We start from the raw sequence: 72089 nt of genomic DNA on the forward strand, positions 1-72089 counted from the left end.
TTAATTTTATTCAACTTTAAACCATTGTAAGATTTAATTCAAGCAAAGAAACATTAATCACAATAACAAACCATTTATGAGGTTTATACGAGCTTACAAAATCTCCAATAACAAATCCGAGGTTGAATAGGGATCAAACATCCATCATACGATATCCAATTCAACAGGAGCATTCAATTAAGAACAAACCAAACGAGACTCAACTAGGTACATGTCAACTTAAAATAAAAACGGAATATAAAAACATTGATGAGTTCGGGATTATTGACTGGATGATGAAATCGTAGTTCAAATATCTTAAATTATACCTAACCTGTGAACGAAAAACAAATCGTATGTTGAGCAGTGGAACTCAATTTTCTATGATTAAAATAACAAATTTTCAAGTTAAGAAAATTGAAGTATCCATCTAGTATGTCATTCATATCAAGTGGAAAACCAATTCATTTAGCATTGCAATAAAAATGATTGATTCTAGTTATATGCCAATAATTATCATAAAGCCTTTTTAAAATTCAATGCTAATCATGAATCAAACATTTATATTGTAACACCACCTAACCCTTATCCGTCACCGGAACAGGGTTACGAGGCGTTATCGAAAAGTTCAGAACAATATGAGCAATCACATAATTATTCTACATACATATCGTAATTTATTTATAACATCCCTTTAATGAGCCGTCGAGGTCCAAAACATATATTAGCCTAAAAAGCGCTTGCCCGCTCTACGTACGACGTAGACTCCATCAGATACATATCGATTTCTTTCTGATGGATCAAGAATAGATAGTTGTCTCATCAATAGATAGAAATAGGGGATTTCCCCCTTATTATTGATAGATTCCTTCTATTTCTATTCCTACTCAAACAAATCGGGACTTAATTGGAAGCTCAGAAAATTTTCGTGAAATTTTAAAATTTTTCTTAAGTACAGGGCTCACATGCTCGTGTGCCAGCCCATATGGACTCAAAATGAGCCTTTTACATCAAGTAACCCAACCCTGCAATTCTTAAACCATAAGTTGTAACACTCCTAACCCGTATCCGTTGCCGGAATAAGGTTATGAGGTATTACTTGACTGAACAAAACTTCTATAAGGTCAAAGATATTTGCCAGACATAAATTATCAACAATGCAACCTGTCTCATTGATTTTTCATAAGAGCTCTTATAAATTTCCAAAATGACTAATTATCAAAACATAACCGAATATCTAATAACAAATTAACTACTATCAAGTTTTAACTAAAACATTTCAACACATTAGTTCAATTATAATGTAAACAAAATAAGCGAGCCATCTTCGCATGGCTATAATGTATACAAAGTCAAAATATCATTCTACCTATAGTCTATCCTATACATGCCTTAAATCATGATGATATACCATCTTCTCAACTCACATAATGACTCGATAGTGTGATGATATCTCCGGCTCTTCCAACTCGAACTAAAGGATAAACCTATAAGGAATGGAAAAGAGAACACGGAGTAAGCTTCAATGCTTAGTAAGTTTTAAGCAATGCAAACAATTAATTTACTTATAGATCGATTATTTCAAATTTTCAAGAAATCATTCCTAGGTAATTGCCATTTCGGCCATGTAATATCCTAATTTTGGGCCTAGTCGGAATAGTGGTTTCGTGACCACAAAATCCGAGATAGAAATAATTATTTTATTATTATTTTAAGGTCTATGATATGATTGCATGATTGTGTGAAAATTTTGTGAAGAAATTTTATGCATAAGGTGCTTAAATTGAAATTAGGGACTAAATCGAATAATTTACAAAACTTGCATTCTAGAAGTTTCTAGCATGAAATTGTTTTGAAATATTAATTAGGAGGTCTTAAATAGAAATTTTACCAATTTCTAAGTCTATGGACAAAAATTGGACATGGATGGAATTTTTGGAAAGTTTAGTAGTAAGGGCATTTTGGTCATTTAGGGGTAAAATGAATTAAAATACAAAATTAAAAGCTAATTTTGCTCATCTTCAACCCCATGGCCGAATATAGCAAGGAGAAACCATGGATAGGGTTTTTCAAGCTTCCAAGCTCGATTGTAAGTCCGTTCTAGCCTCGTTTTTAATGATTTTTACGTTTTTTGAGTCTCGGTAGCTCGATTTAGCTTATGCTAGCAATAATTTAACCTAAGGTTTATATTTGGAAAAATACCCATAGGTGAAATTTGTGTATTTTGGTGTTTTATGATAGAATATGAAGTTTTAAATTATGTTAGACAACTTGTGCTACTCGGTTTTAATTGAAAACGAGCAAAAGGGCTTAATTGGTAAAAATACCTAATAGTCATAAGTACATGTTAGAGTGAGAATTTGATGTTGCCATAGAAGGGAAAAATGATCAGCATGTCATAAAACATAAGAAAATAGGCTGAAGTTTAATTTACGAGCTTTGGGGCAAAAGTGTAAATATGCAAAAGTTTAGGGGCAAAATTATAATTTTTCCAAAATATGATTTTGGGTCAATTTGAATAATGTGAGTCCTAATTAGACTATATTTTAAATGATAGAGCAAGGAAAACTGAAATTCGGGCTAAAATGGGGAAAATACCAAGTTGTGGACGAAATGGTAAAAGGAGCCATTTTCGCATACGAGGTAAGTTCATGTGTAAATAATGTAGCATAAATGTTATTTTTAAGTTATTAATGTTAATTATATGATATGCTGATTTTTAATCGTGAAATATTATGCCTTGTGGTTAATGTTGAGTAATATGCAAATTATGTTTACTACTTGATAAATATGAATTGCTACCGAGTATCGGTTCCGATATTCCATGGAAGACGGCAAATGTGAGATCGAGGGAAAAAGCCCGTTTGAACCTTAGGAATAGATTAGGATACAAGTGACATGTCACTAGGATGGTTGAGCATCCGAACTCGTTGAGTTGAGTCCGAGTTCACTTATGGATGCGAATGTCCGAACTCGTTGAGTTGAGTCCGAGTTCGTGAAATGTAACTAGGCATCCGAACTCGTTGAGTTGAGTCCGAGTTCACCTATGGATGCGAACGCCCGAGCTCGTTGAGTTGAGTCCGAGTTCGCTTATGGGCGGGTTACATGGTAGCTTGGCTATATATGTGGCACTTATGTACAAACTTTCCATGTATCCGAATTATATTCTGATGTGTTCAACGGGTAAAGTTCTACTGAAATGGAGGAATACTCAAGATGAAAGGGACGTATTGGTAAGTGTTATGAAATGGGTACTTTGAACAGGTATATACTTAACCCTCGGGTTGAAAAATCGATATAACAACAATATGGTAAGATGATAAATGAAAATGTGATATGAATGTCTCGGTGATGATTATGCAAATGATGTTTTATGTTTGCTTATATAGTTATGTTACTTGCTATTTGCATGTGAACTTACTAAGCATTTATGCTTACTCCCTCCTTTTATTCCTTGTAGTTTTGAAAAGCCAGCTCGGAAATCGGGAACGGTCGGAGGCTCGCTCACACTATCCGTATACCATCTTGGCATAATGGCTTGTATATTTTGAGTATGGCATGTATAGCATTATAATCATTTTGTATATATGGTCTTATGATATGGTTATTGAGTGGTATGGAAATTCTTGGTAATGATTAGCCATTGGAATGGCTAATCATGATCATATTTGTGTTATGTATGTCAAATTGCTAGCTAATCCATGGAAACCATGAAATAGGTAAATTTTACCATAAAATAGATTCAGACAGCAGTAGTGACGTGAATTTGAAAAATCCCTAAAAATAGTAGAAATGAAATTAAATAATGAATAAGTTATGGAATCGAAGCTTGATGAGTCTATTTTCATATGGAAGAAGCGAAACAGGTATATGAGCTATATTTTATGAGATGTTTAAATTTTTGTGAAACAGGGCCAGAGCGATTTCTGGATCCCCTGTTCTGAATTTGGAAATTCACCATAAATTTTACAAAGATAATTAGAAGTCATGCTTTATATGTACAGATTCCTTATTGAGTCTAGTTTTATTAGAGACAAACGGCATAGTTATTGAAGCTCTGTACAGGGAGATATCTGATTCGAATACACAGATGTCAGAGTAGTTGAACCCTGAAACAGGGGAGACTTTAACTAATAAACTGTACTAATTGGCCTAACCAAAAATTATAGAAAAAAATTAGTATATAGATATATGAGTCTAGTTTCAGGAAAAATTTACGGAATTGGATTTCGAGTTTTGGAACTCGAGATATGATTTTTAAAGCAACTGTGATGCAGTTAGCCAGCTTGTCTGGAAATTTTAAAATGAATTGTATGAGCTGTTTAAGTAATGAATTAAGTCCGTTAACACCTCGTGTTCGACTCCGGGAACGTCCTCGGGTACGGGGCGTTACATTTAGTGGTATCAGAGCAGGTTTAGTCGATTCTCGGACTAGCGTAGCATGTGTAAAAGTTTAGCTATACATGCCACTGATCTGTGATAGTGTGATGTCTTCCGACGCGTATGAGTACCGTCTTATTTAGACAGGGTACTCTCCAACCGAGCTGTGCCGACCATGTTCAATGTTATGTGAAGGTATTTGAGTAAAATTTTGATTATGATAAGTCTCGGTTCAGAAAAGTATGAATAAAGGTTTATGATACATATGTGATAAATATTCATATTTGCTTAATGCTCATATGATGTAGTGTATGTGGCTTACTTGATAAGATGAACGGAATAAATAGAAAGTAGTAGAGGTATGAATAAAGGTCATAATATTATGATACGAGTGAAAATGTCCTTGTCTTGATTTGGACGTCGAATGTTGATAAATGTTAATGATATATAATTTTTATGAGATAAAGGATTATAATGAAATGAACTTATCTATGTTAAATTGTTGGACTGAATTATATGATTGAAATGATATGTACATGATGATGCACGAAATGAAAGTTGTGATTGTGATGCAAATATCTATGTTTGTTTGGCCTTATATAATGTCATGAGCATGAATTAATCTAATTAAATGAATGGATAAGTAAAGCTGTCTAGAAAACATAGAATGTATGCATAAGTATATTGTCTAAATGGGACAATAGGAAAATTGGTGTAAGCCAACACGAATGAATGACATGATTTTGATGATGTTGCTATGATGATGGGAGTTGTGTCATATGTGTGTGTATAAGAAAGTCGAGTCAGAGGTCCTACAACCCCTCCCCCTTACCGAAGTGGTACTTATAATAGAATTTCATGAGATTTGTATTGAATAAGTTTCTGGTTGAGAACCCAAAGAGTACAGTGATAGAATAATTATAAGTATGATTAGAGATTGAAAATGAGCTGATAAGTAAAGTCAGAGCCAGTAAAGTATCGGATTGACGTAAAAATTATTGAGTTATGCACTGTCCCAGTTAGAAAAGGAATTTTCCTTGGTAAACCGAATTACTCAGGTGCAAGGTCGAGAAAAGTGTAAATCGAAATTTATTCAGAACTGGCCTTTTTTAGTGAATGGTTTAATATGAAATTTGTGACGGCAGAACTAGTTGGGGAAATGATAATTGAAATCTGAACTATCTGAGTGTGACAGTTATGACTGGACAGATTTAGCAGTTTCTTTTGAGATGTTCTATGTGTTTACCCGTTCTCAGAAATATTTCTATGGCTATTGATCTTCTGAAGAAATTCTTGTTATATGGGAATGTCTTCTAATTCTGGTGTTGGATGAAAGCATTGGTAGTCTGACTGGTTTATAATTTATATTGCTCTATTTCATCGGGTATTCTATTTCATTTCGTCTGATAAGAATTGATGAGAGAATACATATGATATTATGATTCTGTTTCTTCTACTTGATGTTTCATCTGATATATATGTATGGGAAGATATATTGATCTTGTTATATTTGATTTTAGTGGGATTAAATGATGTTTTCTTCTGGACTTTCTTTCTTTGAAGAATTATCGGGGTATTTCGTATTTTCTCTATGAGTTTGGTTTTCGATTCTCCGGCATAGTATCGTATCTTGGGTTTCTTTATCCTGGATCTCTTTATTCTGGATTTCTTTATTCTGGGTTTCTCTATCTTGGATTTCTTTATTCGGTTTTCTTGTTATCTTTGTTCCATAATTTGTCAATTACGACTCATGTTCGAAGTGGGTTCTTCAGCTCGTGATAATCATGTCAAATATGACTATACTTCTAATTTGATCTTGGTAATGTGGTGATTTTAGTATTGGGATTTTTTCTAATTTCTATATAAGGATTTGACATCAGTAAAGGCATAGGTGATAAAAGCGCGAGTTTCAGTCGGTATGGTGAATTATTTATTTGAAAGATTTCATGTGACAATTATGTCAGGATTATTTTTTTTCAAGTCTGATAATAGAATTTCATTTTGTACGGATAAAAGAGTAAATAGTTTGAACGAGAAGTGTATATTTATTAGAAAGAGTTGGATATTAGTTTAAGTCACTACGAATGATAAGGTTTCCATCTTGTGAAAGCTGAAAAGTTTATTACATGTTGACAGAGTTCGGATAGATGAGAATATTGGTAACCGAAGCGTCTGAACTAGACTAGTCTACATTGAGCAAAGACTTCCTGACTTTCAGTAATGTATTGTTTTATGAATTGTGATGTGTTTCAAGACAGTGAGGTAATGTGATAGTTTAGAGCATCCGATGTTACATAAAATCAGAGTTGTTAAAGGGGTTAAAGCCGAGCATTGGGATCTATCAAAATTATCCTTGTCAGTGTTGATATTAGGATGGAAATGAGAAGGATTATTCTTGAGGCCATATCAGAATTATTTCTATGGCGGAAAGAGGAAAATGTGATGTATCCTATTGTTAAATGTTTGGCGAGATCTATAAATCATATCTGTATTGAATGAATTCCTACTCATCAGATTCATGGAATTTCAGATCTCTTTGATTGTTGGATTTCTTGGAATTCCGGTCTCCATTAAATCAAGTTGAGATTCGGGTTTTATGTCATGATATCATGGAAACTGAAAAGGGTTGAAAATTTAAGAACAGTTGAGAGTTGAGACTGTAAGCTTTTAGATCATATGAGAAATTGAAGAGATGTATTGGAGGTACAGTCTAAGTGCAAGTTCTTCGGCACTGAATATGAGATTAAAAGTGAAGACCACTTTTCTGGTAAGATTTTCGGGGACGAAAATCCCTGAGGGGGGAGAGTTGTAATATCCTAATTTTGGGCCTAGTCGGAATAGTGGTTTCGTGACCACAAAATCCGAGATAGAAATAATTATTTTATGATTATTTTAAGGTCTATGATATGATTGCATGATTGTGTGAAAATTCGTGAAGAAATTTTATGCATAAGGTGCTTAAATTGAAATTAGGGACTAAATCGAATAATTTACAAAACTTGCATTCTAGAAGTTTCTAGCATGAAATTGTTTTGAAATATTAATTAGGAGGTCTTAAATAGAAATTTTACCAATTTCTAAGTCTATGGACAAAAATTGGACATGGATGGAATTTTTGGAAAGTTTAGTAGTAAGGGCATTTTGGTCATTTAGGGGTAAAATGAATTAAAATACAAAATTAAAAGCTAATTTTGCTCATCTTCAACCCCATGGCCGAATATAGCAAGGAGAAACCATGGATAGGGTTTTTCAAGCTTCCAAGCTCGATTGTAAGTCCGTTCTAGCCTCGTTTTTAATGATTTTTACGTTTTTGAGTCTCGGTAGCTCGATTTAGCTTATGCTAGCAATAATTTAACCTAGGGTTTATATTTGGAAAAATACCCATAGGTGAAATTTGTGTATTTTGGTGTTTTATGATAGAATATGAAGTTTTAAATTATGTTAGACAACTTGTGCTACTCGGTTTTAATTGAAAACGAGCAAAAGGGCTTAATTGGTAAAAATACCTAATAGTCATAAGTACATGTTAGAGTGAGAATTTGATGTTGCCATAGAAGGGAAAAATGATCAGCATGTCATAAAACATAAGAAAATAGGCTGAAGTTTAATTTACGAGCTTTGGGGCAAAAGTGTAAATATGCAAAAGTTTAGGGGCAAAATTATAATTTTCCAAAATATGATTTTGGGTCAATTTGAATAATGTGAGTCCTAATTAGACTATATTTTAAATGATAGAGCAAGGAAAACTGAAATTCGGGCTAAAATGGGGAAAATACCAAGTTGTGGACGAAATGGTAAAAGGAGCCATTTTCGCATACGAGGTAAGTTCATGTGTAAATAATGTAGCATAAATGTTATTTTTAAGTTATTAATGTTAATTATATGATATGCTGATTTTTAATCGTGAAATATTATGCCTTGTGGTTAATGTTGAGTAATATGCAAATTATGTTTACTACTTGATAAATATGAATTGCTACCGAGTATCGGTTCCGATATTCCATGGAAGACGGCAAATGTGAGATCGAGGGAAAAAGCCCGTTTGAACCTTAGGAATAGATTAGGATACAAGTGACATGTCACTAGGATGGTTGAGCATCTGAACTCGTTGAGTTGAGTCCGAGTTCACTTATGGATGCAAATGTCTGAACTCGTTGAGTTGAGTCCGAGTTCGTGAAATGTAACTAGGCATCCGAACTCGTTGAGTTGAGTCCGAGTTCACCTATGGATGCGAACGCCCGAGCTCGTTGAGTTGAGTCCGAGTTCGCTTATGGGCGGGTTACATGGTAGCTTGGCTACATATGTGGCACTTATGTGCAAACTTTCCATGTATCCGAATTATATTCCGATGTGTTCAACGGGTAAAGTTCTACTGAAATGGAGGAATACTCAAGATAAAAGGGACGTATTGGTAAGTGTTATGAAATGGGTACTTTGAACAGGTATATACTTAACCCTCGGGTTGAAAAATCGATATAACAACAATATGGTAAGATGATAAATGAAAATGTGATATGAATGTCTCGGTGATGATTATGCAAATGATGTTTTATGTTTGCTTATATAGTTATGTTACTTGCTATTTGCATGTGAACTTACTAAGCATTTATGCTTACTCCCTCCTTTTATTCCTTGTAGTTTTGAAAAGCCAGCTCGGAAATCGGGAACGGTTGGAGGCTCGCTCACACTATCCGTATACCATCTTGGCATAATGGCTTGTATATTTTGAGTATGACATGTATAGCATTATAATCATTTTGTATATATGGTCTTATGATATGGTTATTGAGTGGTATGGAAATTCTTGGTAATGATTAGCCATTGGAATGGCTAATCATGATCATATTTGTGTTATGTATGTCAAATTGCTAGCTAATCCATGGAAACCATGAAATAGGTAAAATTTACCATAAAATAGATTCAGACAGCAGTAGTGACGTGAATTTGAAAAATCACTAAAAATAGTAGAAATGAAATTAAATAATGAATAAGTTATGGAATCGAAGCTTGATGAGTCTATTTTCATATGGAAGAAGCGAAACAGGTATATGAGCTATATTTTATGAGATGTTTAAATTTTTGTGAAACAGGGCCAGAGCGATTTCTGGATCCCCTGTTCTGAATTTGGAAATTCACCATAAATTTTACAAAGATAATTAGAAGTCATGCTTTATATGTACAGATTCCTTATTGAGTCTAGTTTTATTAGAGACAAACGGCATAGTTATTGAAGCTCTGTACAGGGAGATATCTGATTCGTAATACACAGATGTCAGAGTAGTTGAACCCTGAAATAGGGGAGACTTTAACTAATAAACTGTACTAATTGGCCCAACCAAAAATTATAGAAAAAAATTAGTATATAGATATATGAGTCTAGTTTCAGGAAAAATTTACGGAATTGGATTTCGAGTTTTGGAACTCGAGATATGATTTTTAAAGCAACTTTGATGCAGTTAGCCAACTTGTCTGGAAATTTTAAAATGAATTGTATGAGCTGTTTAAGTAATGAATTAAGTCCGTTAACACCTCGTGTTCGACTCCGGGAACGTCCTCGGGTACGGGGCGTTACAGGCCAAGTATCCATGAACATAATGCATATTTAGCAAATTCACCTCACTTGAATCTGAACTCAATTAAAACCAAATATTGAAATCACAAATAAGATCATAAGAACTCGAAAAGTATCTCATTAACTAGTTTTAACCATGTTTGCAACAAAATCACAAATTCACTACAAGCTGTTTTCCTGAGCAACAGTTACTAAATTATTTATAACTGGAGATAAGAAACTCCAAATAAAGTGACGTTAATTTTTCCTGAAAATAGACTTATATATCTTCCATCCATAAAATCTTCAGAATTTTTGGTTTGACCAATCAATACCAGATTTTTATTGAAGTTTCCCCTGTTTCACTGTTTGACTATTCTGACCACTCTTCACTACAAATCAATTTTCTCATTATATAGAATTCGAAATATGTTATCGTTTACTTCATTTGAAACTAGACTCATTAAGGAGTCTAAGAATATAAATTTTGTCTTATAATCATCATTGTACAATTTACAATGATTTTCTAAAGACAGAACAGGGGATTTCAAAGTCATTTTGACTCTGTCTCACTCCACTTCAAATATCTCATTATCAAAAATTCTTTTGCTTACACGGTTTCTTTTATAAGAAACTAGACTCATTAAGCTTTAATTTCATAATTTATTCAGCTTCTAATTCAATTTCCACAATTTACGGTGATTTTCCAAAATCACGCTACAGTTGCTGTCCCAAGCAGATTTATTACAAATTTGCTCTTTCACACATTCCTTGCATTCAAATTATCTAAACATGTATATCATGTCATTCAAGATCGAACTCATATAACATAGGCATTAAAATGCTTCACTATCAGCTTTAGTTCAATTAAAACAATGAAATACAATATCATATTCACATTTAATTTTCCAAGATCGTAATCACCTAAAAATAAAATCATATACTTCCACAAACCTTTCCACAAGGACCAAGTGTTTATATTTGAATATAAACATAGAATCACTTCACACATTTACCGAATATATCACAATCACATTTATAGTCATAACACTTATTCACAGATGCATCACTTTATATATTTATAATTTAATTCAAATCAAAATCGCATACGAGTACATGATAGATACCTGGCCAACTTAATATGTAATGCACTTTCAATTTGTCAACTTAGTGTAGGATCTTGTAATTGTATACTTTTATCAAATTCATCGGCACTTGGCCTACTAGGTATAAAAAATTCATCGGCACTTGGCCTACTAGGTATAAAACCCGAAATTATATTATCAGCACAAAGCCTGCGGGACTTTAACCCAGTACATTTCCAGCACGAAGCCTGCGGGACTTTGGCCCGGATACATTTCCAGCACGAAGCCTGCGGGACTTTAGCCCGGATACATTTCCAGCACGAAGCCTGCGGACCCTAAGTCCGGATATAGTTCCAGTACATAGCCTGCGGACCCTAAGTCCGGATATAATTCCAGCACATAGCCTGCGGACCCTAAGTCCGGATACACATCAAATATCATGCATATTTAATCATATATTTACACAATTTATTCAACATATCACATTAGTAGTCATTTGCTACTTTCGGATATAAGCTTCATATGAATATCATCATTTACATTTCGATTCGAAAGTCATACATAAATATCACATATCCATTTCACCATTCAAGCTTAACACATAGTGACCATTCGACTATAAGTCATATACATAAATTATTTATCACACCACTTAATTCAAGTAGAACCGAAAGGTCACAATTCATCTAATATACACATATCAAGGCATCATCAATTATATACTAAAGGTGACTACTCAAAACTTACCTCGAATATTTTCGAACAGTCTCGGATCGGCTATTCAACTACTTTCTCTTTTCCCTTGTATCAAATGAACTCTTCAACCGAAACCATAAGTAGGAAAATATAAAAATTTAAGCAATTAAAATTTGACAAAGGCCAAGAAAGGCTCACAATTAAACATGATTGAGTTCTCACTAGTAGGGCATTTCATTCTAAACACACAAACAAACATCACATTACATATAAAATTTCAATATTTTATACATACAATACTCGTATATATATTGTCTTATAGTTTGATAATGATATATCAAAGCCATCAAAAAGCATTTAATTAATCATTCAAGATCATGCAATGTACTAATTTAAAATTTTTTTTTCATGTTTTATACAATACTGCAACTTTAATTAAGCAAGCATTTAAATTCGAGAAACAGATAACAAAATGTCCTGTCTGGACAGCATTACACTCTATTATCTCAAGCATTTAATTTAACAAACATGATAAGACTGTCCAGCTTTGGACAACATTTAATCAGACAATATACAATTGTTTAACGTGTAATAACAAAATTGACTTAACCAAACTAACCAACATCAGTATTTTAGTATTCAAACCTCATAAATGGAACATTATTTCATTCAGACAGAAAAGGAACTGCACAAATTTGGGCAGCAGTAAAAAGTATTAAATCGGATAGAAATAAATTCTTATTTGTTCGAATAGCAGCGAAATTACTCAACTCGGAGATCAATAACATTAAATACATAAGAAATCAATCAAGTTTGTGGCTCGATTTTAATTTACCTTCCTTATGTCTATACTTGGAGACAACATTTAACATGTGAAGCATCCATGCAAATACATATTACATCCGTCCAAAAAATAAGTTAGCAAAAAAATGCAACCATCATTCTTACCGAACCACATTCAATCCATCCATTTTTTTAACAACATAATTGCAGCAGAAATCTAAAATAGCGCATGAAATTATAAAACAAAAAAAAAATCTCAAGGACTTACCCAAATTCTCTCCCAACCGTACGTATCTTAAAGCAAGCTTTTTCCCCTTCTTACTACCATCGTCTCCCTCTCCTTTAGAGAATTGCTTGAAGAACTAATAATTGCTTGAAGAATTTAGCTTCTAAACAAGCCAAAACAATGGTTTTTCCCTACATGCAGCCGGTGTCATGGTCTCTCCCTCCATTCGAATGAACAGCAAAAACAAAGAAAAAGATAAAGCTCTCTTCTCTCCATTTTTCTTTTATTCCATTCTATGATTCCTCTTATAATATCATTAAATATTATATTACTAACATGGAATCATATAACATTCATTAGGTTATTATTTTACAATACAAAATACATATTTTTCCTGTCAACTTTCATCATTGTCGTCCACTAATTTAATAGTGGTCCATTTGACATGCAAGTCCTCCTTGTTATATACCATGCATTATTCGGCCCTCTAAATTCTTCCTATCACATTTTTAAGTTTTAACACACAAGTCCTTTTTAGCTATTTCCACATTCAAATGACAAAGTTAAGACACGATACTTTCACACATACACTTTCACATATAATAAGCATAGAATATAACGTTTAATTATTTTTATGACTCGATTTTGTGGTCCCGAAACCACTTTCCGACTGGGGTCAAATTAGGGCTGTCACATAAGTAACTCATAAACGAATCTTTCAACCAATCCAATATAAGTTCAAATACAACTAAATTATGTCAAAAACCACAACCTAACCTAATGACCTAATCAATGTTTATTCATAAACATTATCATATGTATTATCCAAATCAATTCAATTGATTTTATTCAATCCAATTCAAATATTATATTAAAATGACCCAAACATGCCATTTCATAATCTTAGTATTTCATTTATATTGTATATAACCTTTCAAAGTCAATTTATAACACCATTTACAATCATATTTCAAAATGACCTATACAATCAACCTAGGTACATGCCATTTTACAAAAGAGAATATACATCACCACTTTGCTAAGTTCAGGATTTGCTTGGATACTGAACCGGAACTTTTAACTTCAACTAACCTGCGCACGGAAACGAACCGTACGCTGAGTATATACACTCAGTGGTATTACTATAATTCAAATTTATAAATAATATAGTAAATTATGCATATTCAATTTACACAATTAATCTTTCAATAACCATTTCATAAGTTATATTCAATTAAAGTGATATACTATTTCATTAATTTCAATTCATTTCATTCTCACTTCTCATTCCAATATCTCAATCCATTTCATATACATAATCATTCGGTCTATCAATTCATTCAATGCCAATTCTAATTTCCAATTCGTTCATTTACCTCTATTAACTTGACTCGGACTTTGACGGATACACGTATCCGACCAAATACATCAGTACTGCACCTTGTACATCATCGGCCTTGCCGAAGTGAATCGGTACCTAATACCTCATCGGATTTAATCCAAAGCAATAATACGACACATAGTGCCTCATCGGAATTATCCGAAGCAATATTATGACACATATAGTGCCTCATCGACTCGAGGTCAAAGTATCCCTGAACACTTCCAATCCTATGGCATGCCAACTATATCCGACTTAGCCCTGACTAGTTAATAGGGTTTCTAATTCACTTTCTCAATTCAATTTCAATCAAATTCACACCAATCTAAAGTTCTCATATTTTCAATTCAATATCACAATAACTTATTTAATTCAATTCAAATCACTTTCAATTTCCAATCAATAAACATTCAAATATTCACATAATTCATAATTCAATATCATTTCTTTACCTCAATTCCACTTACCACACACATTAATTAAAATTCAAAAATAAATAATAACTAAATTTGAATTATAGTAATACAAACCGTGATTTCTCGATTTACTCCTCGTCAATCTTTTCCTTTCCTTTCTTGGCGAATGTCTTCGGCACAATATTAGTTACGAAAATTTAAAATAATTTACAATCATCAATACAAGATCAATTCACATCAAATATTTAAACTTTCTATTCAATTTTTACCTTAATTTCAATTTAATCCCTAACTAAAATTATTTTTCATTTCTATCACAGTTTATACTTTATTTTCACTTAATTTCTACTTATATCTTAACTTAACCTCAAATTTTCATCACAACACCCTAATTTCAAATTTCTTACAATTTAATCCCCATTACACAAAACTTATAACTTATTCTACAATTTAATCCTTTTCCCAATTCTAATTTGAATTTCTATCAACTCAATCCCTAATTCATCAATTAATTCAACATAAACTATATCCAAAAAATCTAGTAACTTTCAAAATTTCAATATATACCTAATAGTATTTTGTCCTAAGATCATAAAAACTCAAAAATTACAAGAAAAGGAATTAAATAGACATACCAATTTGAATTTGAATCCTTAGAACCCTAATTTTCTCTTTTTCTTTCTTTCCCTTTCTTTCCTTCTTTTCTTCTCTGTTTCAATTTCTATTATGTTTCATTTCTTTTATTTGTTTATTTTATATAATAGTATAATAATATTAAATATCTTTTACTTAAATAATAAGTAAATATATAAATGTATTACAAGTGTATATATATTATAACACATGGTTCCATTACCATACAAATTTCATTATTTGGTTTATTTATTAATAATAATATAAAATAATAACATACTTATTTATTAAGTTAATATAATATAATATATATTTTAACTAAAAATATCTTTGATATTTCACATGTAAAGTGTAAACTGCCTCAACTTTAGAAATAGGCACAATTTCCTATTTAGCTCATTTAGTTTTTCTTTAATCTATAATTAAACTTTTACAATTTATTCAATTTAATCCTTATTCTTAATTAACCTTAATTTAAACAAATTCTCCTAACCAAAACCTAATTTATCACACAACTAACTTCCTAAATATTTATTATCCGTTTTACTAAAACGGATACCCGAAAATATATTTTTCTGATGCCTGTAAATTTTTGGGTCGTTACATATATCATTAACATTATAACAATCAATTCCATGTTCATTCCAATAAATAAACTACTAAAGTCTCTTTCTGAAGTCAATTGACTCGTTCATATTCATTTTTGCCTCCCCCATAGCTCATTTCCAATTTATTCACACAAAAGTTCACGTATTTCCTTTATCATGATCCACATATATATATGCACAATTGATGCCATAACAATATACTATTTCATTTCATTATCTTTAATCAAGTCGCAAACTCATACCAATTTCACATAACTCATTTTGTTACATTATTTTATTGTTAATCTATTTCATTTCATTTTCAAGTTTTCACTTCCAATTATAATATCACACCTGACGGAACCATTTATTTTTCGCATATCATATCCTGTAACTATTTTCAATTACATAAGATACCTTGAATTTGGTCGTATTTGCATACTCGTATCTTCTACACTATTCTTATCATATGATAATGATTTCATTACAATTCAATCTAATATATATTCACATTCAATTTCAAAATCACAATTCAATTCATCATAAACACACAATATCTCATGATAAATGTGTCTTATGAATCATCTTAAATAAGAACAAATAACTAGATAGGAATATATCATATTAACATGCCATTACCCAAACTGAATCGTTGAGTTCATTACAATTTCGTACCAACCTTCCGAACTTATAAATCCAATTTACAATTTTTTTTCACATTAACAATTATTTTCATTGTCATTATAAATTTTTACAAATTAAGTCTCTATTAACTTGATTCAGGCACGAATGGATACACAAATCCAATCAATATCCCAATTTGGCACCCGGTGCCTCACCGGACAATTTTTGAAGAAAATAGATTGCGACCAGTGCTCATCGGTATAACCGAAACAAAAATTGTGCCCATCACTCATCGATACGTAGTCAAAGTAACCATTTGGCACCTAGTGCCTCATCGGAACGTTCGAAAGTAATTAGTTTGTACCCAGTGCTCATCGGCATAACTAAAGTAAATGTTGTGTCCAGCATTCATCGGAATATCCGAAGCATAATGTGCCCAGCACTCATCGACATATATTTGAAATAACTCCACCAGAGCAGTTAATAGGGTAATCATTTATTAAATTCCTTTATAAGTTCAATTCTCATTTTATCGATCTCAATATCATCTATTCATTACTCATGATATCATTTCATACATAACATAACATACCGTCTCAATTCCTAACCAGTTTCACCATTTCATTTAGTTTTAATTTTTCACTTTTATTCAAGTTAATCATCCATCTCAATAATTAATTAAATTCACACCAATATGATTCGATCAATCATAATCAACTATTAATTCATTTATAGTTCTTCTATTATTTTTCCTCCTCCTCCTCTCCATTTCACTTCCATTATTTACGAGTATTTGTACAAGAATCATTAGTCTTAGTATGACATGCTTTTATGTAACATGAATTATCCTTTCACTGTTTATACATATACTTTTAATAAAGTTGTCTTCTTTAGTAGTATTTACTAAATTATTTATATCCGGACCAACGAAATTCGAAATTAAGATCCGCCTTTTGTTTTTGAAACTAGACTTAATGAACTTTTTACCATAAAAATTTCAGAATTTATTTCAAAGTAGATTAATACTAGTTTGTTTTAAACCTCTCATGTTATGCTGTTAGGCAGTTTCAACTCTTTTTCACTAAAAATTAAATATTTTTTAATACAAGTCTCATATTATGTTGTCGTCTGTTTCCTTTAAAAATAAACTCATTAAGATTTTAGGAATATAAATATTATCTCCTAAATATATTTTTATTTTACAATTTATGATGATTTTTTAAAGTTAGAACAAGAGAACCCGAAATCATTCTGATATTGTCTCATAAAAAGTATTATATCTCATAATCTAAAATTTCATTGCTTTCACCATTTCTTTTATGCAAAGCTAAACTTAATAATATTTAGTTTCATATTTTATTCAAACTCTAATTGAATTCTTACCATTTTTGGTGAATTTTTAGAGTCGTACTACCACTGCTATCCATAAAGTGTTTCGTGAAACATTTTGCTCTTTCACTATTTGATTAAGTTTTTCTGATTTCATTATATAACATACTACATTCCAACCAAATTCAATGCCAAAACATATAACCATTAAGTTACACAAATTCTTATTTCTATTCTTATTAGTCCTCTAGTTCGATAATTAATCTCAAACATAGCATTTTAAATTCAAATGATCATTTTCAATTTACCTCGATGTCATACTTTGCAAAATAAAATAAATATATAACGAATATAACGATTCAATTTATAAAAATACAAACATAACATGAATTAACTTAGTAAGTTCCATATGAACAAACCTAACAAAAATAGCGACATACAAAACGCCGAGAACTAATCTGCTAATTAGCTTAAATCTCGATCTATATAATAATTTATTTCAATTATGAATCCCAAGTGTTTTATAACATTCAATATAATGCATATTCACCCTATTAACATTTTTTTTACAATTTCTCTAAAGTTTTACATTTTATTCAATTTAGTTCTTAAAACCGAAATAATCTTAACTTTCATATTTGAGCTCCAATTTTTAAACCCATTTTAGTTTCATCCTTCAACAACCCTCTATTATAAATAATTATAGAAATTTCATATCAATTTTGATATACTCACGATTTAGTCCTTATGTTCAAAATTAATAATTTTCACTTTTCGAATTAATCATTTTTCATATGTAAGCTTAGAAGTTAATCATTTAACACCAGAACTTCAAACATTCAACTGAAGTAATATCTTCAATTTTTAACAATAACAAAAATTACAATATGAGTAAGCTAACTTATAGTACCGGAATTCCAAAAATGTAAAAATTACAAGAAACAGACTAATTAAAACATACCAATTGAAGCTTGAACTTTAAAAGCCATAACGTTTTCTCCAAGCTTTTCTCCCCCCTGCGTCAATGATCTGAGGATGAAGAAACAAAACTGTTTCATTTCACCCACTCCCACCTTACATTCCTAATCTTTTATCTTTTATTATTTTATTTTATACGGTTTCTTTTCTTTTTCTTTATTTTTATTCCATGCATATATATATTATATATTATATATATGCACATGTTAATCGGCCATTCAATGGGATTTAGTGGTTAATTGCCACTTTAGCCCCTTTATTTAATCCCAACCATAATCCTTTTTATAAATTACACTTTTACCACTTATACAATTTAGCCACTGTACTTAAATTAAGCACTAATTCAACGAAATTACTTAACCAAAATTCAATTCACTTATGATATAACTTTGTAAATATTTAATAAAAATATTTATTGGTCCAATTCATAGAAACGAGGTCCCGATACCTCAATTTCCAAAACCACTAACTTTAGAACTAATGCACCTGTACTTTTACTAATTGTCCAAATAGCAAATTTATCCGACTAAAATTTAATATAAAATTATAATTAACTCGTAAATATTATTTAATTTAACTCGTAAAATTATGGAAACGAGATCTCGGAATTGTAATTTTCAACTCCCATTGGCTTTGGTATCATTATACGTGTACCTTAATTTACTATTAATTAAGAAAAAATACTAGACTAACTTAATATGGTTTTATACTAATCTCATACATATTAAATATTAATATCTACGAATTCATTTTACAAAAATGACATTTCAGAACTGAATTTTTTTTAACACCACTGGAAATTGGGTCATTACAGAGATTGTCAATAACGTTTGTATTTTCATATATTTCTCCTTCTTCCTACTAAAGATGTTGAGAATAATATCTTGATTTTATTGATTAAAGGTAAGGTATATATATACATACAATATGAGATTGAGTTGTTTGACCAAATCCTAATTAATAGCGAATCAAATATTCTACATTTAGCTAATTACTTAATTTATGGGATTTGTTATCAATTCAAAATATTTATCGCACCTAACCGGATAATTACATAAATACACAATTAAATAATAAATTAATTCCTCTAATATGCCCCTTCAAGATGGAGCTCGGGAAGAGAGTCTAATTCTTGATCTTCAAAAGTTGAAAGTCAGTGCACGGAAGAGGCTTGGTCATGACATCGACTAGTTGATCTTCTGAGGACACATGAGTGACACGTAAAGCTCCACTTTGTACTTGATCTTGAATAAAATGATAATCAATTGCAAACATGCTTCATTCGTGAATGGAAGACAGGATTGGAACAAAGATGAGCTGCACCAACATTGTCACAATAGATTACCGGAGCAGCAAGAACACAAATGCCAAGCTCAATTAGAAGAGAACAAATCCAACGTAACTCAGCAGTTGTAGAGGCAATAACACGATATTCAACTTCAGTGGAGGAGCGTGCAACAGTGCGTTGTTTCTTAGATGACCAGAATATCGGATTGCCACCAAGGTAAACAATATAAGCATTGGTGGAGGTGTAGCCATCCTTATTACTGGCCCAGTCAGCGTCGAAGAAGGAATGAAAAGATAAAGATGTGTGACAGTGTAAGGCAATATCATGATCAACTGTACCAAAAAGATAGCCAAGCAAGCGCTTGAAAGCATTCTAATGATCAGCGGTAGATTGATGCATGAATTAAGACAACTTATTAACATTATATGTAATATAAAGGCGAGTGAGACACAAGTATTGAAGACTTCCAACAACTGTTCTGTATTCAGAAGGATCTGCCAAAGTAGTGCCAGAAAAGGCTGTAAGTGTCGGCTTGGTGGCAAGTGGAGTGTGACAGGTTTGGCCTTTGTCATATTTGTACGAGCGAGAAGATCAGTGATATATTTTCGCTGAGAGAGATGTAAACCAGTGGAAGTAGTGGTAACTTCAACACCAAGAAAGTAAGTTAAATAACCAAGATCCTTCATGGAAAATCTTTTGCCAAGAAGAGTAATAAACTGTTGAACTACAGTGGCATTGCAGCGAGCAATAATTATGTCATCAGCATATACAATGAGATAAATTAGATTACCATTAGTGTTGAAGGCAAAGAGTACCCACATGAGAGTCTGTAAACCCAGAGGTTACAAGAAATTGTCTTAGCTCATGGTACCAGGCCCGTGGTGCTTGTTTGAGACCATATATAGTCTTGCGTAACTTGCAGACATGTGTAGGATTATCACGGTCTAGAAAACTTGGTGGTTGTGCCATGACGACATCTTCAGAGAGATGACCTTGTCGAAAGGCATTGTTGATATCAAGTTGATGGAGAGACCATCCTCGACTAACAACAAGATTGAGAACTAAGCGAACAGTGGTAGTTTTGACAACTAGAGTGAATATGTCATGATAATCAACACTAGGACGTTGATGGAACCCCATAGCAACTAGTCGCACTTTGTACCTATCAATTGAGCCATTAGGTAAACGTTTAATTCTGAAAATTCATTTACACCCTAGAAGATTTTACGTTGAATCAGGGGGAACAAGTTCCCATGTCCCATTACGCACACACAATTTCCCCATGTAATTATATATTGTTTTGGGATTTTTTTAAGTTATAAGTGCAATCATATTTATAAAGTACAAATAATACATATTAGTCGATTGAGTCTTAGCTCGATTGGCATCGGCATTGTTGTCAGTGCAAGAGGACGTTGGTCTGAGTGCGCTGAAGCGCATTATCTTCCTATTTAAGGGTTGGGAAGGGGCTATAGGTAATTCTAGACATTATATCAAAAAGAGTAGATATAATAAAAACATATAATGAGATTAATTTTCGAAAAAAATACATATTGAAATAATTATCACTAGAATTAACTATTAAAAAACATGATCACTAACAACAAGAATATATCTAAACAAGGTCCACACAAAGAATTTAAAATTAACCGAGAATCTACGTGATTTATATAAAATAAAATTAAAAATTTTAATATTTCAACCTTACCATAAAATTAATACTTTATTTTAAAGAAATTTAACAAGTTACTAAAAATAAAATTTGAACTAGAAATTAATAGCAAATTAATGACGTTAATCATAAACTAACACTTTAATGTATAGATAAATAACAACGCATACAGAATATAGACTTATATATTTTAATAAAGTCTAAACTTGAATAAATTATTCAATAGATTCTTCAAAAACGTCAGTTTTAATTAAACATTAATCTATAATATAGGTTTTGGCCCAACATGTTTGCAAAAGTCAGAAAGTTCTACTTCTTTTATAAATAAATTAAAACAAAAGTTTAAAAACATTCTATGTATTATATTAAAAAAAAAAGTAATTATTCGAGACCTAATCTTGACAACTTTTTTTACTTAAGACCTAAATTTTGTTTTTAGGTCTAGTCCTAAATTTAATAATTATTTTTATTTGAACTTAAATTAGGTAATTATTTCTGTATTGAATATAAATTTTAGAGGTTTTAAAGAATTAATTTAAATAAAATAACTTAGATGTGGATAGTAGAAAAATTACTACCGTAGACCTAATTTGAATAAAAAATGCCACACTCCAATGTAAAACAATGATCAGAATTCAACTTGGACAACCTCCCATATAAGAAAAGTTGGACAAGTAAAGCAAATAATTTAACACTAAAAATATCCCCTTACGGGCTTTTCCTTTTTAAATATCTGACTGCCACCAAAAATGAAAAAGTAATAAATTTCATAGTAAGAAATTTACGTTGACGTTTTCTATTTCCTCTTTTGGGTTTCTTTCTTGCTCCTCTGTTCTTCAATGGGGCGCGTAAAAGTTTTCAGAGATTTGATCGGAATCATCAAGGACAAAGCTTCTCAAAGCAAAGCTGCTTTGATTTCCAATCCCAGAACCTTATCTCTCCACCTGGCCTTACTCAGAGCCACCACCCATGACCCCTTCTCCCCACCCGACCCCACACACTTGGCCACTCTTCTTTCCTTCGGTCACTGCTCACGTGCCACCGCCTCCACCGCCGTCGACGCCATCATGGACCGCCTTCAAACCACCCGCGATGCCTCCGTTGCCATCAAATGTCTCATCACTGTTCATCACATCATTAAACGTGGGAGCTTTATTCTTCAAGATCAGTTTTCTGTTTACCCTTCCACCGGTGGCCGTAACTACCTTAAACTATCGAATTTCAGAGACGATACGACGCCGTTAACATGGGAACTTTCTTCTTGGGTTAGATGGTTTGTTTCTACTTTTTTTTTTTTTGGTTTTATTGTGTAAAAATATGTAATTTTAATATCAAAATTATAACAATTGTAAACGAAATTTGCAGGTATGCTTTATACCTTGAAAACCTGTTGTCAACTTCAAGGATTTTGGGGTTCTTTCTATGTTCAACTTCAAGCAGTGTAGATAAAGATAGAGAAGAAGACAGAGTATCATCCCTTATAAACACCGAATTGCTTAAAGAAATAAACTCTTTGGGGAATTTGATCGAACAGATTGCCAAAAAGCCAGATTCTTCGAATTCTAATGGCAACGTATTGGTAGATGCGGTCCTGGGGTTGGTCGGAGAGGACTACTTATCATCAATCAACGAGATTTCAATTCGGGTCAGTGAGTTCAAGGAGAGACTCGATTGTTTGGGCTTTGTTGACTCGGTTGAGTTGGTGTGTGCTTTGAGAAGACTGGAGGAATGTAAGGAGAGACTGTCAACACTTTCCCAGAGGAAGAAAGTGATGATTGAGTCGGTTTGGGGTTCAATAAATGAGGTAAAGGATCAAATTGGGAACAGTAAAGCGTATAAAGAAGATGAAGGGAGATTGTTGATGATGGGAAGGAGGAACAAGGTGAGTGAGTCGGCTCGGTTTGGGGAGCGAGTTGTGATGAAGCATAGCGGTAATTCAGTGAAGTTCTCTTCAGGAAGGTTTCTGAGTTTCAATGACTTGACTTTTCCAGCTTATGCGTCGATGGAGTGATGTGGGTGATTGGGGTTGTAAATTATAGCTTGTAAAAAACTATTTAAGGTTTGAATTAATGTAATAATTTTGATTTTGAATGCCCTATTTGCAATTGCAATGCTAATGTATAAGTCTTCAAGCTTTATGTCCATTTTATTTACCCTTTCTTGTTTTCACTTCTTTATAATAATACTAAATAGACATATTTTTTTCAATAAAATTAAATTTACCTAAATTTATTAACGTTAATCTCATTTTTATCCCATTCTTTGAAAAGAAAAACCAATATAAAAGGTGGATATATTTTCTTGTTCAATGAAAATTAGATTTACTTAATTTTTTTGGATTAATTTGACTTTTATCCCGTTATCAATATAAAAGATACATATATTTCCTTGTTCAATGAAATTAGATTCGTGTGTTCATATAGATATTCTTATAGCATAATATCAAATTTAGTTCTCAACTTTATATTTTTTATTATTTTGACCTTCAATTTTTTTTTAGAGTTAAATTTAGTCATTAATATTTTACAAAAAAAAAGTCACACCACTTTTTTTTAACATAATTTCTTCATAAAACATTGTTTTTTAATGGCGTTGATGTGGCAATCAACATATACTTCATACTGATACGACACTATTCATCTTATATGTCATGTTAACAAATAAAAAAAATAAAAAAAATTCATATAAATTCAAAAAAATTAGCATAATGTACGTGTAAATCGTCAAGCGAGCTGTCATGTTTAAAAATTTAACGTTTTTGGTTAGAAAAAAGCATTTCAACTCAATGGGTTGAATTGAATTATAATAAAGAAATAAAACAAATAATTATAAAATTAATTAGTGAAAGTGGAAGTGAAAGTGAATGATAAGGGTACATAATAATATTTTCCCTCATGTAAAGCATAAGATAGTAAATTGTTGTTAATGAAAATGTAGGAAATTGTAATGAATAAGTGATGTTCCTTTCTTACAGTTAATTATGCCCAAAATTGAAGGCATAAAAAGGAAGCACATGATGAGTTAGGTTTATTTCCATTATCATTTATCATGACCAAGTCATTCAATTAACACTGTAAATTGTCGACGACCCACCCTCTTATCCTTATCAAACCTACTCTCCCTTTTTTTTCCCCCCAATAATATCTACTTTTGATTATAATCTTTTATTCATTTTTAAATTTAAAAAATATATTTTAAAAAATAAGATTAAATCAAAATTAATAAAATTTAAGATTAATTAAATACAATATACCTTAATATTACATCTAACATTTATAGTAGATATTGCTAAAAGAAAAAAAAAACACGTATAGTAGGTAGATAATAAGCTATTTATCACCTAACGTAATATTTTTAATCTTTTCCATTTTCTTTTTTAAACATTATCCTTCTTTAAAAATTTAAAAAAATACGTACTTACCTGCATAAATTTTGATGAAGAATTAATTAATTAATTAATTTATAAAAAAAGAGATAACTTGACCTTAATTAATTAATTATTCTATTTATTTTTTATTATTTTTAAATCCACATGTGATGGAGAATCCACGCATAATTAACTTTGAACATAAAATTTTAAAGTTAATAAAGTTTTAACCTTCATTGATAAAAAGCTTACTTTAAAAAAAAGTAAATATAAACGATAAATTACATTGTTTGTGATTTCTTTTTATGTTCATACATTTTAAATATTTAATTAACTTTTGTTGGAATTTAAGCGTATTTTGAAAGAATCCCACATTACTTTTGAACAAATAGACTTAAAGAGGCACTTGAGATGATGTTTTTTGAAAAATCAAAATTTCTCAACAAACTACCAGCCTTTCCTTGCTTCACTCAAGTAGTGGTCACTTCCTATTTTCTCTCCCATAGATGTACAATGATACTTATAAGCCAAGCTTTCGAGATATAACCAAAATTATTGTCATTGATTCTCTGCTATATTTGAGCATTGTGTTCCCTGTTTCTTTCTGAAAAATTGCTTTAAACTAATTATTCTTAAATAAAATGTTCACACGCCTTAAGTTGTGATTCCTATTCCCTTTCATTCTGATAACAACCTTAACATTTACTTTTTATATTTTAATCAATTTCTTTTTCATTACAACCATTCAAATTATGATTACATAAAATAATTGAGTTAAATATTTTAATTATAATAGTAGTAAAAATGTTATTATTATTATTTTTTTAATCAAAGAAATCAAATATTAATTTTATAATACTTCAATGTGTAATTAATAAATAAATTTAAAATTATAAAAAAAAAGAAGAAGATTATGTTGTAATTAAAAAGCAGAGACATATGCAATTGGTGGGCCATCCATGAAACCAGAATTTTTAAGCAAGGAAGGCCGACGTATGCAGGTGGGTGAAGGAGAAAATAAGGAAATTGGTCCGCCGGTCCCACCTGCATTTAAACCTATTACTACTTGCCAGAATCAAATCATAAAGTGACAATTATTGAGGATAATAAAGTGGTAGTGGGCCAGCCTAATCATGGAAGCAATTTGTTGGTACTGGGTCAGCCCAATCATGAAAGCCATTCGTTCGCTTCTTCTTCAAAAACCCCATGCATGCAACGAGAAAGTTGAGCAGTGCCGGCGTATCTAGGGGTTGCAGGCTCTAAAATATATAATTATTTATTTAGTCTTTTTAAAAATTTAAATTAGTAAAATTAAAATTGCATATTTCTAAGATTTTATTTTTTTTGAGGGGATCTGTTGGATCTTAGTTGTGTTTACATGGGGAAAATTGTTTTGTCTTAAGATTGTCGGACAAAACAGGTTAACGTTCAAAATAATTAAATATAAATAAACACATATTTATATATAATGTAAAATATAAATGGAATAATTTATATTTAAGTTGTCAAATACGTAAATTAATAAAAAAATCATAACAAAATTTCAATCGAAAATAAGAATAGAGATTTACTAAACGTTGAGGCCTGTTTAACACAGCCTCCTTAAGACAGATTCAGCTGCTCCTACGATACTTGGAGAACCGTTGGTCGAATGTCTCCCAGGTTACAACAACACATGATCAAAGTAGCAACACCTCTACAACGATCAACGAACAAACAATGCATTTTTCTATCACCGGAACATTTGAAAAATACAGAGAGGAAAAGAAGAGTTTTGAGAGCAACAGAAATTTGGTATGAGAGAATATGAGAGTGTGTAAAATTCTACAGAATTCATAACCTTTTATAGGCATTGAGAATTGAGAATGTTGGAATTTTCAAAAATTTCACAAAATTTGCCATTAAGGAGCCAATAAATCAATTTGATTAAAAAATTAAATCAAATTGATTGAAATCAAATAAATAAGATAAATGTCCTTATATAAACAAATTCTGTCTGCTGAGAAAAAATAATTTCGTGCCCACTTTGGGCTCGATCAATTTGGACATTACGCGTCACCCACGTCATGAGAGTGCGCCCCAACTCTAATGGGTTTAGACCTACATCCCCCTGTGCGCGAGACAATGTTCCAAGCTTAGCCATCCAATTATCTTTTAAGAGGGTCCCCATATATAAACACATCTTACACTTAGTATTTAATCAATGTGAGATTAAGCCTTTACTTTTCCTCAACAAATATTTCAAAATAGCTTACTTTGAGTAACAATTTCTCATTCATCACTCAACCATTTTAAGCATATGATATATCGTTGTAAAGGTCTCATGGAGTAGAATATGAAACTATAATTTTATAATTCAACTTTTCACCTTTACCTATTGAGAATATGCCTCAAAGTTCCCATAAAATGCAATTTTCCAACAGTTCTCAAGTTCCAGTTCGAGATATGGTGACTGAGAATGGACAGTGGGCATGAAATTGGTTTGCTTCTTTACTTTTGTCCTAGTGCTTGATTAAGCTTGCAACTATTTGTCCTCATTGTGGTGAAGAGATTATGGATTGGCTCGGTTGGAAATGGGACAATAGACGTTGGTTTACTTAAAAAATTAGCATATGTAGCAATGAATCAAATGGAATATTGTTTAAGTCCACGATGGAATTCTATGGAAATCCCGGGTCCCACAATGAGTTTAGATGTTCTTATGGCCGATCGGTAAGGGAAAATTACTAACTAATGATGAAAGCGTTAAGAGACGCTTAACTCTGGATCAGAATTGTCATATATGCGGTGCTAGTGTTAAAGACATCAACCATATATCGAGGAAATGCTCGCTCGCGGTCCACTACTGGAGCAATCTAGTTAACAAAGATAGGTTAGCAGAATTTTATAATTTAAACATTGAGGATTGGCTTACTCTTAACCTGACCAAACTTTGATTCTTCTCGAGTAATATGAAAGATTTGGACATTTTCTTTTATATTACTTGTTAGTCTTTGTGGAAGAAAAGAAATGATTGTACTTTTAAATCTAATTATGTGGATAATGAAAGACTCATTTATTGTTGCATGAGATATAAATATGAGATTGTATATGCCAGTCAACTGAATCAGAGGTAAGGTTCCATAAAGAATTGGAGAAGATGGTTGCAACTTTCTTGGTCTCCGCCACTAGTAGTAAAATGAAAAATAAATGTTGATGATGGCCAAAACTTGGATTACAGAATAGGTATGACAGGGGTATGATCCGAGATGCAGCTAGTTTAGGATTTGACAGAAACATCGGGCTGTGTAGTGCGTACGAGGTAGAACCCTAGGGCATTTTGAATGGTGTTGACCAAACTTGGAAGTTTAGATGTCGAGATATTTTGTTAGAAACGAATTGTTTGGAAGCGCTGCACCATATTAAGGGAAACTTAATGAGGTAGAAGTGCATGTTGTTAATGCGACTCTAGATTTGTTGAGTCATGACTGGAATGCCATCTTAAAACATGTATATTGAGAATGTAATGAGTAGACTGATTACTTAGCAAAAGCTACAAAAAGAATTAGCATGTGTGTTCATTGTTAGTCCCAACCGCTTAATTTTACTCTAAATGCACTACATGAAGACCTTAATAGTTTATCTACTCTTAAACTAATTACTATGTAATAGTCAATACTACTCTTTTTAAAGAAAGAAAAAGAAAAGCAGAAAATGAATAAACAAAATAGAAAACATACAAATAAACAATAATTTTTTTATTTAAAATTTACTTAGTAAATAAATTTCACATAATTTTATTCAAACATGAGAGAAAAGTAAGTGGGCATTTTCACAACCATAAGAATGAGTAAATCTTATACTATATTTCAAAAGCATCTTTCCCCTATATAATTATTAAAAATGAAATACATATAGATTTTTTTTAAAAAAAAATCAAGCCTACTCATTTATGAACATCAAAATTTGAAGTTTGAATTTTTTACCGGAATTAAAAAATATGCAATAGAATAAATCTAGAAAAGAAAGTGAAAAACAAAAGAAAAGGATGAAGAATGATATAATTATAGAAGAATTAATAGGATATTAAAAAAAAAGTATTTACCATATTTATTTTACAATTCATATTTAATATTTATAGTTCATTAATATGATAATATCATTTGAAATGAGTCCCGATTAATATGAGCTTTTTAATTTTGTCTTCCCATCGTTTTATTTAACTATTTCAAATGCTTGTAAAATCAGAGATATCAAACTTCAGACCACTTCTGGAGGAGCAGGTTTGCTTTCTCAGCCTGAAATCCCCAATAAACTAAAGATCGGCATTTGGAGAGAGATGAACCGCAATAAGATAGGAGAAAGGTCTTAATTACCTCCTTCTGCCAATCACATCGTAAGGTAATGAGCGCCAATATCAGAGTTTGAATTGCTGTTCCTCCAAATATCATTCCACCCCAAATTCCCTGTCCATCAAAATAAATACCTAAATATAATAATAAACAAAGGTGAGATTATTTCAATCAAGTTACTGAGAAATAAGGTTTATTTAACTATACTTACACACCAGTTATACTCCAACACCCCTCATAATTCAATCTTGTTTATTCATAACATTTACTCGGATTTAAATTTTCATAAAGTAATTTTAAAATATATAAAATAAAAACTTTTTGCAGTTTAGAAATATAATATTTAATGTTAAAAGAAATATTAAATATAGTAGAAAATTAAAAAAAAATAGTTTGACCTATTAATAAAAATATTTTATGTATTGTTCATACATATAAATTTCATGCACCATCCATAAATAATAACATGACATCTCATTATTAAATAAAACCAAAAATAATAGAAGACTTATAAATAAATATTAAATTTTTTTATTATAAATAAATACTAAATCTCTAATCCCAAGACCATAGATATTTATTCACAATAATTAAAATTAATGTTTAATTATATCTAAATAAAATTATTAGTATTTATTTACAAACTTTCCATATTTTCTATTTAATTCGAATGATGATATATTATGATATTAATATAACGCACCAACCGTATATCAAATATTATTATTTAATTATATTAAAATAATATTAACTTTAATAAAAAAATCAAAGATTCAAATCTCTATAAAAATAAAATATACAGTGAAATAATTTTTGCAAGACAAATGATTTTTTAATAATGGACAGTTAACATATTTTAACTTACCATGACTCCTAGGTGGAAACCCCACCCCATAAAAAATCCAAGTGGAACCCCAATGAGATAATAGCAACCCAAATTTATGTAAGCCACGTAGGATTGCCATCCACATCCAACAGCCACCCCTACACCACCAAAATTACCAAAACTAGAAAATAAGGTTTTGACAGCCCATCCAAGGTGATCGTAGAACATATGATGAATAAGAAACGAATACCAGATAGAATAGGCTGAACACTGTTGAGCAGAACAGTGAAGGCTAAGAGAAAAGAGAGGTTGGTGACTGCTTTCAAAACAGGGTCACTTGCAGAAAATATGAGAGCAAATTTATCATGCAATATCATAATTAACAACCAGAAGAAGATTCCTATTAGAATTGATGTCACAACTGAAACTGTTGTTGCAAACTTGGCTCCTTTCCCATTCCCTGCTCCAAGCTCATTTGCCACCCTCACACTGCATCCATCCAAATCTAATGTTGTTCATCATTCTAAAATCTAAATCAACCAGTTTTGTAGTTTATCAAAACTTTAACCCTTCAGAAAGGCAAATCTTTGTCCTTTTCTTGTTTATCATTTTCAAATTCAATGAACCGCTGTTGTCATTACCAGATTATAACACCACTATTGTCCTTTTTGTATCAAATACAACAAATTTCATATACTGAAATTCAATCTCAAAATCTGTTCAATGCTTTTTTCTTTTTCTTAAAGTATACAAATTCAATTGGGGTAAATTTTACTGTTTCTTTCGTGAATGATTTAGGAAATTCTTTCTTTTAATTTTTTTGTGTTTGTTTTACGAAAGATAATTTGATCAACTGAAGATGACTTATAAATTAACGAAAAATCTTGTAAATTGATTTAATCATTTTCAAAGAAGCAAGTTATATTCCAAAAAAAGCAACCTTTTTGTGAACAATTTTACTTTTATATAAAAATTAAATTGAATCAAACATAATATTATTATAATAATATTTTTTCATTGTAAATTTTAAAATATTTTATGTAACGCTCAATATTATTTTTTATACAACGTTCAATATTAATTATTTCTATTTAAAAATATGATAGATTAGTAATATAAATTATTGTTAATTTTAATGAATTATTTGATATTACAAATTTATTTTAATAATAAATTATAACAATAATAATTTTAAATTTTGGGTAATATTATTAATATATTATTGAAATATTCATATTAATATTCTAATAATAAATATATATTAAAATTTTTAAACATTTAATAAAAATATTTTATATCATAAAATATGAATATTTCAATTATTTAAATATATGTGTTTGTTTAAGCATTTAATAATGCTTAACTTCATTTTCCTACTCCAACTTTAATGTGTTACTATACACTCTCATATATCTAAAACATATAATTTAAATTAAGTTACTTAAAAGATTTAAATTAATTTTTAATTAAACATTATTTATTATTTATTTATTATTAAGTTAAAACATGATGATATTATTATAAAATATTATCTTATTATAAAATAAATTTCGTCTGTCTAGAGAAAATGCTATTATAAATTTATAATGTTTTGTAGCAAATATATTTATATTTAGACTTATCCATGGATTAAGTAACCAACCCAGCTCGACTTGATGAGATTGGATAATAAATTTTATCTGTCCAAAGAAAATGTTATTATAAATTTATAATATTTTGTAGCAAATATATTTATATTTAAATTTATCCACGGATTAAATGACCAGCTCAGCTCGACTTGACGGGATTGTGTAAAAAGCTTTTGGGGCGACCCGAACCAAATTTAAATTAAATATTTTTATTTTGAATGTGATTATAAAATAATATATTTCTTTATATTTTATTAATTTTTAAGTAATAATATGAGTTATTTGGATGGGTTGAGGGGGCTCGGGTCTAAATTTTTTTAAAAATTTATACATCAACTTGGCTAAACAAAAATAATTTTAAAAAAAGAAAAATAATTTACACAGCATCATTCAAATACCATAAAATAATCTATTTTTGGAAGATTGTTGTGAACGAAAACAACATTTTTGGTGTAAAAAGTAAAAAATTTAAAAATCAGAGAAGATAAAAATATATAAAAGTCAAAAAAGAAAAGTAAATGTATGATTGGGTTTGTATAAAAGAAGATACCCGGTACCAGCAAAGAACGCGAGAGGAATCATCATCTCCCATCCATTAATTGTCATGCTATGCCAAAATAAACCAATAAACACTTTAATTAATTGAAGCTACGTATGTTAATAAGGTGTTCTGTAAGTATACCTAATGACATGAAAAAAGTTACCATATGGACAAAGCATCGACGGCAATCTTGGCGTTTTCCAGATTTCCAGTCATCAATATTAGTATTCTATAGTACCAGTTTTCCAAGCTGTAGATTTCATTAAAAGTGATGTTATGATAAACAACCAATTTACTCCAAAGGAAACTATTGAATTCAATTGGCTTTGTGCCGTTTGCTTATTAATTTTACTTATTTGCAAAACATAGAAGAATGAAGTACCAAAGCATGACCCCAGCAGCTGCAGAGAGTTTGATGAATTCCCAAAGACCAGAGAAAGCTTCCATGGAGAAACCGGTCCAAGTTGAAGGACAGCCGCCACAAACAGTGTAACCCAAGTGGCCGAAAACCAAAACCCACCACGAAAAATTCATGCTAACCACCGTCCCAACCACACCCACTCGAAACCTATACACTAACACCCAGCTCACGATCCCATGGACCGCAAGAGCCACCAATGAGACCCAAGCCGTCACCATGTTTTTTAGCTGACACTGCAAGAATCTTTGCAGTGGGAACTGTAATGCAAAGCTGAAATGAAGTGGAATCATCCAAATAGCAACCATCCCCGATAGCTCAGCAACATCTTTAGGCTGTCCCAATAGTTTCAATACGGGTGAAGCAAAGAGATATAAAGGCAATAGCAAAACACAACATATGGAGGGAATGATCCATGAACGTTGCATGTAGATTCCCAACATGTAGTATTTCTTTGCTCCAAAGGCTTGCCCACATAGGGTCTCAAGTGCACTCGCCATCCCCAACTAAAATTAAAAAAGAAATAAATAAATCATATCGGAGAATTAAACATTTTTAAGTTGAATCCAAGCCTCAAGTTTCACTTGATAGACCTAAATGGATTTGTATTATACTGATGTACGTGACTTGAGATCCATAATAAATTGAAATGGAAGTAAATACATATATGTATGTACCAAAAGGCCAAAGTTGAAGCCGACGATGACATTATTTGCGATGGAAATGGCAGCAAGCTCAAGGTCACCAAGGTGGCCGGTGAAGGCTTGAGTGATAACCAGTATGGAATAAGAGGCGAGACGGTTGAAGATTGCAGGGCCGACTATCCTCCATAGTTTCTTTGGTTCAATCCATACCCTTTCCCTAAGGGGTCCATTCTCATAATATTTTTCTGTTGATGCTAAATCATCAATCAATGGAACCCTTGCTTCCTCCAATGCACCACCGTTGCCCGACATTTTATCTGCTAATACCACTTTGTTTTATCCACTCAATCATTTATATATATGCAATTATGCATACATCTATCTATAGACTATAGTGGCAGCTTGAGCTGTGACTCATAAATTGTAACACAAATTTTGAACTAAGATTGTGAAACCACGTGTTGTCTTTGAATCATATACACATATACATGTTTAACATATAAACGTATATATAACTCAAAAGTTGGTATCTATGTCATTGCTCACCGCATGATATTTTGTCAGCATTATTATTCACACCGGACTGATAGAGCTAAAAACCAAAATGAAATAAAATTACTATAATTTGAGATATAGATATGTCTCTTTTTTATTATACCATTCTGATTTTTTACTCATAATTTATTTTGAAAGAAAGATATATTTACAAATATTTAAATATGTGTCCTTTTTATGATTACAACAGTTATGATATCAACTGCATTAAGAAAAACTTCATTATTTTAACATTAATATTTTATTTTACTACTTCAGTCTTCAACTTTCAAAATTTAGTCATATTAATTTGTTATTGACATACATACTTTAGATTTAAGTCAATTTGATAGTCGGTGTCAGAGATCGAAGAAAAAACTATTTAGATTTTAATTTGCAGATTTGTAACGTTTAAAGTTGTTTCATAAGAAAAACTGAACTGTAAAAAAGAAGGGGAATGAGAGTTTTTGATTAGCGCAGATGGTGTGAACAGAGAAGGTCATACATCAACAATTCTAATAGCCCAGCGACTTAAATAAAAACTTTCGAATAGTTGATGACCATTTTGTAACTTTTTAAAGTTCAATGACCAAAACATAAACTTATTAATAATTTAATGACCTTAAATGCAGTTTACCCTAAAAAAATTGTCATAAAACAATTTGTTTAAAGAAAATTTAAATAAATACAGTCATTTTATCAGCATATTTGTTGAATCTGTACTAAACCGACATGTATAATGTCCAGACAAAATGTTTGAACCAGTTGGGTTACGAACCCGTTTTGAACTCATTTTGGTTAAGCTAGTAATTGAACTGATTGAACCAAATTTTATAATTTTATAATATTTTTATTTAATTTTTATGAAATTTTAATAATTTCTTTAATTGAAAACTAGACTGACAATCAAATGATTGGACTGAAAACTGTTGGGTTGATCAATTTGACCATTAGCTCAATTCCAAAAACCATGTCTATAGATTAAAAAAATGTCCTTTGAATTATGTGTAAGCTCCCATATATTCACAAATGACTAATCCAAGCTTATTTAGGTTTACCAATTTTATTTATTTTATTTTTTAAAATATAAAATTTTATTTAATATTTAGTGATTATATATATTTTACTAAGATTATATAAATTTTTATTATATTTGAACGTACACAACTTTATATATATTTTAATATTTGCATTATAGTATAATCATTACAATAGAACATGTTAAAGGTGACAGATGACTTGAGATGCGCTGGGATTGCGTCTTCTTAAATTTACTCGCATCAATATGTAAAGATGCACATAAGTAGCATCTTTTTAGGTAGGCACTGAAGAGATATCACCGCAGCACGTCTCCTTAGGCCTAACTTAAGGAGACGCTTTTGTCGCGTCTTCTTGGACCTAACCAATGGAGACACTAGGCTACATCTCTTTGGATTACCTATGGAGATGCCATCTCGCGTCTCTTAAGCTGTTGATTGTAAAAACGTCAATCATCATCTCCGTAGGTCTCTAAATTGTTTTGCACAACTTAAACACTGAAGTGTTCTATTCTTGCTTTCTTCATAGGTCTCTTGAATTTTGCTTTCTTTCTTCCAACGCCAATCTCTCATTCTCCTTAATTTTTGCTTCCTTATGAATTCACGATCTTGGAGTAGAGACAATGGTATGTACATCTTCACTATCTTGAAAATTTATCCATCCATATGATTTCAAATTCACTTATATCAAGTTTAATAGTGTTTTTTTTGTTTACTTTTATGTATATTATCCCAAATATCCATTGCATGAATGAATTTGTGATATAAATATTTCATCTGTAACAGTCTGGTTTCGACCCTAGTCGGAATGGTGGTTTTGGGACCACAAATCCGAGTCTAAATTTTTTTTAATATTTTTTTCTGTGTCTGTGATATGTAAATTTATATCTGTGAAATTTTTGTAATTTAATTCGTCTGTTTCTGTGCTCGATTTGCAAAAAAGACCAAATCGCGTAAGTTGTAAAAGTTGCCTATTAGTTGCTAAAGTACCTAAGTGCTATGGTTTGTTAAAGTTGAAGCCCTTTCATGCCAATAGGACCATTACATGATAGTGGGTGACATGGTTTGGAAATATAGTAAATAGATAAATTTTTAAAGGATGGTTAGGTAATTAGGTAATATATGTTAATTATAATAAAAGAAATCATGAAAATGAAGCCATTTTTTCATGCATGTTCAGCCGAAAGTTGAGGAAGGGAAAGCCATTGAAGCTTTAAGGTATTCGGCCATTGCATGGGTGAATAGGTTAGTCCATTTTGTTCGGTTTTTGATAATTTCTACGTTTCTGTGATCGTTGCTTTGTGTTCTTCAAAACCCGTGTGTAAATTTCTATTTTTGTTGGAGATTATAAAATGTGCCATTGATGATTATATGAGCTATGTAGTACTCTTATATGGATTATGAAAGATATATGTTGGATTATCATGTTTTGTTTTTGAATATTTGATGAAATGAGCTATTTGGGCTAATTTGTGAAAATGAGGTTTTGGAGGACTAAATTGTGAATTAAATGTGTTATTTGGGCTTGTATGGAAGCCATGTATATTTGGCCAAGATATAGTCTTGGTGAATTTTGCATAATTGTTATTTTGTGAGAAAAGGGACTAAATTGTCAAAGTGTGATAATATAAGGGCTAAAATGCAAAATGCCCTAAATATGTGTAGCTGGATTAAATTGAATGAAATGAATGATTGAATGGTTGAATTTGTATTGTATTAGATCAAGAACAAAGAAAATCAGACTTAGATCGAGGGAAGTCCAAAGTAGTTGAATAGTTGACTTGGTTCATCCGAAATCTGTACGAGGTAAGTCAAATTTCAATTACATGTTAGTTGAATAAATTTTGCGTATATAAATTGTAATCTGTATTGGATGGCCTTGAGAGCCTGATGAATAGATTTTGAGTAAACTTGATAATATGCTAGTATTTGAAAAGTTCTGTATGCCTTTAAAAGAACGTTGGTATTGATCTAAATTATTGTGTAAGACCGTGTCTGGGACGCAGGCAACGAATTGAAATTTACGTGTAAGACCATGTCCGGGACATCGGTATCGTATCTAATTTTGTATAAGACTCTGTCTGGGACAGAGACATCGATACTGAATTACATGTAAGACCATGTCCGGGACGTTGGCATTATACCCGTTTATGAGTATCTGTATCTTTTGTAAACCGTTTGATGACAAAGTACGAGATATGGTAAGGAATATATGAAATGTATAATCTATACAGGTACGTTTGTATCGTATTTAATTTCTAAATATGAAAGACTCTGTTTCTGCGAAATAGCAAATGCGAAGTAGGTTCAAAATCATGGAAATGAATATAATATGAATACAAATAAACGAGCATGGTTAAGCTTATGAACTACTCTGAGAAATGGCTATGGATTCTTATTGTTGATTTGTACTATATATATGCTTTAGTGATTAGATCCAATGAATTTGGCTTACTAAGCTCTTGTAACTTACTCTATGTGATTTCTGTCTGTTTTACAGTTATCGTAGCTACTGAAGGCTCGAGGATAGTCGAGGATAGTTGCCACACTATCGAACTCATTTTTGGTACTTTTGAAAGTGTAAATATTGTTAAGTATGGCATGTATAGGCTAGAATGTCTATGTATTAAGTTTTGAATTGTATAAAAGTTATGCCATTTCAATTGGCTAGCAAATGATATGTTTGTGTATTGTTTTGGTGTATATGGTGATGTTCCATGTTCTAATGTGTTTTGGTCATATTTGAGCATGGAATTGGTTGGAAATGTTGGTATAATTGTTTCATATTAATGCTTGTAGGATTGGAACCATATGGGGTGGCAAATTAGCTTAAACCAAGCCTGCATTGTGCCACACGGCCAGGGAACACGGGTGTGCCTTATGGCCGTGTGAAAAAAGTCAGTAGCTAGCTAAATTTTACACGGTCATGGCACACAGCCGTGTCTGTTGGTCATGTAAAAAGCCAGTATAGGACCTCTTTTTGGCACGGTTGGAGCACATCGGCGTGCCTTGTGCCCGTGTGAGTCACACGGCCTAGTCACACGGGCGTGTGACTTTGTCAGTTTTGAAAAGTTTGATTAAGTTTAGAAAATTCTGAATGGGTTCGGTTTAGTCCCGACCTTCCCTAAATATATGTTTTAGGTCTCATAGACCATTTTAATGGATGAATTGTTGATGAATGCAAATGTATTAATGTTATATGATATCTGTGTAGCTGTGTTGTTCGGAAATGCTCCGTCTGTCCGGTGACACCCCTTACCTATTTCGGCGACGGTTACAGGATAGGGGTGTTACATCATCTGTACATAAGCAAATAATAAATAATTTTGTTATTAAACATGTACCTTATAAATTTGTTGAAATGGCTAAGTCATTATATTGTTTCTGATGTAGACATTGGACAAAATTTGGGTTCATGCTCCCAGATTCAACATGGTTTACATGAATGGAATAACTTAGTTTATTGAATATGCCACCAAGAATTGCATAAACAACCAGAACATATATTATCCGTGCAAGAAGTGCTCTAATAAAGTTCTCCTTCATCCCAAAGCTGTACATGATCATCTTCGTCTATATGGTTTTGTGAAGGGGTATAAGAGATAGATTTTTCATGAAAAAACTTCCACGTCAATTTTGTCACTGAATTCCTCCAATATGGCAAGTAATACGAGAATTTTGAGTGATATTGATGTTGATTTATGAAATAGGAACTTGATAAGGGAAGCTATTAGATTAAATGTTCTAGTACATGACAGAACTGACTATAGTCACGATGATCATGTTAATGGTGGGGGTGATGTTAATTCCACTTCTCTTCCTTCTGAGGATGTTAGACGAACCACCGATGAAGTTAACAATCTTATGGATGATCGTGAGGTACCTCTTTATCTCTGTTGTAAAAAATATTCTAGCATATCATTCCTCTTACGGCTCTTTCATATAAAGGACTTGAATGGGTGGTCAACAAAATCAATTACCAAATTACTGGATTATTAAATGATGTTTTTCACATTTCACTCCCTGTAACATATTATGAATTAAAGAAACCTCTCAAGAAGTTTGATCTTGGTTATATTAAGATTCATGTATATCCAAATGACTGTACATTATATTGGGGTCTGGATACAAATGCTACATCATGTCAAAAATGTGGGCTTCCGAGATGGGTTACAAGTGCAGTTAAAGGAATTGAAGATTTAGATAGTGAAGCAACAACAACCCCTTCACGTTAAAAGCCTACAAAAGTCCTCATGTACGTTCCTTTGATCCCGAGACTAAAAAGATTGTTCAAGTCATCCAAAACTGTGGCTTCTATGACTTGGCATGACCACTCTCATGTCAAAGATAGACTTCTCTGACATCCCATTGATATTGAAGTTTGGAAAGCTTTTGATGAGAGGTTTTCAGATTTCTCCTTTGACGCTCGCAATGTTTGTCTAGGATTAGCAAGTAACGGTTTCAATCCTTTTCGAACAATGGGCACCACACATAGTACATGAAACTATGGATGTGCATAAAAGCTTCATCTCTCATGTTATCAATGATAATACTAGGTGAAAAAGGTCCCAATAATGACATTGACATCTACTTGCAACCATTAATTAACGAATTGAAACAACTTTAGGATGGTGTAAGTGCATTTGATGTATCTAATAATAAGATATTCATTTTACGTGCGTGTCTCATGTGGACCCTTAATGATTTTCTAACATATGCAAACCTGTTAGGCTGAAGTACTAAGGGGTGTGTCACATGTCTGGTATGTGCAAAGTCAATCGATTTTCGATGGCTACATAATGAGAGGAACTTCTGCTACATGGGTCATCGTCGATGGCTTCCCTCAGATCATCCAGTTAAGCATCAAAATAATGAGTTTGATGGAATGGCAAAGCACTGTCATGCTCCTATCTCTCCTTATGGCTTTGATATTTTACAAGAACTTGATGGTATTATGTTTTCTTAGGAAAGGCATCCAAGTGCACATGTTGGTTATTAGACTTGGTAAGTTCTTATATTAAAATATAATGCATTTAGTATATATTAATCATATTAATACAAAATTTAGAAAAATGTCTTTTATTTGCCATTAATGTTCTATAGGTTCCACAGTTGGTGAATGATAATGCACTTTTAGAAGTAGTTGCTCTTGCATGTGGCCTTAATGATAAAATTGAGTATTTCGATGGATACATTGTTAATGGGGTTCCAGTTGTACACGAATAAACATGACAAATTTTGTACTACTCAAAATAGCGACATCATGGTTATAACAAATGGCCGAAGTTACTATGGGGTTGCAACTCACATGTTTGATTTCGATTACTATTGAAGTTTTAAGGTAACTCACATGGAATATGATTGGGTTGATGTACATTCTTCAAAGGGTCTCATACAAGATGAGAATAGATTCACTTTGTTAAACTTTTCCAATTTGATCCATATAGGAGTGTTGCTAAATGATCAGCATTTTATATTTCCTTTTCAAGCAACAAGTTTTTTGTATTGAAGATAAGAAAAGCAATGGATGGTTTTATGCAATATTGACCAAGCCAAAAGACCTATATGAATCAATGTCAACAACAATTACAAATAATGAGGATGATGGTTCTTATACATATGATCTATGATGGAAGCTGACATGCTTTATGTTCATATTTTAATTATGTGTAAAAGGGTATATTGTAATTGAAATATATGTTTTTGTATATTAGTCATTTTATAATAAGAACTATTGTTAATAGACTTTAGAGTACTCTTTATACATATAATATATACATAGTATATATATTTCTTAACTTTTGGACTCCAAGTCTAAATTTATATTACTTTAAATATTAAAAAATATATGAGACATCAAACAAGCAATAATCCTGCCTGTTGTACTGCAAGCATTGTGGGACAAATTCAACAAAATTTTTGGCCCAAATATAACAGCCCAAAAGGAGTTGGATAATATCACCTTCAAACATATATATAAAAATGGAACTTGAAAAAAAGGCCAAAATATTTGTGTGAGAGCGCCAAATACGATTTCACTATTGGAAACTGAAATTCATCTTCTTCATTAGGTGATTAGGTTGATCAACCTTCTTTCCAAAGTGATCCATCCTCTTCTATTAGTGATTCATGTGTGAAAATAGCCTCTTGAAGTTGTTGAATAAGCTATTCATCAATACTCAAGTCATATTCTAGTAGGTAAACTTTCTTCTTTTGTCCATCGGGAAAATAATACAAAAAGATTGATAGGTCATTCATTCCTTCCTTCTCTCTCTCTCCCTGAATCTTGCTCCCTCTTTCCCTTCAATTTTAGATTCATCACCCTTTAGGTTAAAAGAGTTTAAAGACTATGGGTATATACAAGTTTGGAGATATACAACTTACTCTAAAAGGACTACCAAACATTTTTGTAAAAGCAAAGTTTATATGAATGTCATGGAATTTTGTAATCAAGTCAATATTTTTCTTAATTAATTTTTTTTACAGGGTTGAAAATGCATATAAAAAGGTCACTGCAAGGGCTTCAATTCGCAACTGAGGGATCTCCTCCTCCTATGGCCCCAACTTTAGAAGATAACAGTGAGACATTACCACCTTCTCTTGAACCTCTAGAGAACCCATCCTCCTTAGATGGTATTTTTAAAAATTATGACATTTTAGACTAGTATGAATTATATCTTGTTTCAAAATAATTATTATTATCATTAATCGCCTCCAGACGTACTAACATCAAGAGTGTAATTCCTGCAACCAAATATAAGCGTTAGGCGATTTTCGCAAGTATATAAGTCAGATTGTAATATAGTTTATACAACGAAATATAGAAGTATTCCGAGGATCGTACCCAAGGGAGGTGAAACTAAATTAATTCTAACTTTGGCGTTAATAAATCTAATTAGGAATTTAATTAAATTATATTACGATAATTCCTAAGGTGACGAAAACACATATTTTATAAAAATAATTTAGATTATAAAAATAAAGATGGAAAACTAATTTATAGATTTAATCAATTCTAAGGGCGGAGGACTAACTCGCTTTAGTGGTCGTAACTATTTCCTATTTCGGGTTCTATTCAATAAACTAGTCATTAACTTAACAAGATTTCTCGATCTTTCACTAAACTAATGAGTTGGCAAGAACTACTCATCTCTAGACCTCACAGTTCAGACCGGATTGGGATAATGTGTTCACGGATAAACAATACCAATTTTGGGTTCATTCCCACCTAGATGAATTCCTAGGGTTTTTAGGCCTAGGGTTTTAAGTTCTTCCTAACTCAACCAACTGATCCACTAAGAAGCCCTACATAGAAACCAATTACTCCTACGTCTACTTGTTAATCTCCCATAAGGGTATTAGTTCCTCATAAATCTCATAAACATCATAAGCTAGATTAAATTGATAAACATGAATAATAAATCAATAATAAAGTTTAAAGATAAATCCTGATATATATTGATAAGCATGTGAACACAATCCACAAAGAGTTGAAGAATTCTCCAAATCAGTTTTTTCGAAGAACAATAACAAAACTAGAATTGAATTAGAAATAAAAATAACCTAAAAGAGAACTAAAAACTAAAACTAAATAAAGTTGTAAACTAAAACTTGAATAATCATCCTTTATGAAGTGTTCAGAGATGTCTATATATAGATTTAAGGCTGGCTGTCATCCATTGACCTAATTTTACGTTAAAGTTTGTTGTACATACCAAAACACCATTGGCTCATTAATTCTCTATGTCAAGGCATTTTCGTGAGATCCCCTAGCCTATTCGTGAGACTGGTGGTAGTTTAAAAGCTCAGGATTAATTTCAGGGTAGTGTCGTGACACACTCTGACTGTGTTACGACACTGAAGGTAGATTGCTCTTTTGGGTGCTCTACTCACTATGTTGCGACATCGACCTTTCGTGTTAAAACATTGCAGCTAGTCTCATGTTCTCATCCCTCCAAATAATGTCCAACACACTTACCAAATACGTTAGCCTTCCTTTAGGTTTATGTTGGCCCTTAATGTAATATAAATAGCTCAAATAACACTTTTTATTAATTACAAAATAAAAGTGAAAACTAAGTAAAATATAACAAAATTGCTTTTATACAAGCTCCTTACGTATGAAAAAATGGTTTAATCTGCTACAACAAATTGTTGTGGATCAATCATACAAAATAGGAGATGGTTTCCAAACTCAAGGTCGCTCTCGTATGCTTGATTTATGGAACTTGAAACAAGGAAAATAAATTCTCGTAGATTCGAATAAGTTTTCTCAGCCCATTAACATGGAGGTGAAAAAACTAGCCAAGTTCCTTAGTTTAGCTTCACAGAAAGGAAATTTATGTCCTTTGAACTATGCAGAATGGAAGGATATGCCTCCTTTATACAAGACACAACTTTTGCACTAAGTGAACATAAAGTTGCTTTTTTTCCTTTTTCCATGATTGTCTAACACATGTTTGATATTTATGCAACAAAGAAAGAGAAATACCTTATATGCTCATTGTCTTCATATTATGCAACAAAGACTCAAGATATCTGGTGGAGAGAAAGGGAATGCCTTATATTACATTCTGTTGGTGTGAAATAGATACAAATTAGGTATAGGTTGAAGCGTGACAACTATATTCCAATAAAGGATGAACCAATCAAAGAGATATTTAGGAAAGTTCCAAAAGGTGTTTATGAAGATCAATGTAAATGCTTAGTTGAGAAGTGAAGGGGTTGGCGACATGATGTAAGCAATTAATAGATTAAGATTATTTGTTGACATGTTCACTACTTGTTTGTACATTAAATGAGATGACCAGCAAGTATAGGCTGAATGTTGATAGAGATTAAATGCCTGGTTGAATTTTTTGTAATGATTTTCAAGTACAGGTTGAATGTGACAGAGATTAAATGATAGAGATTAAGTATAGCCTATGATAAGGAATTGAAGTAGAGGAAGCGGAAGAGAATCAAATTCAAATTGTTTGACTCGAGAAATAAAAATTTGGATGTGACCTGAAAGGAAGAAACCAAATAGATTTAGAAAAAAACAAAGAAAATAAAAAAAATAAGAAATTTAAAAATAAAGAATAAATAGACAAAATTTAAAAGTGGAAGATGGAACAAATAAACCGATGGATATGCTAGATAGAAAGATAAGTGTCCAATTGAACTCTTTGAGATATAAATCCCAACAAACTCAATTAATGACTCTAATAAACCCTCTAAAAACTAATCCTCGGCAAGTTGAAGGATGAAAAATGAATTCCCACGACTCCTTGAAAAAAATCGAGAAGAAAACTACTTCTAAAATAATTACAAGAAAAAAATCTTGCTCAAAGAAACTAACTCCTAGAGTTGAAAACTTTATTAATGAAAATAATTGTCTGTTTAATGAATAATGAAGAAACCTTTATATAGGCTAGCTAAAACATCCAAATAAAACTTTAAAGTATACTGAAACTCTAATTAATCTAAACAAGAAGTAGTTTTAAACTAAACTTTCTTATTTGATTAAGAAACAAAAACTCCTAAACAAGTTAAAATACTTAAATAATATCCAAAATTCGGAATAAATAAATAATAAAATAATAAAACCTAATAAATACAATATTGGGCTCATATATAATAAAAATTAAGCCTAAAAACCAAACCCAATATGATTTAAACTCGAATTAAAAGCTCGAAACTCGTAATTCCCATCATAATCTCATCCAAAAATTATATTCTCGTAGTCTTCACTAAAACGGTCATAACTTGAGCTCCTAAACTCAAAATTGAGTGATTCAAAGTGCATTTCAAAGATAAGATATATATATATATGAATGCTATGAAGACATCTATAAATAGAAATGCCTAAATCCCATCCAAAAAGTTGTCGCAAGTCGATTAATTTTCCAAACTTGAAAATTGGCAGCTTCAGTGAATGAAATTTTATAAATTTCACCTCATCCGTGCATGTATCATTCCACCTTTCCTCGAAAAGATTCGTCCTCAAATATTGTTTTTGGTTGAATAAGAAAGAATCTTTATCATAGGTGGAATAATTTAATAGAGCTCCTCGCAAAGGATCAACAAATTCATGAAAAAATGAAACAAGTCTACTAGACAAATTCAAGCTAAGGTTAGTGAAAACATAATCATTCCTTTCTTTCAAATAATTCTCTCTTTCTTTTTGTTCTCTTTTTCAATGTGAATTGAACTCTCTAATTTTACGTTGTAGGAATTTTCACTCACCAAAATTAGACCATTAAATTGACTTTTATCACTCAAGGTCTCTTGTCTCTCAATCTTTATACATGAATTATCCTCCTTTTTAACCCCTCACAAAAATTTTGTACATTGAATTCATCATAATACAACTCTTTAGGAGGATAACTAAGGTCTAAATCATCCAAATTCATAGACTCTAGGAAACAATTCTTACTATCAACTTTTTTTTGTTCACAAAGTTCACTATCATTATCACTATCATCATAGTTCACACTATACTATCAACTTCTTCGATGTCAACTTTGAAATAAGGTGCAATGTTAGATCTAATCTCAATAATAGTGTAACACCCTAAAATAGGGTTTAGAAGTTTTAAAGATATTTTAGGGATTTTAGCCTTAGAGTGTTTGGAATTCTGTAACATGATTTATCAGTAATTTTTTACTATGGTTTTTCGAAAATTAAATCAATTTCTGAAATTGAGTTTTAAAGAACTTCAATTTTGAAAAGTAGACTGATTTGTAAAAGAGTCAAAATTGTGAGTTTTTAAGAGGCGATTAAACCAAATTTTAAAAATCACCCTAATAAACCCCCACCATGCAACGAAGTAATGGAAGTAAATACTATTTTATATAATTTTACATATTAATTCATGCGGTTTCTGACATTCAATGTGATTACTGCCATTTGATAACAAATTTTCTCTCATATGATGATCCTTTGATTTAATGCTCGGTGATATTGGAACAAATTGTGGAGATAAGATGTGACACTTGACGACTACTATAGGTTGGTGAAGACAACATGAACTTCCTAACGATTTTGGATATGCTTGAGTTGGAACGGAGCTAAAAAAATCACTTACTTTGTTTTTGTTCCTTTTGTTGCTATGATTGACATTTGTAGACATGTAATGTTAGATTTTGGAGCTCGACTTGTAAGCAAGCTACATTTGGAAACTTGATATATCAAGTTAATTTAGTTATTTGGTTATTATATTTTTTAGTGATTTATTTGTATTATTAATAATTGATTAATAAAATGGACTCGAGCCACACTGAACATTGTACCAGAGGCAATAGAAATGCAAACCACGTCTCATTGCAAACTGTGCTATAGAGGCACACTGTATCTCCACTAACTAGAGGTAGAGACACAAAGAATGTGTCTCCTCTAAAAAGATTATAGAGGCACAAATGACATGTCTCTACAGATTGAATTATAGAAATGTACATCTACGTCTTCGTTGACTAGATGTAAAGACACGAATAATGCGTCTTCTCTAACAATGCTATAAATACAAAGACAATGCGTCTTTACAGACTGATCTATAGCGTTGCACACACGCGTCTCCACTAACTAGAGGTAGGGGCATAATGGATGCATCTCCACTGACTGAGTTATGGACACGCGTAAGTTTTTGCATCACCAACCTTAAGAAGACATACCCAGTGGTGACACATGTGGATACACCGCCACTTACTTCGCCAAACTTTATAGCAATGCCATTTCACGTCTTCTTAGAGTTCTCGACACGACACTATTGACTTGTCTTGTTGTAGTGAATATATTTAATTTTCATATATGTATAAATTACATTATATATGGAATAAATTAGAAAAATAATATATCATAAAACATAAATATAGATCGAGTTCAGGCTTTGAATATTAAATTTCAAGCTTAACATATATACTTTAATGAAAATTTTTTGATACACTGCCAATTAAATTTTTAGACTCCACAATCAAAATTAAAGGTTAATAAGTTTCCTATAGTAAAATATTAGAAAAATGTAAATATTTTACAAAAAAAACAAAGATACATATCAAATTTTTTTGAAATAAAGTTGAGTCATTATTATTGCTTCAAAAGAAGAAAAATACAATAATATAAAATTAAAAACTCAACAACCAAGCCTAGTAAAACGCACAAAGACCCCGCCTAGAAAAGAGCACCCACCTACCCAAAGCAAAAGAGATAAAATCAACAACTTTTTAATAAAATAAGACACTCTCTTTAAGGGTGGGTTTGGATGGGTGGTGCATTTACCTGCGATTAGTGTAAAAACAGCGATGGCAGTGAGATTAGATACTATAGCGTTATTGTAGCGATACTGTAGCGTGAGACAGAAAGTAAGTTAAATGCACCGTATTGCACCCAATCGCCCATCCAAACCCACCCTAAGAAAACATTTCTATCTCCCCTCAACCCATCCCCAAATTCCCTCGACGGTTGCCATTTCCCAGTTGTTCCATCATATCAGACCAATGGTTATCTTCCTTTGTTGCTTCCACCATAGACGTGGGCATTCTCTCCATCAAATAAGTGGTTTCTCCTCTACTCATACCTTCTTTTGCTAGTCAATTGGCAGTTTCATTAGCATTTCTTCCAACATATTTGAGCACGCATTCCTCAAAATCTCGACTTTCTATTTTTGCATCTTCTATGTAATCTCTAATCATAGACAAGTCTTCTTTTTGGTTTTGTAGTTTATTTATCACATTGATACTATCCTCTTTAACTACCACTTTCCAAAATCCTAAATCCAGACCCATTTGGATTCCTTGAAGGCACGCAATTGCTTCTGCCGCAAAAAAGGTTGGTACGTGATTGTTCATTATCATTCTCATTCCCAAAATTTTTTCCTTCTGAGTCTCGCCCCACCAACCCCAAACAGGATTTGTACGAACAAACCTAGAAAATATGCATCGAAGTTTATCTTCACAAAAGATGTTTCTGGTGGCCTCTATCTCTCTGATTGGGTACGTTTGACAGGTGAGAGAACTTTTACCTCTTCAAGTTCCTGTAAGAATGATGTGATAAAATGCACATTTTCTGTATTCTGTCGATATTTTCTTTCGTGCACTTGTTTGTTTCTATCCCCCAGATCGCCCAAATTGCACATATTGTTATCCTGCATATATCTGTAGAATATTCCATGAACAACCAATCCATCCACTGTCTATAACCCTCATTTGAATTGTTTGTAGGCCATTTGAATTTAACGTGCTTTATATTTCCTTGACAACTTAACAATCACGAAAAACATGTTCATAGAACTCTTCTCCATTAGAGCATCTAGGACATGCTACTGATGGTCGTAAAACTAACTAAAAATTCGACTTAAGGCAAGCGCACCTATTGTGATATCCCGAATTAGGGCCTAATCGGCATAGTGGTTTCGGGACCACAAATATGAGATAGAAATAATTCTTTTATGATTATTTTGAGGTCAATGATATGATTGCATGATTGTGTAAAAATTTCGTGAAGAAAGTCTATGCATAAAGTGCTTAATTTGAAGTTAGGGACTAAATTGAATAAGTTACAAAACTTGCATTCTAGAAGTTTCTAGTATGAAATTGCTTTGAAATATTAATTATGAGGTCTTAAATAGTAATTTTACCAATTTCTAAGTTTATGGACAAAAATTGGACATGGATGGAATTTTTGAAAGTTTAGTAAGGAAGGGCATTTTGGTCATTTGAATATTAAATGAAATAAAATGGGAAAAATAACACAAAAATGATCATCTTCTCCATAAGTTGATGCCAAATTTTTCTCTCCACCATAGCTAGGGTTTCAACACTTTTAAGCCTTGATTGTAAGTGATTTCTATGCTCGTTTTTAATGTTATTTATATTTTTGAAATCCTCGTAGCTTAGTTTAACTATTTCTACCAATATTTTGAGCTAGGGTTTATACTTAAAATTTTACCCATAGATGATATGTATGAATTGTGATGTTTTATGGTAGAATATGAAGTTTGAGATTGTGTTAAACAACTTTTGCTAAGTGATTTTTCGTAAAAACGAGTAAAATGACATAATCGGGAAAAATACCTAATATTCATAAGTACATGTTAGAGTGTGAATTTGATGTTGCTATAGAAGGGAAAAATGATCAGCATGTCAAAAAATATAAGAAAATAGGATGAGGTTTAATTTACGAGCCTTGGGGCAAAAGTATAAATATGTGAAAGTTTAGAGGCAAAATGGTAATTTTTCCAAAGTTCGTATTAGGGGCTGTTTTGATGAATGTGTGTATTAAATAAATTAATTTGGTATTATAGATCAAGAGAAAAGAGATTCGAGTCGAGATCGGGGGAAAAATAAAATTTACGAGGAATAGGCTCGACTATTCTCATTTTGTATCGAGGTAAGTTCATATGTAAATATTGTAATATAACCGTTATTTTAAATCATTTAATGCTATTTATACGATATTATGATTGTTATCATGCAATTCTATGCTTTGTGGTCCTTGTTGGACAACATGCAAAAATTTTATGAATTATGTGAAAAATGTGAAAGACTACCGAAGTATCGTCATTGGTATTCCAAGGAGAATGGTAAAGGAGTACGAACGAGGAAAGTCTCGTTGAACCTTAGGAATAGATTTGGATATTTGGGCATCCGAACTCGTTGAGTTGAGTCTGAGTTCACTTATGGATGCGAACGTCCGAACTCGTTGAGTTGAGTCCGAGTTTGTGAGATGTAACTAGGCATCCGAACTCATTGAGTTGAGTCCGAGTTCACTTATGGATGCGAACGTCCAAACTCGTTGAGTTGAGTCCGAGTTCGTGAGATGTAACTAGGCATCCGAACTCGTTGAGTTGAGTCCGAGTTCGCTTATGGGCGAGTTACATGGTAGCTTGGCTACATATGTGGCACTTATGTGTAGACTTTCCATGTATCCGAGTTATATTCCGATGTGTTCAACAGGTAAAATTCTAGTGAAATGGAAGAATACTCAAGATGCAAGTGACGTATTGGTAAGTGTTGTGGAATGGGCACTTTGGACAGGTATGTACTTAACCCTCGGGTTGAGACTTGATACGACAACAATAATATGGTAAGATGATGAATGATGAAAAGAAATGTGATACATGTTTTGGTGATATTATGCTAATGTTGGTTGGTATAATTGCTTTGTTAAGTTATTTTTTATTTGCATGTGAACTTACTAAGCATTTATGCTTACTCCTTCCCTTCCATTCCTTGTAGTTTTGACAAGCCGGTTTGGAGATCAGGACGGTCAGAGGCACACTCACACTATCATTGGACCATCTCGGTATAGTGGCTTGCATATTTTGGGAATATGGCATGTATAGCATTATAATCCTTTTGTATATATAATCTTATGATATAGCTCATGTATGGCATGAAAATGTTTGAGGATGATTAGCTATTGGAGTGGCTAATCGAGATTATATTTGATAACACGTATGCTTTATGTGTTGACTAACCTATGGAAATCCATAAAATGGTGAAATTGGCTATAAAACAGAATCACACAACAGCAGTGACGTGAGTTTGAAATCCTTATTGAGTCTAGTTTTATGAAAAACAAACGGCATAGTCATTGAAACTCTGGACAGGGATATATCTGATCCGTAATACACAGGGGTTAGAGTAGGCGAGCCCTGAAACAGGGGAGACTTTAACTAATAAACTGTACTAATTGGCCCAACCAAAAATTCTAGAAAAAATTCAGTAAGTAGATATATGAGTCTTTTTTCAGGGAAAATTCACGAAATTGGATTTCGAGTTTTGTAACTCGAGATATGGATTTTTTAGCGACTGTGATGCAGTTAGCCAGCTTGTCTGGAAATTCTAAAATAAATTGTTTGAACTGTTTAATTAATGAATTAAGTCCGTTAACACCTCGTGCTCGACTCCGGCGACGGTCTCTGGTATGGGGGCGTTACACCTATTGAACAGTAGTATAGTTACGGTGAGACCGAAAATATCGTATCCACAAGAACTAAAAGTACTAGGAGTTACTATCTTCTTATCTAGCCTAAAATTTAAGAGAATGTTTTATCTAAAACTGATTATCTAATTAACTAAGATTGCGACAGAGATTAAAGTTGAAAAATACTTTTTTGAAAACCAATGGAGAAGAAAATACCCAAGGAAGAATCTACATAGACTTCACTTATTACTTTTGAGTTAGACGATTTATTCACTTGATTTAATTCGTAGAAATCCTTGATTTATGTTAATATCTCTCTCGAGACTAAAGACAACTGACTCTAGGTTGATTAATTGAAATCTCTTTCTAATTAAAACCCCCTATTGTCGTATTAACTCGATCTATGGACACCCTTATTAGGTTTGACTCTAATCTGACAGATTTATGTCGTCCTATCTCTAGGATTGCATGTAACTCCGCGTAATTATGAATGATCTACTCTTAAACAGGGACTTTTTCTCCACTGAATAAGCACATCAAAAACTTGGATTAATTTCCTGGAATATTAAAGTAAGGGTTAAATTCACAATTAAGAATAAGAACAATTATTTATCATATAACTTAAATAATAATAAGATCCGTCTTAAGTTTTATCTCCCTTAGGTATTTAGGGAGTTTAGTTCATAATAATGATGGAAAACATCTCAAAGTTTGGGAAACAACAAAACATAAAGAAACCCAAAGAACTTCTAGGAAATAGGATGGAATTCTTCAGTCTTGATGTAGATCCTTCCTCTGAGGTGATTCTGATGGTTGTCCTTGAGTATTTTCTGCCTTCAACTCTTCGTGTCCCCCCTAATCCTCTTCTAGGGTGTTTATATAGACTTTCAAATGCCCAAAATAACCCAAAATTAGCCTTTTCCGAGTAGAACTAGACTTGGGCTCGACAGGGACATGGCCGTGTGTCACGCCCGTGTGCAAGTGCTCAAGCCGTGTGCAAGTGCTCAAGCTGTGTGCAATTCTAACTTGGATTAATGTCGACACGGCCATGACACACGGGCGTGTAGATCACCCGTGTAGAAGTGCCCAGGCCATTTGAAACACTAATTTAGGCCCAATTTGTTTGTTTTTGGCCCGTTTCTTGCTCTTTTCGCCATCCTAAGCTCTCCTGAGTATAAAACATGAAATTAAAGGATTATGAGCATCAAATTCAATGAAACCAAAGAAAAATCATCCATAAATATGCCAATCACGGGGTAAAAATATGTATATATTATGGTTTATCAAATATCCCCACACTTAAGCATTTGCTTGTCCTCAAGCAAAATCCTCAACTCATAATTAAAATAAATCCTTCTCAACTTATAATTCTCATCAATAATGTTCGAAATAATTCACAAGTAATCATACATTAAGAGCTTAACTAAAAGAACATTAAAGTTTTGAACAATCCAAATTAAGCATTTCAATCATAAAATGATAGGTATCCCCCTTTATTTAAGTAATCACCCTTTAATTCCAAATTAACAAAGTTGACATCCTCACTAATGATTCACTCAAATCACTCAAAGTGTTTAAGGTTCAACAATTAAGCACTCAATAGTCAAACATGAAAAGTTATTACCATAGGCTTGCATGAAAATCAAATCTCCACCACTATAATGAAATGATACACAAATCAAAAGGTCTTTAACAGAGCTGTAATGGGGCTTGGGTTAAAGGTGTGGATAAAGGCTGTAAAAGAGGGTTAGAATCGAGATTAATTTAATAAATTACCAAACTTAGAAAACAAAGCTAATCACAGAATTACAAACAAGTGCCAGAATTAACACTAACCAAGACTAATGAATGGAGCTTTTCTCTCAATATGATAACTTATCCAAACTCTTTAGAACAATATGTAATTTGAATGAATATACGAGTTTTTTTTAAGAACAAGAACAAGTGGAAAGTACATCATGAAAATTAATTCGGCAACTGGAATGAACAATCATAATTAGGTAACTAATCAAATTAAATCTCAATAAAAAGGGAGTCAATAAAAAAAGTAGAAATTCTTAACGAATCAAAAGGGGTTAAGTTGTGGGTTAATATTAAGGGGAAAAATCAAGAAATAATAGTTAAGGCTCAAAGGGGTTCACTAGGGGTCAATTATGTAAGTAGGCTTTTTATGGGTTAAATGGGTTAAAACCTATGTGTCTTTATTATTTTAGTATATCAAATCAAAGGTGTGGTCTCGACATGTATAATCGATGCAAGTTCTAGAATAGCAAATCAATGTTGACACACTTATAAAAACAATCAGTGAGCAAGAAAGATATATGCTCTAAAAGGCTCAAAATCTCACGAAATTTATGGGTATTTGATGTCAATCCTGTAAATTCAAAACTTCAAGATAATACCTCAATTCAGAGAAAGAACCTAGTAATTTTAATTCTCAAAAGTCAACTTATCATGCTTAATTCTCTAATGTCTTAAAGTTTCAACAATCAATGCACAGTTACCTATGATTTATTTCAAAACATATTAATAAAAATCATAAATCAATCAGAATTTACTCTAATACTGATATGAGAAAATTATTTGAGAACAAGATAAAAATTCAGAGATTTTCTGATAATCACCTAAATAACCTCCCCACATTTAAAATGTACATTGTTCTCAATGTACAAAGATAGATAATAGCAATAGAAGCCTAATATCAGAAAAGAGAGAGAAGCGAAATTGTCCTGAATTTTTGGATGAAATCCTTGGAAGAGCGATAGCAAGAATTGTAGAGAAAGCCGAATGAAAGACATGATTCTGAGGTACTAATAAAAAAATAAACACCACCGTGGAAGAGAATTAAGGGATCATTTGATAAAACCATAAAGATAAATATAGTTTAAAATATAAAACATAAGTTCTGCAAAAAATAAATAAAAGACAAAATAAAATTAAAATTAAAAAGAAAAAAAATAATAATAATAAAATAAATGGGCTCAAAGGTCCTCATCATTAGAGTCGTGAGTCGGTGGCGCTGGAGAAGCGATATGGAGGTGGTGGCAAATCTGTCGAAGAGTGACATCGATGCTGTCGAATCGCTAGAAACATTGCTACTCAAAGCGAGTGAGTCACTCGGATATATCTGTTAAAGTGGCATCAGGAGGGTGGTGACTCGGTGGTGGTGGTACGTGTGGGTCCTCGTGAGGGTACACGGAGAGTTGAAGAAGAAGAAGAAGAAAATAAAGTTAGGGTTGGGGGTTTTAAAGGGGTACGGCCGTGTGAGACCCGTGTTAGGCTACACGCTTGTGTGGCTCGAGTTTAGCCCATGTTTGTCGCGAAAATTGAATGCTTAATAGTCACACGCTGTGTCGCACAGCCGTGTTCTTCATTGTTCGCTTCTCTCACGCCCGTGTGGTATCTCACACGCCTGTGTATCTGAAAACACGGCCGCGTGCCTTACCCATGTAACTCTCTGACTTGTTTGAAAATTGAAAATTTTAGGTCCAGTTTTCACACGACCTAGGACACGCCCGTGTGTCCAGGCCGTGTGCTTCACACGGTTGTGTCGTATGGTCGTGTGGATCAAATTTATAACCGTGTGGCTCGATACTTGGGGATTTTTAGCCCTGTTTTCACACAGCCAAGGACACGCCCGTGTGTCTAGGCCGTGTGGGTCACTGTTCCTACATAAAAACACAAAAATAACTAAAATAAACTAGTTAGTGGTGTTAGTGCTCGGGTTGCCTCCCGAGAAGCGCTTATTTATAGTCTAAGCTCGACTCACCTTATATTTGCACGGTCATGGTGGGGTGAGGAGTCTGCTATCAATTTTATCAAAATAAGGTCTGGGTCGAGTATTATTTACCTTGAAAGTTCCGAATTCAGTGTGTGTTACCTTGACTGTACCATGTGAGAAGATATTCAATATCATGAAGGGAATTTCTTCGTTTGTATTGTGCTCTGAAGTAGCAATGCAAGGATCCTTTTCATTTGACAATACTTTATCCCCGACCTGTTTTGTTTCATCCCTATGCTCATTATGGCGTCGCTTTGATTCATCGTGTACTTTTGGTTTCTCCTGATATGTGTTCGCCATTCGTCTAGTTCATCGATCTGAAGCCTTCGTTCTTCATGAGTCACTTTGTTTTTGTGGCATAGATTAGAATGAAGCTCCATCACATTCTTCTTAGGGGACTCCTGTAAAGAAATTTAAGTTGTAATATTACTCAAATTATCAGAACTTAAACAATCATCTCATTTACTAGACATTTTAGTAGAATCACGAACTTGAAGTTTAATTGTGTCATCTCCAAAACAAAGTATCAATTCACCTATGCCAACGTCAATGATAGTTCTAACAATTGCTAAAAAGGGCCTTCCTAAAATTAAAGGTACGTCACTATCCTCATCCGTGTCTAGAACAACAAAGTCAACTGGGAATATAAATTTGTCAATTTTGATAAGCACGTCTTCAATAATACCCCTAGGAAATCTAATTGTTTTATCTGCCAATTGAATGCTTATCCTAGTTTGTTTGGGTTTCCCAAGACCTAGTTGTTTAAACATTTTATAGGGCATGACATTAATACTTGCCCCTAGATCAGCCAATGCATTCTTAATATTTAAACTACCAATTAACAAGGAATAGTGAAACTCCCTGGATCATTCAATTTGTTGGGTAGCCTATTTTGTAAGACGGCTGAGCAAACTGCGTTTAATTCCACGTGCGATGCATCATCTAACTTTCGTTTATTAGCCAAGAGCTCCTTTAAAAAATTTCATTGCGTTTGGCATCTGCGAAAGAGCTTCAATAAACGGTAAGTTAATATGTAAATTTTTTTAATAATATAAGGAATTTACCGAATTGTTCGTCTGTGTGGTCTTTCCTTGTCGCATTGGGGTATGACACACGAGGTTTATACTCCTTGCTTACCAGTTTCTGTGTACCATTGCTTACATCAACCTTACCTTTATCTTCCACATTGTTTTGTCTCAGTTTCGATTCAGCTTCAACTAACCCTTCATCGTTGTGCACAGTAATAGCATAAATTTGCTCCCTTGGGTTAGTTTCAATGTTACTTGGTAGGCTACCTTGTGGTCATTCAGAAATCAACTTAGCAAGCTATCATGTTTGAGTATCGAGCCCTTGGATCGACGCTTGTTGAGTCTTAAATGCTGTTTCGGTATTCTAAAAATGAGTTTCTGACACCGAGATAAATTTTGTGAGCATCTCTTCAAGGTTTGGTTTATTATCTTGTTGGTAAGATGGTTGTTGAAAACCTGGAGGGTGTTGTGGTCTTTGATTTCCTTGACCACCCCACGAGAAATTGGGATGGTTCCTCCAACCTGCATTATAAGTGTTGCTATACGAATTATTTTGAGCTCTAGAATTATTACCTATATAGTGGACTTGTTCCTCCTCGGTGCTAGGGCTGAAGGATGGATAATCTGCGTTGTGTGCTCCTCCTCCATTTGAATCACACCTCATCACATAATGTACCTGAGTAGAACCATACAGACCATAAATCTTTTTATTTAAAAGTTCTACCTAGTTAGGTAGCATAGTGATCGCGTCGAGGTTGGAAACACTAGCTGCTTTTGTCGGCTTTATTCTCATAACTTTCCACTGATATTTATTCAGTGACATCTCTTCAATAAATTCGTAAGCCTCTTCAGGTGTTTTATTGTTTAAAGTTCCACCGGCAGTTGCATCGATCAGTTGTCTTGTTGAGGGGTTTACATTTTTCTAAAAAGTCTGAACTTGTAACCATAGAGGTAACCCATGGTGAGGGCACCTTCTCAATAAGTCTTTGTATCTCTCCCATGCGTCATAAAGAGTTTCTAAATCCATCTGCACAAAAGAAGAGATATCATTCCTTAGTTTAGCCGTTTTAGTAGGCGAGAAATATTTAAGCAAAAATTTTTCGGTCATTTGTTCCCAAGTAGTGATGGACCCTCATGGTAACGAGTTTAACCACTGTTTATCTTTGTTCCTCAATGAGAATGGAAACATCCGAAGGCGAATGGCATCGTCAGAAACGCCGTTGATCTTAAAGGTGTCGCAGAATTCTAGAAAATTTGCTAAATAAGTGTTTGGATCCTCGTCCTGTAAACCATCAAATTGAACAAACTGTTGTATCATTTTAATAGTGTTAGGTTTCAGTTCAAAATTATTTGCAGCAACAGCAGGCCTAACTATACTCGATTCAGTTCCTGTTAAAATAGGTTTAGCATAATCATACATAGTACGAGGAGCAGGATTCTGATTTACTGGATTTGCAGCAACCACATGAGGTAGCAGATTATTCTGATTTTCAACCATCTCCTCGGTTGTAGTATGAATCTCGTCCTCTTGCCCTTCCTCTATGTATTGAAGGCTTCGCCTTATTTCTCTTCGATTTCTGCGAGCTGTGCTTTCGATTTCACTGTCGAAAAGTAGAGGTCCTGACGAGTTTTTTCTAGTTATAAACTATAAAAACCTGCCAGAAGTAGATAAAAGAAAATTTAGAAATTTAAGAAAAATTAACAATAAAATTAAATTGCAATAAATTTTTTTTAAAAATAGCTAAAGTAATAAAAATTAAGCGTTCCTAATATCTTAGTTCTCGGCAATGGCGCCAAAAACTTGATGGTCGTAAAACTAACTAAAAATTCGACTTAAAGCAAGCACACCTATCGAACAGTAGTATAGTTATGGTGAGACCGAAAATATCGTATCCACGAGGACTAAAAGTACTAGTAGTTACTATCTTCTTATTACCAAGCCTAAAATTTAAGAGAATGTTTTATCTAAAACTAATTATCTAATTAACTAAGATTGCGACAGAGATTAAAGTTGAAAAATACTTTTTTGAAAACCAATGGAAAAGACAATACCAAGGAAGAATCCACCTAGACTTCACTTATTACCTTTGAGTTAGACGATTTATTCACTTGACTTAATCCATAAAAATCTCAGATTTATGTTATTATCTCTCTTAAGACTAAAGACAACTTACTCTAGATTGATTAATTGAAATCTCTTTCTAATTAAAACCCTTATTGTCGCATTAACTCGATCTATAGACCCTAGATTTGACTCTAATCCGGCAGATTTATGTCGTCCTATCTCTAGGATTGCATGCAACTCCGCTTAATTATGAATGATCTACTATTAAACAGAAACTTTTGCTCCACTGAATAAGCACATAAAAAACCTGAATTAATTTCCTGGAATATTAAAGCAAGGGTTAAATTTACAATTAATAATAAGAACAAGTATTTATCATATAACTCAAATAATAATAAGATCCGTCTTAAGTTTTATCTCCCTTAGGTATTTAGGGAGTTTAGTTCATAATAATGATGGAAAACATCTCAAAGTTTGGGAAACAACAAAACATAAAGAAACCCAAAGAACTTCTAGGAAATTGGATGGAATTCTTCAGTCTTGATGTAGATCCTGCCTCTGAGGTGATTCTGATGGCTGTCCTTGAGTATTTTCTGCCTTCAACTCTTCGTGTCCCCCATAATCCTCTTCTAGGGTGTTTATATAGATTTTCAAATACCCAAAATAGCCCAAAATTAGCCTTTTCCGAGTAGAACTAGACTTGGGCTCAACAGGGACACGGCCGTGTGCCACGCCCGTGTGCAAGTGCTCAAGCCGTGTGCAATTCTGACTTGGATTAATGTCGACATGGCCATGACACACGGGCATGTGGATCACCCGTGTGGAAGTGCTCAGGCAGTGTGAAACACCGATTTAGGCCCAATTTGTCCTTTTTTGGCCCGTTTCTTACTTTTTTCGCCATCCTAAGCTCTCCTGAGTATAAAGCATGAAATTAAAGGATTAGGAGCATCAAATTCAATGAAACCAAGGAAAAATCATCCATAAATATGCCAATCATGGGGTAAAAATATGCTACCGAGCTCCTCAATCTTCTTTTTTGTATATTGTTGTAAGTAGGAATAAAGTTTTTGTAAACTTTCCAGAATGCAATTTTTATTTTTTTCGGTAGCTCTGTCTGCCATAGTTTCTTGTATACCTGCTTGGATGAATTTTGGTAGAGATTAGGCACCAAATTTGTAGATTCTTTTAGTAACAACTTGTAACCACTTCTCACAGAATACTCCCCTGTCGCCTTACCTCTCCAAGCCTGTCGATCTTCATATAAATGACAAGAGAGAGGAATACTCATGACTTTTGTTGCCTCTTCAGTAGACATAAACTAGTAATTACATCCTCGTTCCACTTCCTCGAATTTTGATTTATAAGTTCAGGAACCAATCTTAGATTTTGACCCATTACATTTCTTTGAAGCTCATAGTTCTCCAAGTTTGGCACCCAGGCCTCATTCCATATCAATATTCTAGTTCCCATTCCCATCCTCCAACACATGCCTAATTGGAGCAATCCTTTCGCTCCAAGCCTGTCGATCTTCATATAAATGACAAGAGAGAAGAATACTCATACTTTTGTTGCCTCTTCAATAGACATAAACTAGTAATTACATCCTCGTTCCACTTCCTCGAATTTTGATATATAAGTTCAGAAACTAATCTTAGATTTTGACCCATTACATTTCTTTGAAGCTCATAGTTCTCCAAGTTTGGCACCCAGGCCTCATTCCATATCAATATTCTAGTTCCCATTCCCATCCTCCAACACATGCCTAATTGGAGCAATCCTTTCGCTCCAAGCCTGTCGATCTTCATATAAATGATAGGAGAGAAGACTACTCATGACTTTTGTTGCCTCTTCAATAGACATAAACTAGTAATTACATCCTCATTCTACTTCCTCGAATTTTGATATATAAGTTCAGAAACCAATCTTAGATTTTAACCCGTTACATTTCTTTGAAGCTCATAGTTCTCGAAGTTTGGCACCCAGGCATCATTTCATATCGATATTCTAGTTCTCATTCCCACCCTCCAACACATGCCTAATTGGAGCAATCCTTTCGCTGCCTAAATGCTCTTCCAGATATAAGAAAGGTTTGTTCCTAATCTTGACTCCATAAAATCAGAATTCGAGTAACATTTCGCTTTCAAAGTAAGGGCCAGTAACGAATCCGGATGACATAACAAATGCCTTCCTTGCTTTGCTAGTAGTGCTATGTTAAATTTGACTAAACCCGGAAAGCCTAGACCACCATCCTCCTTTAACATGAGTAAATATTTTCAATTACACCAATAAATGCCTCTTTTACCATGGCATTTCTACCACAAAAAAATTACCAATAATTTGTTCCATTTCACCACAGAGATATTTGGGAAAAAAACATGACATTGGATTAGTAATAGCTTGTAAAATGCTTTTAATGAATACTTGATTACCTCCTTGAGAGAGAGGTTTTATGCTCTGGATCCTGTTTGTAAATCTATCTTTCAAATTCTGGAATCCACGTTTTCTCTGTCTACCCACCATGTTGGCTCATACTTACTCATACTTTAAACTGAAATAATATTTTCATCCAAACTCATTTTTTACCCTTTAATAATTTCAGACATACATTTGAGGCTTTTAGGTCGGCCCTTAAAAGAAGAATTACTAGAAAAAACAATTAAATGACAGGCAAGTGTTCTACAAATTGTCAAACTTCATTTTGAGAGATGTTTCCTAAGTATTTGGGGCCAAGTCCCTGGCTAGCTTCACGGCCATCCGCCATTGATTATAGTATAAATGCTCGTAATTTTTTGTACTCTTTCTTTCCTGGTGTCGTTCTTTGGTGGGTAAACCACTGCATCACGCAAAAGATATAAATATTTTATTGATGATAAGGCTTAGTTAAACTTGCAACTTGTACTTCCGCCCATTCCTCAACTCCAGAAATCAATTATTGTTAAGAAAAAAGTAACATAAGCGTCAGAAATGGGGGGAAATCAAGTTCGGAGGAACAAACCCAGAGTTTTATGCCTCCATGGATTCAGAACAAGCGGTGAAATCCTGAAGAAAATGATGGGAAAGTGGCCTCATTCCGTGCTCAACAACTTCGATTTCGATTTTCTCGACGCTCCCTTTCCTGCTAGAGGAAAATCCGACGTTGAATCCCTTTATGATCCTCCTTATTATGAATGGTATCAAGTCAACGAGGTTTGATCTTTCAATTTCCAACTTCTATTTCTTCTTTGGGTAATCTCCATTTAGATGAAATATCTCTCTTATTTTTTTGTTTTTTCTCCCCCAGATAGAGTGTGTTCATTTCGATGAATGTATTGCATGCATAGAAGATTATATGATTAAACATGGTCCCTTTGATGGTCTACTGGGTTTTTCCCAGGTAAACTAATTGAAATCATTGAAAAGAACCCTTTTCAGTTCCCTTACTAAAATTAACAGTTGGATTGGCTAATTTCATGGATTTCAGGGTGGAATGCTAGCATCTGTGGTGCCTCCAATGCAAAGAGAGGTATTCCCTTTGAAGCTTCTTTGAGAATCAAGATGAGGTATTTGTAAATTTGATTGGTTTTGCTTGAATTTCTTTTTATTTATTTTCAGGGTGCCGCTTTTACTAGTGTGCCAAAGATAAAGTTCGTGATCATAATATCAGGTTTTGAACTTCGAGAATTGAAGTCTGGGCCGCCGAAATTGCTTGCTAATGTTTATTCAGTTCCAATTGACTGCCCATCTCTTCATTTGATTGGTAACTTTAGGACTTATTCTTGCAATTTTAATTCCCTTTATCCACTTCTACTACATTTTGGATAACCTAAGTGTATGTGAGTCCTTGGAGGATCATATTCCCATTCTTATGCTCAAGTTCAACACGGGTATCAGAAATAGGTACTGCAAGAGAAATTAGGAGTCGTAGCATCATAGACCTTAGTTACCTTTTGGATTTCATTGATCTTGAGCATGCCAGACTAACCTTCTAATAAGTTAACAAGAAGCTGCAAAAAGGCAGCAACAAAATATGCAAAAGTAAAAGATGTTCTTTTTCCGTACCGCAGTTGCTATTGTCCCAATATAGGCTGGAGCTATGTTACTTGTACTCAAGTATGAGTGTCGGATATGGGTATTTATTTGGCAAGGGTAAATATTTTCCAAGTTTTTTCCATGTATTTGAAGTCTTTGAATGGTAACATCCCCAACTTTTTGTCCTGAAATACATTGGATACGAGTGTTGGACATGGGTGATTCAAGAAAAATGAAGAGTTGGAGCAACATAGGACATAAGACCTAGCAGTCTCTAAGTTTTAGCAGTTCTTTTTGCCACATCATCTGTAAATTTTTATTTATCTTGAAAGCTATACAGTAAATGAAGTCTTAAAGCATATGGATACAACAAACCTTGGCATAAGCTTTAGAAAATTTTTTGTTCTTTAGTGAAGTTGTTAGGTACAAAGTACAAAAGGTTAAGCTGATAGGCTAGAGCTACTTGGGCTCTTGTGTGAATGCTGAATACAAGTATAAGTTAGACATGGATATGTTCAGTTCTTTAAAAGTTTTTCCATGTATCTAAAGAGTGATATTCCTCAATACCCGTGCCTGAATATATGCCAGATGTAAGTGTTGGACATTGATACTTTGTGCACAGCGAAGAGTCGGGCAAACGTAGGCCCAGACCACAAGCATCCTAAACTGAGTCCACTTGAGTAAAAAGAGCACGCATTCTCGATCAAGAAACCTTTTTAACTTTAGGATGCCAAAGAAACTTATGGTTTACCCCATCACATTTCTATATTCTCGCTTAATTTCCATGGAAAATTGAACAAAGGTTATTCGATCTCTAGATAAATCTTCTGGAAATATGAAGAAAATTACTACATCTGTAAGAAAGCAAGATCCACTGAAATCCCATTTTATTTACAAAATTTGCCATTTTTAAACTTAGAAAACGAGTTTGACCTCTTTCTTCTTAGATGCAAATTGTCTTTCTGCATTGCTGATGATTCTTTGTTTAGCATTTACATGCATGCTCTCTTTATCTTCGATGTTTGATTCCAAAATGAAAAACCATAAGAGCAAGTTTTAGGACTTGCTATTCGTCTGTCACTCTCAGAAAATGTCAAATTTCTTAATCAGGAGACAAGGATTTCCTGAAAGAACGAGGGTTCACGCTACTGAGATCATTTGTGAATCCCTTACATATTTATCACTCAATGGGACACACGGTGCCAAAACTCGGTTAGTATCACTACCACAAAACTTGTTTCCAGAAAATAGAAAGAACCCTTCTTCACCATAGCTATATGCTTCATCTCTCAAGGTTCAAGGTTGCAAATCCGGTACTCATATTTTTCTCATTTTATTTTGTTTCAATTTTAACAGATGAGAAAGGCTTGGAGACTATGCTTAAGTTCATTGAGAAAATCAAGGAAATGTTTCCACAAGAATTAGAGACTGGCTTAGGACTAAAGTCCGCATTATAGGTTGGTTTTCTGCCCCATATCAGGGGAGAAAATAACATGGGAATTGTTAAATTTTATGAGCAGACACCGTTGTCCTTGATACAAATTGATCATCACTTGAATCGATTATCATAGATTCGGGAAGCTAAAATATTTGTTAAATCCCTTTGTTTTTTGAACCACTTCCTAAATTAATGAGTGAGTTGCATGTTGATATACCTATATCCGAGATTCATATTAGACAAAATTTTGTATCAGATTAAGTAGGGGAAATTATTTTTGAAAATGTTCCAATATGTGCAAAGGACTTACTTTTCAAATATCCCTAAAAAAATGGGTGGGAGAATAATAATAAAAAGTGAATTTGAACTTGTGGAGGGATGAGAGGAAGGAGTGTAAAAGTGAAAAGAATATTGATTAAGTGTACTTAGTCGGAAAGAAAGTGAGAGTAAAGAAAATAGGAGGGATGATCATTTTTCATCTTCAATTTGGAAAAATTGAATAAAATGGTCATCCCTCTTATATTCTTTCCTTTCACTTTTCTTCCCTATTAAGCACGCTCTAATTTTGTTTTCCTTCCACTTTTTCATTCCTTTCTCTCATCTCTCTACTTTTTTCATCCATCCAAGCATACCTTTAAGCTTTGCTTGGTAAAGCGGAAAGAAAATTGGAAGGATGTAAAATTCAATGGATAGAAATTTGGAAGATGAAAAACATAATTTTTCTTTCTATATGTATGCTTGGTAAGAGTAATGGAAAGAAAATTATTTTTTCTTTCCATCCATACTTGACAGAGGTAAAAAATTAGAAGAAAATAAAATAAAATATTTGAAAAATACATAATTTTGAATTACATACACATTTTTTTTTCTCTATTAGGAACGAATAAATTTCTATGCATTATGATGAAAAATGTTTATATATCGTGGTTATGAAAAATGTTTATGAAAAGCTTTACAACTTGGCACATACCATAAAACGTGGCCGACTGAATGTTTATAGAATAAATAAGAAGTCTGAAAAAAATTAAAAAAAAAAAGACAGTAGAAGCAAAAAATAGGAGCATATAGAAAAGAGGATCCATGGTTAATGGGCACATATTAGTAGTAGAACATTTGATGCATTTTAATGAGCAAATCACTGCCTTGGTATATGCATGGTTAATACAATTACAAATCCAAGATTGGAGTACAATAATCAAAATTCAACCCAGAGGATGGAACTTTTCTTTGGTAATCCCATCCAAAAGCTCCCCTAAACATACCATCCCTTCAATTTATATATGAAAGAAAATCAATAGTAAGTATATCTATACAAACTATATATATAAAAGGAAAGGCCTTCACTAAATCTTTTTGACATAGATTACAATGGGTAAATTTTAATTTTAATATCTCTTTTTTTTAATTACAAGAATGATTAAATTTTAATTTGGTTTTTATATTTCGTTTAAATTTGAGATTTAATCTATATATTTTAATTTTGATATAATTTGATATCTTAAATTTTATAATATCATTAATTATTTTAAATATTTTATTTTAATTAAATTGATGATGTGAATTTTTAAGAATGATTAGCATCATTAAAATTCTTTATTAAATTTAAATCTATTATAATAAATTTAAATCTATTATAATATTTTTCTTTTTGTTATATGGATACCAAATTTACTTCATTTTTTAACATGTCACACTAACATAAAAAAAAAAAAGAAGAAGATTTAACAGTGTTATAAATAGATTTAAAATTTAAAATTTGAAAAGTAAAAAGTAAAAAGACTAAATTCTTAAAAATAAAGATGAAATTTTTTTTAGCAAATTATAACATATAAAATTGCATTATAATTTACTTAAGAAATAAATAATAAACCCAAATATTAGCGTGAGTAGAATTAAAAAGAAAGAAAATCAATAGTAAGTAGATTATGGTCTTGACAGGTTTGGGAACAAGCCAATAAAACGATATACGTATTCCTTTTTCAAAGAAAGCTAAATCATTTTCATTAAAGTGTGTAGGTAAAAACGTAATTTTTAGGTAGTAATAACATCCATTTGTAAATAATTCTAATTTTTAGATGTATTTGATTGATAGAATGTAATTATATCATAATTTTATGTCATATTTTGTAGTACAAATTATAATGACACAACTACATAATTTTAAATTTTATAAAAAAATAATTATTATATAAATTATCAATAATACTTGAGAAAAATTATCTCAACAAGTAACAAAACCTAATCATTGTATATAATACATCAGTCTAAACATACGCTCCTTGTTATCATTGATTGGTCCTTGATCAAGTATAAATAATTAATTATTATTATGTATATAGTTAATTATTTTTAGTATGTCAAAATGTATAGAAAACGAAAGCATATTTCCGATGCAGATCCTCAGAGCATATCACTCGAAATTGTCCGAGAAGTGTTAATGATATTCCTGCAGTTAAAGGTCGGAGAATTGTCCGTGGTGGCTCAGTTACGAGGGGTAGTTAGTGAAGAGAAACTGATTCAGTAGTACATCTTCCCCATCATATTTCAGGTAAATTTCGGGGATGAAATTTTTTAAGGGGGAGAATTGTAACGACCTAAAATTCAGTGGTGACAAAAATTGCAGTTTCAGGACCTTGTTTCCGTAAACCGAGTTTGTAAATATTACATAAAGATATTTACAAAGTTAGTATATAGATAAAATTTGAAATTCAATTAGGAAATTTAGCTGAAATTTTGGTTAATTAAGACCCAAGAACTAATTTGTAATAGTTTCATTACTATAGATTGTAACACCCCAAACCCGACCTAGAAGTTTAAGCCGAATTTGGACGAATTACACCAACATATTGAAATTGATTTCTTGTCGGAGTTTTAACTTTGAAAACCAAAAATTCATTTTAGTCGATTTAGGTGGTTATATAGTTTCGTTTAGAAATTGACAGATACTGACGTGATTATCAAAGAAAAGTAGGGCAAGCCCAAAAACAAATTACTAACCTACAAGACCAAATCACAATTATATCAATGCAAAACAATCTGAGCTCCCGAGCGCTGTCTAGTTCTAAGTTAGATGTCCACCTTACAGAATAAGGTAAACAAAGGGTGAGCTATCAAGCATTGCGTGTAACCAAACTTAGATACAATTAAATAGATCTTGATACATAAATCAAAGTCATGCAAAAAACTTAAAATAGTTTTATAACCAATATGGAATAGATCTAGAGTATCACGAAGGTTTTCACAACGGTGGTACAATAGAACCGAACAAAACAGAACATAATAAATCAAGCAGAGCATAGCAAAATAGAGCAGAGCAGAATAGAACTGAACTGAACAAAGGTGTGCATTGTGCAGATGTTGTATTTTTCAAAAAGATTAGAATGCAGATTTATCAAAAAAATCCTACCCAAACTCTGCTACACACCAAATAGAATTCTCCTAGAACTCATCCAACCAAATCACACCAACAGATAACAGTGGACGGTGCCACCAGTATTTTGCAATTAAAACTTCCAAATCGAATACATGTGATCAAACCACTATAGTACAGTCGAACTGCCAGAACAGAAATGTGGATAAACTATCAGATAATGTAGATCATTAAACTACCAGAAACTTTCTCTTTTTACATCAACCCAAGTCCCATGCAATGTGTCATGGCATGCTTATGCAGAATCAAAGTAATGAACATATAAGTCATGCTATCTCTCAATAAAAAAATTAGTAAATATGGGAGTCCATATTTTATAAAACAAACTTATCAAACCTCAACAAACCATATCAAATTTTCCATGAAATCACATGCACGATTATAAATCAGAATCAGTAACAATCAGTCTAACATGTTCAGATATTGAATATTTCTCATCAACAGAGTAACACAGAGGCGTACCAACAAACTTAACAGAATATAGATCGTACCTGAATAATTCGCACACATAGACAATAGCACATTACGTTCTGACAGATCCTACCCACTTAGGTTCAAACATAACAGATATATGTACAGGTCATAAGTTGTTCATTATCAGATCATCAGATATCAAATTATATAACCTAATTCAGATTGTACGGACTATTTCAGACGATGTTTGTGATCCTAAGGAAAAATTCCAAATATAGCTTTACACGCCCGTGTGGTTTCACACAGCCTGAAAAACTGGCTTGTGTGACTCCATACGATCTGGCACATCCCCGTGTGCTCACCCATATGACCCACACAGCCTGGCACATGCCTGTGTCACTTGCCTGTGTGGCTTACACGACTTGGGCACATACCCATGTCTCTGGCCGTGTAGTCCTAAATCATAACCAGTGAGTTACACGGCCTAGACACACGCCCGTGTCCTTTTCCCGTGTGAACCTTGCACTAACATGGTCACACACGGCCTGGACATACACCTGTGCCCCTTGCTCATGTGGCTCAAATTCGATGAATAGTGAGTAACATGGCCAACCATACGACCTGGGCACACACACATGTTATGGGTTGTGTGGCGTCAACAACCACGTTTTTCAGCATCTAAAATTCACAAAACTAAGGGTTTTCGGCACGCATCTAACACGAAATTTGATGCAGGAGAAAAAAATGATGAATTCTCATCCCTAAATGACAAACAATTGCCCAACATACGATTAATCCACAGTCAAATTGCTAAAACTAACATTCCACAATCGAAGTTGTGTCGAAAAAATAAACTTGAACTAAAATGAAGAAGTCAGACCCCGTACAGAATTAATGTTACATAACATAGCACAAAAAGAAATGAAATTGAAACAGTGAAACTGAATCAATAAAGAAGGAAGTAAAAACATAATGTTAGAAAAAAAAATGAAACAATGTGAAACAAAAAGGGAGCTTTTGTTTTAGGAAAGTCTAATTAACTAAAATAAACTACCCCACAAGGCAGTTCAGTAAAAACATCTCTCTAGATTTTACCGAAACTCAAACCCAAGACCAAAAGGTATGCAGACGCTTAACCATTGAACCAGCAGGCTCATTCTTGTCATTAGTTTATCAAAAATAGAACTTATGCTAAGCGATCAAGAGTAAGGTTTGATAAAAATAACAAAATTTCAATGAAAAAAGTTCAACCCAGAACCTCTCACACATGACCAGAACACTTAACCACTGAACCAGATCAATTTCTTTGTTAAAAATTTCGTAAATCTAAACTCAAAATCGAGGGATGACCATACTTGGTTCCCAAAACCCAATTTCTTCTAACCCGATTTTTGGGGTGTTACAACTCTCTCCCCCTTAATAGAATTTTATCCCCGAAATTCTCACAGTCTCGTTAGTTCCTAAACCATAGAATTTATATTGTTCCTATTCATACAGACAACCACACTATCGCTGCGCAACTCAAATTTAATACAAAACAAACAATATTCCCCAAAACCTTTTTATTCATTAACGCAGATTATTACAAGAACACACTACAGAAATCACCAATGATTCTTCGGTCGCAATTCAAATCAATAGCACTTGCACTCTTCTCATAGTTAGAATTGCTTCGCCCTGGACCTTTTGGCCCACAGATCCAAACTGAGTCTAATCAACCCCTTTCGAATCACTAAACACAACCTAGGCACCGCAGCACCCCACGTTGCCTGACTACCGCTCTTAAATTTGAGCATCTTTACTTATTCATATATTTTTAGATTGACTCATTACCCCGAGCAGAAGACTCAACTCGAGTCGTTCGGTTATACCTAACCCGCATTCGCACAACAAAGCTACTTGTACCCATGATACTAATCTATAATTTTATAATTTTATGAACTAACTTAAGTTCACTGGAAATCCTAAATTTGATTTTTTTTTAATAAAGATTTCATAGAATTTGCACAATTTTAGCTAGAGTAGAGTAACCAAAACACTACAGTTTGTCTTAAATCAGTTAATATAGCTAAAGTAGAGTTACTTATAGGATCGGTATCGGAGTCTCAGATTCTCTGTTTAAAGACTTGTAAATAATCGAAATCCGAACACACACATATTTCAGAAAACTCAAATATTGAAATCAGCCAGAAGTTCCACTTAAAACATTTTTTTCAAGAAGAGTTTTGAACCCAAAACCCACGGTCGAGTTTTGCAAACCTGGCTTTGATACCACTAAATGTAACACCCCAAACTTGGCCTAGAAGTTTAGGCAGAATTTGGACGAGTTACACTAACATATTAAAATTGATTTCTTGTCAGAATTTTAACTTTGAAAACCAAAAATTCATTTTAGTCGATTTAAGTGGTTATGTAGTTTCATTTAGAAATTGACAGATACTTCTAGGCTGGGTTTGAGGTGTTACATAGATTTTTAATTAGATGAAACTTGGGGACTTAAATAGCAATTATCCAAAGGACTAAAATGGTTAACAAATCAAATATTAACATGTTTTAGTAGATGATAATGATGATAGGCAATAGTTAAATTAATAGTAAATTAATTAAATACAATTTAATTAAATTGTTAATTGAAAGTAATTAAAATTTAAATAATGAATAAATAACACATAAGTGAGAAGAGAGATAAAATATCATCATCTTCTTCCTCTAAGTCGTAAAAACCCAAGAAAAGAAAAGAAGAAAGCTTCAAGTTCTCAAGCATTCAGCTATTTAATTTCAAATAAATCTCTAGCCATTTTTATGGAAATTGAATCATGAGAGCTTGATTGAGTTAGCCCATGTATCAATTTGTGAACTTGTTAAAGTTTTTGAAAGTTTCCATTGTTGAGAAATGGATAAAATTGGTGTGAATTTGATAGAAATTAAGCTTAGATTATGAAGAGGACTAAATTGTATAACTTGATTGTTAGTTTCGTACATTAGTGACCAAATTGAATAAAACGCAAAACTATTATAAAATTTTGGTAGAAATAGAAAATAGAAGGTCCTTAATAAGTATATATGAAATCAGATTTTAATCCGAAGCTTTAAATCGAAAGTTATGCTTGTCCCGAATTTATGGGCTGAATTAAATAAATTACAAAATATGTTTGCCTTTGTATTTAAATGTGATCTGGATGGAAATTGATGTTGTGCCATTGTTGAATTATTATTCATAACTAAAGACGATGTCAAGCCGTCGAGAGGGAAAGGAAATGGGGAAGCCGACGACGAGTGACACGAGCTTTCAGTTTGTATTTCTATGATTCGTGATCAATATAATATTGCATATTCATGTTAAATTGCATGATTTATCAATGAGGTAATTGATATGGTATATCGAGATAGAGGACTAAATTGAATAAAATAGAAAGTAGCATGATTTAATTGATATGAAATTGAGTTGAAACACGTTATATGATGTGTTGGAATGGTGAATTGATGATGAATTGAGAATGATGGAATGTGAATCGAACTTGAGATGAAATCGGAAAATTGGTTACCCTATTAACTACCCGGGCAGAGTCAGATATAGTTGGCATGTCATAGGATTAGATTGTGTACGGGTTTTGACAGGTTATAAACGTGTTATCGTTTATAGTTAAATATCACACCAAAAATATAATATTTAAGAACGGCGGTGTCCACAAGTGTACAAGTCAAATTGTAATATAGTTTAGTACAACGAAATACTTCAGAAGTATTCCAATTATCGTACCCAATGGAGGATGGGATAAACTATGAAAATGTTTTTACAATAATAAGTCTAAGTAGTAGTAATTAATTTCTATATTACAATGAACCATAAAATAAATTGATGAGATAAAAACAAATAACAGAAAAGAAATAAATAAGAAAAATAAACAAATGAATTAAATCAATAAACCAATTAGGAAGATTAACGCAATTCAAGGTCTGTAACTAACTTCGGATTAGTGTTTTTAAGGTGGATTAGCTATCGATTAACCAATTATTACCTCCCAGTCTCTAATTAACTAATCGATTAGTTGATACTTGCTTATCTCCTGACCTCACTTTCACAACCAAGATAGGTTATGATTTATTCGGTTCGACTTATCTCCCGACCTCGTCTAACCTATGATAACTTCTTGTGGTTGTCAATCCTAGTGGTTTAAGCACATATAATTCATACCAATTAACCCCTCTCGAGAAAGCCTAAATTATTCGTTAATAACATCCTCATCCACTCATTATCCTATCCTAAGGGATTTAGCAACTCATGTTATTCATAATCTTTATCTCGATTGAATAAATCATGAATAAATCATGTAAAGAACATAATTGATTTGGAAGAGAAAAGATATTTGAATAATCGTGGATTGAATATTGAATGAGGAACGGATTAGTAAATCTCTTGATTAGAATATAGAAATAAAATGAATGCAAAAGAACATAAACTAAAATACTTAAAATAAATAAATAAATTCTTGAATCAAAATTGATTTCAAGAGGAAAACAAGAAAGTTATAAAAGGCCGAAAAGAAAAAAAACTAAATCTACTCTTAAACTGATAGGGTTTTTGAAGGTGTCCAAGATAACTTATAGGATCCGTTGCTTTAAATGTAAGGGTGAACAAAATCCAATTCGATTCGAAAAATTTGATAAAAAATTCAAGTTTTGAATTAAATAGTTTGAATTCTTCAAGTTAATCGAGTAATTCGAATTAAATCGAATAAAAAATCAATTTTTTAATTTAACTCGAATATGAATTACACAATTCGAGTTATCTGAAAATCTGAATTAGAAAAGGCAAAACTACGTCATTTTGATAAATGTTTACCTTTTTTAAAGTTAAAAGGCAAAACTATGTCGTTTTGATAAATGCTTACCCATTGAGTTAAAAGTAAAACAATTATATTGTTTATGTAGTTAAATATATGATAAGTGATATTCGCGACAGGTTTTAAAATTTTATAATTAATCATTCTTGAAACTAACTATTATCACGATGAAGGCTAGTGTACCTATCGAACAGTAGTATAGCTTTAGCAAGACCGGATTGTCGAACCCAAAGGAACCAAGAGT

General features: G+C 32.5%; 3 protein-coding genes and 1 non-coding gene across 4 annotated transcripts; 3 read left to right on the forward strand and 1 right to left on the reverse strand.

Moving 5' to 3' along the window:
* The first annotated feature begins 22230 nt into the window (after positions 1 to 22230).
* Positions 22231 to 23699, forward strand: LOC107897509 (putative clathrin assembly protein At4g40080). The gene is made up of 2 exons (XM_016822991.2): positions 22231 to 22881; positions 22974 to 23699. Exons 1-2 carry the CDS (start codon positions 22448 to 22450, stop codon positions 23617 to 23619), a joined length of 1080 nt encoding a protein of 359 aa, XP_016678480.1. The 5' UTR covers positions 22231 to 22447; the 3' UTR covers positions 23620 to 23699.
* A 5132-nt stretch (positions 23700 to 28831) lies between these two features.
* On the reverse strand, positions 28832 to 33675 carry LOC107896127 (protein DETOXIFICATION 27). Its single transcript, XM_041078492.1, has 8 exons — positions 33397 to 33675; positions 32684 to 33225; positions 32465 to 32551; positions 32311 to 32367; positions 30383 to 30621; positions 30172 to 30290; positions 29331 to 29420; positions 28832 to 29252 (listed from the first exon to the last, which is right to left on the reverse strand). The coding sequence occupies exons 1-8, from the start codon at positions 33673 to 33675 to the stop codon at positions 29208 to 29210; spliced, it is 1458 nt and encodes a 485-aa protein (XP_040934426.1). The 3' UTR covers positions 28832 to 29207.
* A 22924-nt stretch (positions 33676 to 56599) lies between these two features.
* LOC121209169 (small nucleolar RNA R71) lies at positions 56600 to 56706 on the forward strand. The gene has a single exon (XR_005904286.1). It is a non-coding gene; the product is annotated as a small nucleolar RNA R71 (small nucleolar RNA).
* Positions 56707 to 60363: 3657 nt separating this feature from the next.
* LOC107897510 (esterase C25G4.2) lies at positions 60364 to 63377 on the forward strand. The gene is made up of 6 exons (XM_016822992.2): positions 60364 to 60897; positions 60992 to 61084; positions 61172 to 61213; positions 61303 to 61447; positions 62830 to 62931; positions 63076 to 63377. Exons 1-6 carry the CDS (start codon positions 60676 to 60678, stop codon positions 63174 to 63176), a joined length of 705 nt encoding a protein of 234 aa, XP_016678481.1. The 5' UTR covers positions 60364 to 60675; the 3' UTR covers positions 63177 to 63377.
* Positions 63378 to 72089: the final 8712 nt, after the last annotated feature.

The sequence above is a fragment of the Gossypium hirsutum genome, chromosome A10, assembly GCF_007990345.1.
Source record: "Gossypium hirsutum isolate 1008001.06 chromosome A10, Gossypium_hirsutum_v2.1, whole genome shotgun sequence".
In the NCBI taxonomy this organism is placed as follows: domain Eukaryota; kingdom Viridiplantae; phylum Streptophyta; class Magnoliopsida; order Malvales; family Malvaceae; genus Gossypium; species Gossypium hirsutum.

Coding starts and splice junctions, on each gene's coding strand:
- LOC107897509 (XM_016822991.2), top strand. CDS start 22,448: ATGGGGCGCGTAAAAGTTTTCAGAGATTTGATCGGAATCATCAAGGAC. Junction 22,882..22,973: donor CTTTCTTCTTGGGTTAGATG/GTTTGTTTCTAC, acceptor CGAAATTTGCAG/GTATGCTTTATACCTTGAAA.
- LOC107896127 (XM_041078492.1), bottom strand. CDS start 33,675: ATGTCGGGCAACGGTGGTGCATTGGAGGAAGCAAGGGTTCCATTGATT. Junction 30,291..30,382: donor TGTTCAGCCTATTCTATCTG/GTATTCGTTTCT, acceptor TTGGTGGTGTAG/GGGTGGCTGTTGGATGTGGA. Junction 29,421..30,171: donor GTTTCCACCTAGGAGTCATG/GTAAGTTAAAAT, acceptor TTTGATGGACAG/GGAATTTGGGGTGGAATGAT.
- LOC107897510 (XM_016822992.2), top strand. CDS start 60,676: ATGGGGGGAAATCAAGTTCGGAGGAACAAACCCAGAGTTTTATGCCTC. Junction 61,085..61,171: donor GTCTACTGGGTTTTTCCCAG/GTAAACTAATTG, acceptor CATGGATTTCAG/GGTGGAATGCTAGCATCTGT. Junction 61,214..61,302: donor TGCCTCCAATGCAAAGAGAG/GTATTCCCTTTG, acceptor ATTTATTTTCAG/GGTGCCGCTTTTACTAGTGT.